Raw genomic sequence first — 72062 nt, 5'->3', positions numbered from 1 at the left:
CTGTAGACTCCCGCACATCCCTGAACACTTGTGTGATACAGGAATTCCGGGGATAGTAAATTCCCAGTTATGCATTAATACGTTACTGGAAATTGACGAACCGTGCACGTCACGTAAATTCTCAACTGTTGGAAGAGAAGCCCAGTGAAAAGAAGCCAACTCTCCGTGTCTCCTTATTTATCCTGTTTTCAGGTTTGTAACATTTATAAGCATGGTTTCATTTTCAAAATCTAAAGTATGATGCGTTTTCTGGTCATTTTGATATATAATTTCAGTGTTTTGACCGAGTGAAAGATGTGCGAGATTTTCTCATTCATATGAGTGTAGCCAAGCTAAGCTAGCTAACTTTGTATGTAAGTTAATGAGAACAAGATGGCGTCTCAGCTTATTTTTATTTCTGTTATAAACGTTTGTACATATGAACAACACTAATGATATGTATTTTAGTATCTAACGGTTGCATGCTAATTGCTAACCACTAACGTTTCTAGCTCAGCACTAGGGATAGCTAGCCAACCATTTCTTCCTACAAGTTAGCTTATGTTGTTGTTGTCTAGCTTTTCATGGGGTTTTGTTACATTTACATTTTATACTCTTCTATAATTTGTTTGTACTGTTGTACAAACTGTTTTTGCTCATACAAGGCATGGGTGTCTATTTAGTGGTTTTGCACACCACCATCTTTAGCGATAAACTAGCTAACACTAAATAGATAACTAGCTAACTAGCTAACTAACTAACCCGGTTCAAACCTTGATGCGTCATACATACAAACTTAGTAAGCAGTGTTGGTTACTTTAAAGTAACTTGCTACGTTACAACGTTACTTACTATGGAAAGTAATTCGTTAGTCGTTACATTACTTTTGCGTTACCAAAAACTGAAAACCCTCTGAAGACGTGTTGGTAATCTTTATGCCCAGTAGAGGGTGCCCACTACCTTTGAATGGCTTATAGCCTACGTCCGTATCACTCTAGGCTATACCAACTCATGTAACAATATCTTCTTTACAATACTTGAAAACCATTATTTTGTTGAGGTATTTACACCTAAGTAAATACATATATAAAACCAATTGGGCACAGTGAAAGGAGAGCTCAAAGAGCTACCAATCTGTTTTACAGATCAAATCAAATCAAATCAAATGTTATTGGCCACATGCGCCGAATACAACAGGTGCAGACATTACAGTGGAATTATTACTTACAGCCCTTAACCAACAGTGCATTTATTTTTAATAAAAAATTCAAATAAAACAACAACAAAAAAGTGTTGAGAAAAAAAGAGTAGAAGTAAAATAAAATAACAGTAGGGAGGCTATATATACAGGGGGGTACCGGTGCAGAGTCAATGTGCGGGGGCAACGGCTAGTTGAGGTAGTTGAAGTAATATGTACATGTGGGTAGAGTTAAAGTGACTATGCATAAATGATTAACAGAGTAGCAGCAGCGTAAAAAGATGGGGTGGGGGGTGGGGGTGGGGGGCCAGTGAAAATAGTCTGGGTAGCCATGATTAGCTGTTCAGGAGTCTTATGGCTTGGGGGTAGAAGCTGTTGAGAAGTCTTTTGGACCTAGACTTGGCACTCCGGTACCGCTTGCCGTGCGGTAGCAGAGAGAACAGTCTATGACTAGGGTGGCTGGAGTCTTTGACTATTTTGAGGGCCTTCCTCTGACACTGCCTGGTATAGAGGTCCTGGATGGCAGGAAGCTTGGCCCCAGTGATATACTGGGCCATACGCACTACCCTCTGTAGTGCCTTGCGGTCGGATGCCAAGCAGTTGCCATACCAGGCGGTGATGCAACCAGTCAGGATGCTCTCGATGGTGCAGCTGTATAATTTTTTGAGGATCTGAGGACCCATGCCAAATCTTTTCAGTCTCCTGAGGGGGAATAGGCTTTGTCCTGCCCTCTTCATGACTGTCTTGGTGTGTTTGGATCATGATAGTTCGTTAGTGATGTGGACACCAAGGAACTTGAAGCTCTCAACCTGTTCCACTACAGCCCCGTCAATGAGAATGGGGGCGTGCTCAGTCCTCTTTTTTTTCCTGTAGTCCACAATCATCTCCTTTGTCTTGGTCACGTTGAGGGAGAGGTTGTTATCCTGGCACCACACTTCCAGGTCTCTGACCTCCTCCCTATAGGCTGTCTCATCGTTGTCGGTGATCAGGCCTACCACTGTTGTGTCGTCTGCAAACTTAATGATGGTGTTGGAGTTGTGCCTGGCCATGCAGTCATGGGTGAACAGGGAGTAAAGGAGGGGACTGAGCACGCACCCCTGAGGGGCCCCCGTGTTGAGGATCAGTGTGGCAGATGTGTTGTTACCTACCCTTACCACCTGGGGGCGGCCCGTCAGGAAGTCCAGGATCCAGTTGCAGAGGGAGGTGTTTAGTCCCAGGATCCTTAGTTTAGTGATGAGCTTTGAGGGCACTATGGTGTTGAATGCTGAGACAATGAATAGCATTCTCACGTAGGTGTTCCTCTTGTCCAGGTGGGAAAGGGCAGTGTGGAGTGCAATAGAGATTGCATCATCTGTGGATCTGTTGGGGCGGTATGCAAATTGGAGTGGGTCTAGGGTTTCTGGGATAATGGTGTTGATGTGAGTCATGACCAGCCTTTCAAAGCACTTCATAGCTACAGACGTCAGTGCTACGGGTCGGTAGTCATTTAGGCAGGTTATCTTAGTGTCCTTGGGCACGGGGACTATGGTGGTCTGCTTGAAACATGTTGGTATTACAGACTCAGTCAGGGACATGTTGAAAATGTCAGTGAAGACACTTGCCAGTTGGTCAGCACATGCTCGGAGTACACGTCCTGGTAATCCGTCTGGCCCTGCGGCCTTGTGAATGTTGACCTGCTTAAAAGTCTTACTTACATCGGCTACAGAGAGCGTGATCACAAAGTCATCCGGAACAGCTGGTGCTCTCATGCATGCTTCAGCGTTGCTTGCCTCGAAGCGAGCATAGAAGTGGTTTAGCTCGTCTGGAAGTCTTGTGTCACTGGGCAGCTCGCGGCTGTGCTTCCCTTTTTAGTCTGTAATAGTTTTCAAGCCCTGCCACATCCGACGAGCGTCAGAGCCGGTGTAGTACGATTCAATCTTAGTCCTGTATTGACTCTTTGCCTGTTTGATGGTTCGTCGGAGGGCATAGCGGGATTTCTTATAAGCGTCCGGGTTAGAGTCCCGCTCCTTGAAAGCGGCAGCTCTACCCTTTAGCTCAGTGCGGATGTTTCCGGTAATTCATGGCTTCTGGTTGGGGTATGTACGTACGGTCACTGTGGGGACGACATCATTGATGCACTTATTGATGAAGGCAGTGACTGATGTGGTGTACTCCTCAATGCTATCTGAAGAATCCCGGAACATGTTCCAGTCTGTGCTAGCAAAACAGTCCTGTAGCTTAGCATCTGCGTCATCTGACCACTTTTTTATTAACAGAGTCACTGGTGCTTCCTGCTTTAGTTTTTGCTTATAAGCAGGAATCAGGAGGATAGAGTAATGGTCAGATTTGCCAAATGGAGGGCCAGGGAGAGCTTTGTATGTGTCTCTTTGTGTGGAGTAAAGGTGGTCTAGAGTTTTTTTTTTCCTCTGGTTGCACATTTAACATGCTGGTAGAAATTAGGTAGAACGGATTTAAGTTTCCCTGTATTAAAGTCCCCGGCCACTAGGAGAGCTGCCTCTGGATGAGCGTTTTCCTGTTGACTTATGGTCTTATACAGCTCATTCAGTGCAATCTTTATGCCAGCATTGGTTTGTGGTGGTAAATAGACAGCTATGAAAAATATAGATGAAAACTCTCTTGGTAAATAGTGTGGTCTACAGTTTATCATAAGATACTCTACCTCAGGTGAGCAAAACCTCGAGACTTCCTTTAGTATTTGATTTTCAAATCAAATCAAATCAAATCAAATTTTTTGGTCACATACAACAGGTGCAGACATTACAGTGAAATGCTTACTTACAGCCCTTAACCAACAGTGCGTTTATTTTTGAAATTCCCCTTTACTATTTCTCAATCTGTGGTTGGTGGGGTAAAGTTAAAATTGTATATTAATTATATGAACATGCATGACTTGAGATTGATTTATTGTGTCCTATAGGTTCTAGATGCACGGCCCGAGAGTGCTTGCAGAGGATGAGAGAGACATTTGGAGAGGAGCTAATGTGGACCTGATGAGCGATGAGGAGGATGGCATGTAAAACGGCAAACCAGTGTAGTTCGTCAAGCCCCCCTACTTCCGGAGTGAGGTGCTCACTGCGCTTAGTCAAGAACTAAAGAGCCGCTTGGAGAGGGACCAGAGCTACTTGGCAAGCCACACCACACGGATCATGTCTGGGGAGTTTTCATCAAGATCCCATGGACTCCTCAACCCTCTACTCTATAGCACTCCCAATGGATGTAGCCAAGCTGGATGACTCCTGTCAGTACTGTGCTTGATTCTTTAAAAAACACTTTTGTTGATCTTTGAATTTGTAATAGACTCGTTCATATTCCTCAATATGAGGTATGCCCCCCCCCCCCCCCCCCAGCCCCCTTTAAAACTAGAACCGCTAAAGCAGTCATTTTGACTGCTTATTATTTATTTATTTGTATTACTCCCCATCCGTCCTTAACTTTTCCTAGAGACAGTGCCAGTCAAAAGTTTAGACACACCTACTCATTCAAGGGTTTTTCTTTACTTTTCTACATTGTAGAATAATAGTGAAGACATCAAAACTATGAAATAACACATATGGAATCATGTAACCAAAAAAGTGTTAAACAAATCAAATATTTGAGATTCTTCAAATAGCCACCCTTTACCTTGATGAAAGCTTTGGACACTTTTGGCATTCTCTCAACCAGCTTCATGAGGAATGCTTTTCCAACAGTCTTGAAGGAGTTCCCACATATGCTGAGCGATTGTTGGCTGCTTTTCCTTCACTCTGCAGTCGAAATCATCCCAAACCATCTCAACTGGGTTGAGGTCGGTTGATTGTGGAGGCCAGGTCATCTGATGCAGCACTTCTCCATGCTTCACGGTGGGAACCACACATGCAGAGATCATCCGTTCACCTACTCTACGTCTCACAAAGACACAGCGGTTGGAACCAAAAATCTCAATACAGAAAAACCCTGGAATGAGTAGGTGAGCAAAACCTCGAGACTTCCTTTAGTATTTGATTTTCAAATCAAATCAAATCAAATGTTTTGGTCACATGCGCCGAATACAACAGGTGCAGACATTACAGTGAAATGCTTACTTACAGCCCTTAACCAACAGTGCATTTATTTTTAACAAAAAAAGTAAAAATAAAACAACAACAAAAAAAGTGTTGAGAAAAAAAAGAGCAGAAGTAAAATAAAGTGACAGTAGGGAGGCTATATATACAGGGGGGTACCGTTGCAAAGTCAATGTGCGGGGGCACCGGCTAGTTGAGGTAGTTGAGGTAATATGTACATGTGGGTAGAGTTAAAGTGACTATGCATAAATAATTAACAGAGTAGCAGCAGTGTAAAAAGGATGGGGTGGGGGGGCAGTGCAAATAGTCCTGGTAGCCATGATTAGCTGTTCAGGAGTCTTATGGCTTGGGGTTAGAAGCTGTTGAGAAGTCTTTTGGACCTAGACTTGGCACTCCGGTACCGCTTGCCGTGCGGTAGCAGAGAGAACAGTCTATGACTAGGGTGGCTGGAGTCTTTGACAATTTTGAGGGCCTTCCTCTGACACCGCCTGTTATAGAGGTCCTGGATGGCAGGAAGCTTGGCCCCAGTGATGTACTGGGCCGTACGCACTACCCTCTGTAGTGCCTTGCGGTCGGAGGCCAAGCAGTTGCCATACCAGGCGGTGATGCAACCAGTCAGGATGCTCTCGATGGTGCAGCTGTAGAATTTTTTGAGGATCTGAGGACCCATGCCAAATCTTTTCAGTCTCCTGAGGGGGAATAGGCTTTGTCGTGCCCTCTTCACGACTGTCTTGGTGTGTTTGGACCATGATAGTTCGTTGGTGATGTGGACACCAAGGAACTTGAAGCTCTCAACCTGTTCCACTACAGCCCCGTCGATGAGAATGGGGGCGTGCTCAGTCCTCTTTTTTTTCCTGTAGTCCACAATCATCTCCTTTGTCTTGGTCACATTGAGGGAGAGGTTGTTGTCCTGGCACCACACGGCCAGGTCTCTGACCTCCTCCCTATAGGCTGTCTCATCGTTGTCGGTGATCAGGCCTACCACTGTTGTGTCGTCGGCAAACTTAATGATGGTGTTGGAGTCGTGCCTGGCCATGCAGTCATGGGTGAACAGAGAGTACAGGAGGGGACTGAGCACGCACCCCTGAGGGGCCCCCGTGTTGAGGATCAGTGTGGCAGATGTGTTGTTACCTACCCTCACCACCTGGGGGCGGCCCGTCAGGAATTTTGTGCACCAGCTGTTGTTTACAAATATACACAGACCGCCACCCCTTGTGTTACCGGTGTCAGCCGTTCTATCCTGCCGATGTAGCGTATAGCCCGCTAGCTGTATGTTGTCCATGTCGTCGTTCAGCCACGACTCGGTGAAACATAAGATATTACAGTTTTTAATGTCCCGTTGGTAGGATAACCGTAATCTTAGGTCATCCAATTTATTCTCAAATGATTGAAGATTGGCTAATAGGATTGATGGGAGAGGCAGTTTACTCGCTCGCCGTCGGATCCTTACAAGGCACCCCGACCTACGTCCACAATATCTTTGTCTCTTCCTCATGCGAATGACGGGGATTTGGGCCTTGTCGGGTGTCTGTAAGATATCCTTCGGGGCCGCCTCGTTGAAGAAAAAATCTTCGTCCAATACGAGGTGAGTAATCGCTGTCCTGATATCCAGAAGCTCTTTTCGGTTATAAGAGACGATGGCAGAAACATTATGTACAAAATAAATTACAAATAACGCGGAAAAACACACATAATAGTACAATTGGTTAGAGGGCTGTAAAACGGCAGCTATCTTCTCCGGCGCCATTCTTTCAAGATACGAACTGGGCAGAGAGATTCTATGTAAAACTTCACATTGTGCACTTTTGGTGCCCTTTCCTTTATGTTTATGGCAAAGATGGAGCTGGAGTAATGTCCATTATTATTAACTGAGCTTAACTTGATCACCTACGTTGTTAGCTATTACCACTTGCCTTAACCCGAGCCATCTGAATCCTGCAAGTAGCGTCAGTCAATATTCAAGGGCTAACATCTGTCCTTTTCTTCTACCAATTCAAAATAGTTCGACAATGTATTCTCTGCCATTCCGCTAGCTATCTAGCTACCAGCCAGCTACCCACCACAATGTCCGTGCAGAAACAGGAAGAGTGCGAACCACAGGGAACATAGTCTAGGGGGAGGGATTTACATGTTTTATTTGCACCAACAAAGAAAAAGCAAAATAATATTGTAAACGTAACGACTTGCTTATTTGAAAAGTAACTAAGTAACCAATTACTTAAATTGAAAACCAAACACGTTAAGTTACTTGTTACCACAAAAAAAGTAATCTGAGTACTCTAACGTGTTACTTTTTAACGCATTACCCCCAACACTGCTAGTAAGATATAGATTTTTGCAAAGGCAATTAGCTAGTAAAGTAAATTATTTTAGAGATTGTTGAATTGAGTAGTAACATTTACACACATGTAACACTTTTGCATTCTCTCTGACACACAGATTTAACTCCCAGCACAATGTGTCTGTGCGATGTCAAAGATCACAAACACGTCAACGAATGTTAATGTTGTACTACATTTCTCTGTTCATTCAAACACTGAAAAAGAGTGATACTCTCAAAGGTATGTTTAATGCTCTTTTTACATACGATAGCAAGGCTCTGCACCAGTGGCCTGGCCACCAAAACAGCATAAAATTAATATTGTGCCTATATCCATTGGAGGTTCTTGTGCCGCCGAGACATGCATATCTCTCAGGTTTACCTGAGAACATAGGGGACACAATCTTGGAGAGCCATGCAAAGAAGGGTCGCCAGAAGAGAAAGCGGGTAAGCCTTTTTGTAAAAGTGGTTTCTGTGTAACACTAGGTTTATTACTCCTGTATTACTCCTGGTCCTTGGAATACGAAGTGCATACATGACCCTATTACATGTTTCAAGTTATATACAGTGGTGTGTATTCATGGATGCCAAGGGAAGCCAGTCTTCCCCAGATATTTGACCAATAGTTGTTTTTAAATTATAAAATAAGTTATATTTTGTCTCTTTCAAAATTTTCCAGCAATTCGCAAGAGGCTGAATCTCACCGGACAAATCATCCGAACGAGGGAAACAGCGCCTCTCTGTCTCAGTATGTGTAGCCCATGTATCTGATGCTGTCTGGACCAAAAGAGTATGACATGTTGCCTCCGTAGCATTTGATTGATTGATGCCAGCAAGCATTTGGCCTCCATTGATAAAAAAATTACAAAATAATTAGCCAATCAGCATTGAGCTGAGCTCAACTGTGGGTTTCCCTGGTGCAGCAAACCCCCACCTAACAGGTGTGGCATATCAAGAAGCTGATTAAACAGCATGGACATTACACAGCTGCACCTTGTGCTGGAGACAATAAAAGGCCACTCTAAAATGTGCAGTTTTGTCACACAACACAATGCCACAGATGTCTCAAGTTTTGAGGGAGTGTGCAATTGGCATGCTGACTGCAGGAATGTCCACCAGAGCTGTTGCCAGAGAATTACATGTTCATTTCTCTACCATAAGCCGCCTCCAATGTCGTTTTAGAGAATTTGGCAGTACGTCCAACCGGCCTCACAACCGCAGACTACGTGTAACCACGCCAGCCCAGGACCTTCACATCCGGCTTCTTCACCTGTGGGATTGTATGAGACCAGCCACCCTGACAGCTGATGAAACTGAGGAGTATTTCTGTCTGTAATAAATCCCTTTTGTGGGGAAAAACGAATTCTGATTGGCTGGACATGGCTTACCGGTGGGTGGGCCTATGCCCTCCCAGGCCCACCCATGGCTGCGCCCCTGTCCAGTCATGTGAAATCCACAGATTAGGGGCTAATTTATTTATTTCAATTGACTGATTCCCTTATATGAACTGTGACTCAGTAAAATTGATGAAATTGTTGCATATTGCATTTATATTTTTGTTCAGTATAATTACCTGTTTGTGGGTGATACATCGAGCGCATGTAGTCAAAGAATGTGGACCCCCTTTCAACCAGGTGGATGGAATTCAACTATTTTTTTCACAATAGTCCAATAATCTCAGTCATTTCACACGATATCAAAACCTGCTTGAGGGAACTACAATCAAGGTAAGTGATAAATGTCAAGGGTTGGAATTCCCCTTTACTATTTCTCAATCTGTGGTTGGTGGGGTAAAGTTAAAATTGTATATTAATTATATGAACATGCATGACTTGAGATTGATTTATTGTGTCCTATAGGTTCTAGATGCACGGCCCGAGAGTGCTTGCAGAGGATGAGAGAGACATTTGGAGAGGAGCTAATGTGGACCTGATGAGCGATGAGGAGGATGGCATGTAAAACGGCAAACCAGTGTAGTTCGTCAAGCCCCCCTACTTCCGGAGTGAGGTGCTCACTGCGCTTAGTCAAGAACTAAAGAGCCGCTTGGAGAGGGACCAGAGCTACTTGGCAAGCCACACCACACGGATCATGTCTGGGGAGTTTTCATCAAGATCCCATGGACTCCTCAACCCTCAACTCTATAGCACTCCCAATGGATGTAGCCAAGCTGGATGACTCCTGTCAGTACTGTGCTTGATTCTTTAAAAAACACTTTTGTTGATCTTTGGATTTGTAATAGACTCGTTCATATTCCTCAATATGAGGTATGCCCCCCCCCCAGCCCCCTTTAACACTAGAACCGCTAAAGCAGTCATTTTGACTGCTTATTATTTATTTATTTGTATTACTCCCCATCCGTCCTTAACTTTTCCTAGAGACAGTGCCAGTCAAAAGTTTAGACACACCTACTCATTCAAGGGTTTTTCTTTACTTTTCTACATTGTAGAATAATAGTGAAGACATCAAAACTATGAAATAACACATATGGAATCATGTAACCAAAAAAGTGTTAAACAAATCAAATATTTGAGATTCTTCAAATAGCCACCCTTTACCTTGATGAAAGCTTTGGACACTTTTGGCATTCTCTCAACCAGCTTCATGAGGAATGCTTTTCCAACAGTCTTGAAGGAGTTCCCACATATGCTGAGCGATTGTTGGCTGCTTTTCCTTCACTCTGCGGTCGAAATCATCCCAAACCATCTCAACTGGGTTGAGGTCGGTTGATTGTGGAGGCCAGGTCATCTGATGCAGCACTTCTCCATGCTTCACGGTGGGAACCACACATGCAGAGATCATCCGTTCACCTACTCTACGTCTCACAAAGACACAGCGGTTGGAACCAAAAATCTCAATACAGAAAAACCCTGGAATGAGTAGGTGTCCAAACTTTTGACTGGTACTGTAAGTCTATATAACACACTATCAGTGTTAGAATCTTAATTTCACACACAGAACTGGAGTTATAACCAGTTTTAAGAGGGCATGTCATTTTTTAAAAAGGTTTTCCCCATTGCCCCTCAGTCTCCTAAAAGTAGGGCCTGCTCCGCTCCTTCTTCCAATAGTCGAAAGTATTTTACCTGAAATAAACAAGGTCGTCTACTCCGACAATTAATCCACAGATAAAAGGGTAAACCAAGTTAATTTCTAGTAATCTCTCCTCCTTTGAGCTTCTTTTTCTTCTTTGGACTTTATATGGCAGTTGGCAACCAACTTTAAGGTGCATTACCACCACCAACTGGAGTGTGGACCTCAGTTCATCTTTCAATCACCCACGTGGGTATATGCTCCTAAAAACCAATGAGTAGATGGGAGAGGCGGGACTTGCAGCGCGTCAAGCGTAACAAATAGAACCAAGTTCTATTTTAGTGCCTGCTACGCAGACGCTCGTTGACCCGCGCTAGCAGTGTGGGTGCAATGATTTAATAATATGTATGTGTCCATTTATTGTTAGAACAAGGGGTAACAGCTAAATGAAATCCAACTGATGCCATTGTGTGAAGATGCACACAAGCTGACAATAAACAACCATTTTTGACTGTTGTACTATTTATCAATGCCACTTGGCGCTTATAATGATGTTTAGGCTACTGATGTTTTCATCATTTGACCGCAAGTCTTGACCGTGCGTCTTGGTGGTTGGGGTATTTTTTTAAATATATTTTGTCGTTATAAAAATAAGCTGTTACTGTGTTGCAAGACATATGCTTTCTGTTTCACAGTTGTATCAAAGTCACTCCACAAATAAAATTGATTAAACACTTGAATTGTTGTGCTTTTAGTGTTTTTTTGTTTTTACATATAGCCTAAAGTTACAATAACTAATGGAAATGCTATTGGGTTATTTGAAATAACATATAAATAGGCCTTCATAAACACAACCCAATTATTATTTTTCTATATCATATATGAAATGTATTAATTACACTGTTAGAATGTTGCAGTCAGAACGACTGCTCATTAGCTTGAAGGGGGGTCTGTTGAGGCCCAGCGGTTCTAGTGATAATGGCTGTGATAGGAGAAAGGTGAGAATGGATCAACAACATTCTAGTTACTCCACAATACAAACTTAATTGACAGAGTGAAAAATAGGAAGCCTGTACAGAATAAAATGCATGTAATCGTTAAGGACTGGGGAGATTAAGGACTGGGGAGTAAAAAAAAAAAAATGGAATGGAGCTGGTTCAGTCTGCTTTCCACCAGACACTGGGAAATAAATTCACCTTTCAGCATGACAATAACCTAAAACACAAGGCCGAATCTACACTGGAGTTGCTTACGAAGAAGACAGTGAATGTTCCTGAGTAGCTGAGTTACAGTTTTGACTTCAAAATCTATGGCAAGACCTGAAAATGGTTGTCTAGCAATGATCAACAACCAATTTGACAGAGCTTGAATAATTTTTTTAATAATAATGGGCAAATGTTGCACTATTCAGGTGTGGTTGGCTCTCAGAGACTTACCCAGCAAGACGCACAGCTGTAATCGCTGCCAAAGGTGCTTCTACAGTATTGACTCAGGGGTGTGAATACGTGCAGTACCAGTCAAAAGTTTGGACACACCTACACATCCAAGGGTTTTTCTTTTTTTTGGACTATTTTCTACATTGAGGAATAATAGTGAAGACATCAAAACTATGAAATAACACATATGGAATCATGTAGTAACCAAAAAAGTGTTAAACAAATCAAAATATATTATATATTTGAGATTCTTCAAATAGCCACCCTTTGGCTTGATGACAGCTTTGCACACTCTTGGCATTCTCTCAACCAGCTTTACTTGGAATGTAGAAAACTTAGTGAATTGAGACAAATGGGAGCGTGTAAGAAACCTGACATTATACTCATCCCAGGAGGCAAATGAAATAATTAAAACAAGTTGATTATTATATAGTTGTAATGACTTCATTTCAACAAGTATTCATTCGACTACCACAAATAAGTATGACATAGGTAACATGAAATATTTGTATTATGTTGAGTGTGCAATGGACTGTGTTTATTTGTATACAGAAGTACTGTGTGTCTAAGACAATTTTCCCCTTGGGATATTAAAGTAAATTATATTACTCCAATCCTATGTCACCGACCACATTATGAGTTCATTAGCATTGTACCTCAGGCCCAGGCTCAGGTATCTGGGTTTCGTGTGCAAGAAATGATGAACCCCTTCCTGAATTGTACTAAAACATGTAAATCCTTTTCTACTGGTACAGTACATGGCAGGCTTAGAGCTTAATGCATCTGGCATCAGATTCCTTAGGTAGCGTGAATGTGATGGATTGGCTACTGAAACATTAACTTGAGTTCCTATGCATCAGTAGTTATTAAATATACTTTCCTGCAACCCGCCTCACCCAATGTGGAACGGATTCTATTATTACTTTCTTTTTATCAAGAACCTATGGCTGAAACTAGCCAGCTAGCCAGCTAACTAGCTACTTGCTATTAGCCACCGTTAGCGGTCTTCACCACTGTCCGTGGCCTGCACTACCTACCAGCCAGCTCTAGCCTGGACAATTATCGGCCAGTCTGCACAGCGTGCTATCGACCCAGAGCATATCGGATTTTCTGCCGGAATCACTGGACCTTAACACCGGACCGTCGCAACAAGCTAGCTGCAACCGAATGGCTGTTGTTGGCTAATATCCACTTCCCGACCTATCAGTTAGCCTTGAGCTAGCCTTGAGCCAGGCCCATCTCCCGGCTATCTACCTCTCTGTCAACCGGACGGGACCTTCTAGTGTCGACACGGAGTCCCGCCGATCCATCACGTCTGGTCTGCCGATGTAATCGTCTGATGTGGTTTCAACAGGCTTCCCGTTGCGACGACCACGAAGATCCATCTGCTAGCCCCGGCCCGCTATCTGCTCCCTTTCTCTGTACCCAACGCACTAGAAGACCAGTTCTTAAAGCCTTTAGCCGTATCCTTATTATATTCCTCCTCTGTTCCTCTGATGATGTAGAGGTTAACCCAGGCCCTGTAGGCCCCAGTATCACTCCTACTCCCCAGGCGCTATCATTTGTTGACTTCTGTAACCGTAAAAGCCTTGATTTCTTGCATGTTAACATCAGAAGTCTCCTCCCCAAGTTTGAGTTATTCACTGCGTTAGCACACTCTGCCAACCCTGATGTTCTAGCAGTGTCTGAATCTTGGCTTCAGACACTGCAGAAATGTCCATTCCGAACTACAACATTTTCCGTCTAGATAGAACTGCCAAAGGGGGCGGTTGCAATCTACTGTAGAGCTCTATCATACTATCCAGGCCTGTGCCCAAACAGTTTGAGCTTCTACTTCTAAAAATCCACCTTTCCTGAAATAAGTCTCTCACTGTTGCCACTTGATACAGACCCCCCTCAGCCCCCAGTTGTGCCCTGGACACCATATGTGAATTGTTTGCCCCCCATCTATCCTCAGAGTTTGTAGTGCTTGGTGACCTACACTGGGATATGCTTAACACCCCGACCCTCCTACAATCTAAACTAGATGCCCTCAATCTCACAAAGATTATCAAGGAACCTTCCAGGTACAACCCTAAATCCGTAAACATGGGCACCCTCATAGATATCATCCTGACTAATTTACCCTCTAAATACACCTCCGCTGTCTTCAACCAGGATCTCAGCGATCACTGCCTCATTGCCTGCGTCCATAATGGAAGTGCAGTCAAACGACCACCCCTCATCACTGTCAAACGCTCCCTAAAACACTTTAGCGAGCAGGCCTTTCCAACTGACCTGGCCCGGGTATCCTGGATGGATATTGACCTCATTCCGTAAGTAGAGGATGCCTGGATGTTCTTCAAAAGTGCTTTCCTCTCCATCTTAAATAAGCATGCCCCATTCAAACAATTCAGAACTAAGAACAGTATTAAAAATGTATGCACTCACTAACTGTAAGTCGCTCTGGATAAGACCGTCTGCTAAAAGACTAAAATGTTAAATGTAACAGATATAGCCCCTGGTTCACCCCAGACTTGACTGCCCTTGACCAGCACAAACACATCCTGTGGCATACTGCATTAGCATCGAACTGCCCCCGCAATATGCAACTTTTCACGGAAGTCAGGAACCAATATACACAATCAGTTAGGAAAGCAAACGCGAGCTTTTTCAAAAAGAAATGTGCATCCTGTAGCACTAACTCCAAAATGTTTTGGGACACTGTAAAGTCCATGGAGAATAAGAGCACCTCCTCCCAGCTACCCACTGCACTGAGGCTAGGAAACACTGTCACCACCGATAAATCTACAATAATCGAGAATTTCAATACACATTTTGCTACGGCTGGCCATGCTTTCCACCTGGCTACCCCTACCACGGCCACCAGCTCTGCACCCTCCGCTGCAACTTGCCCATGTCCCCCCCCCCACCCACCCCGCTTCTCCTTCACCCAAATTCAGATAGCTGATGTCCTGAAAGAGCTGCTAAATCTGGACCCCTACAAATCAGCTGGGCTAGACAATCTGGACCCTTTCTTTCTAAGATTAGCCGCCGAAATTGTCGCAACCCATATTACTAGCCTGTTCAACCTCTCTTTCGTATCGTCTGATATCCCCAGAGATTGGAAAGCTGCCACGGTCATCCCCCTCTTCAAAGGGGGTGACACTCTAGATCCAAACTGTTACAGACCTATATCCATCCTGCCCTGCTTTTCGAAAGTATTTGAAAGCCTAGTTAACAAACAGATCACCGACCATTTTGAATCCCTCCGTACTTTCTCCGCTATGCAATCTGGTTTCCGAGCTGGTCATGGGTGCACCTCAGCCATGCTCAAGGTCCTAAACGATATAATAACCGCGATAAAAGACAGTACTGTGAATCCGTCTTCATCAACCTGGCCAAGGCTTTTGACTCTGTCAATCACCGCATTCTTATTGGCAGACTAAATAGCCTTGGTTTCTCAAATGACTGCCTCGCCTGGTTCACCAACTACTTTTCAGATTCAATGTGTCAAATCGGATGGCCTGTTGTCTGGACCTCTAGCAGTCTCTATGGGGGTGCCACAGGGTTCAATTCTCGGGCCGACTCTATTCTCTGTGTACATCAATGATGTCGCTCTTGCTGCTGGTGACTCTCAAATCCACCTCTACGCAAACGACACCATTTTGTATACATCTGGCCCTTCATTGGACACTGTGTTAACAAATCTCCAAACGAGCTTCAATGCCATAAAACACTCCTTCCGTGGCCTCCAACTGCTCTTAAACACTAGTAAAACTAAATGCATGCTCTTCAATCGAACGCTGCTTGCACCCGCCCGCCCGACTAGAATCACTACTCTCGGCGGGTCTGACTTAGAATATGTGGACAACTACAAATACCTACAGTGGGGAAAAAAACTATTTAGTCAGCCACCAATTGTGCAAGTTCTCCCACTTAAAAAGATGAGAGAGGCCTGTAATTTTCATCATAGGTACACGTCAACTATGACAGAAAAAATGAGATTTTATGTCTCCAGAAAATCACATTGTAGGATTTTTAATGAATTTATTTGCAAATTATGGTGGAAAATAAGTATTTGGTCAATGACAAAAGTTTCTCAATACTTTGTTATATACCCTTTGTTGGCAATGACACAGGTCAAACGTTTTCTGTAAGGCTTCACAAGGTTTTCACACACTGTTGCTGGTATTTTGGCCCATTCCTCCATGCAGATCTCCTCTAGAGCTATGATGTTTTGGGGCTGTCGCTGGGCAACACGGACTTTCAACTCCCTCCAAAGATTTTCTATGGGATTGAGATCTGGAGACTTCTTACGAAGCCACTCCTTCGTTGCCCGGGCGGTGTGTTTGGGATCAGTCGTCCTGGTCCCTTTGCAGAAAAACAGCCCCAAAGCCTGATGTTTCCACCCCCATGCTTCACAGTAGGTATGGTGTTCTTTGGATGCAACTCAGCATTCTTTGTCCTCCAAACACGACGAGTTGAGTTTTTACCAAAAAGTTATATCTTGGTTTCATCTGACCATATGACATTCTCCCAATCCTCTTCTGGATCATCCAAATGCACTCTAGCAAACTTCAGACGGGCCTGGACATGTACTGGCTTAAGCAGGGGGACACGTCTGGCACTGCAGGATTTGAGTCCCTGGTGGCGTAGTGTGTTACTTTGGTTCCAGCTCTCTGCAGGTCATTCACTAGGTCCCCCCGTGTGGTTCTGGGATTTTTGCTCACCGTTCTTGTGATCATTTTGACCCCACGGGGTGAGATCTTGCATGGAGCCCCAGATCAAGGGAGATTATCAGTGGTCTTGTATGTCTTCCATTTCCTAATAATTGCTTCCACAGTTGATTTCTTCAAACCAAGCTGCTTACCTATTGCAGATTCAGTCTTCCCAGCCTGGTGCAGGTCTACAATTTTGTTTCTGGTGTCCTTTGACAGCTCTTTGGTCTTGGCCATAGTGGAGTTTGGAGTGTGACTGTTTGAGGTTGTGGACAGGTGTCTTTTATACTGATAACAAGTTCAAACAGGTGCCATTAATACAGGTAACGAGTGGAGGACAGAGGAGCCTCTTAAAGAAGAAGTTACAGGTCTGTGAGAGCCAGAAATCTTGCTTGTTTGTAGGTGACCAAATACTTATTTTCCACCATAATTTGCAAATAAATTCATAAAAAATCCTACAATGTGAATTTCTGGATTTTTTTTCTCTCATTTTGTCTGTCATAGTTGACGTGTACCTATGATGAAAATTACAGGCCTCTCTCATCTTTTTAAGTGGGAGAACTTGCAAAATTGGTGGCTGACTAAATACTTTTTTTCCCCACTGTAGGTGTCTGGTTAGACCGTTAACTCTCCTTCCAGACTCACATTAAGCATCTCCAATCCAAAGTTAAATCTAGAATTGGCTTCCTATTTCGCAACAAAGCCTCCTTCACTCATGCTGCTAAACATGCCCTCGTAAAACTGACTATCCTACCGATCCTTGACTTTGGCGATGTCATTTACAAAATAGTTTCCAACACTACTCAGCAAATTGGATGTAGTCTATCACAGTACTATCCATTTTGTCATCAAAGCCCCATATACTACCCACCATTGTGACCTGTACGCTCTCGTTGTGTCACGCCCTGGCTCTGGGGACACTTGTATATTGAGCCAGGGTGTGCGTTTCATTTGTTTATCTAGTAGTTGCATTTCTATGTTGGCCAGATTGGTTCCCAATCAGAGGCAACGAGTGTCAGCTGGTGCTGGTTGTCTCTGATTGGGAACAATATTTATACAGGCTGTTTTCCCACAGTTGTTGTGGGATCTTGTTTCTAGTTGGTTTGTGTTAGACCGTGAACTGTCACGTTATCGTTTTGTTTATGTTGTCGTAATATCGCTAAATAAAGAGTATGTTTGCCTGCAACGCTGCGCCTTGGTCCTCTGTTCCCGACGATCGTGACAGAAGATCCCACCAAAACTGGACCAAGCAGCGTGTCCAGGAGCCATCGCCAGGGGAATCGCTAGCAGATCTCCGTGGCAGCCTCGACTGGGTCAAGCCTAGTGAAGAGCAGAGAGGGTGGACTTGGGAACAGTGGAGGAAGAGTCTCGACTGGGTCAAGCCAAATGAAGAGCAGAATGGCTGGAGTTGGAAGCAGAAGAGCGAGAGTTGGGCGAGAACTATAGAGGCCTGGCCCACGGGGAGGAGAGACCCCCAGAAATTTTTTAGGGGGGGCTCACGCCGTGGACGACGGGGCAGCAGGTGGCCGCGATGGAGCGGTCCAGCGGGTGTGCAGAGGAGGCCGCCAGGTTAAGGGGGCCACTGGTCACAGAGGAGAGGGAAAGTGTGGAGGCACGGCGAGAGGTACTGGGGTGTGTTACCAGTCCGGTCCGGCCCGTTCCTGATTCCTGCATAGGGCCAGTGGTGTGTGTCCCCAGTACGGTCCGGCCTGTTCCTGTTCCTCGCATCGAGCCTGTGGTACGCGTCGCCAGCCCGGCCCGGCCTGTTCCTGCTCCCCGCACCGAGCCTATGGTGCGCATCGCCAGCCCGGTCCGGCCCGCTCCTGCTCCCCACACCAAGCCAGTGGTGTGCGTCGTCAGTCCGGCACGGCCCGTGCCTGTTCCCCACACCAAGCCAGTGGTGTGCGTCGCCAGCCCGGTCCGGCCCGCTCCTGCTCCCCACACCAAGCCAGTGGTGTGCGTCGTCAGTCCGGCACGGCCCATGCCTGTTCCCCACACCAAGCCAGTGGTGTGTGTCGCCAGCCTGGTCCGGTCCGCGCCTGCTCCCCACACCAAGCCAGTGGTGTGCGTCGCCAGTCCGGTCCGGCCCACTCCTGCTCCCCGCACCAAGCCTCTGGTACGCGTCATCAGTCCGGCACGGCCCGTGCCTGTTCCACCGGTGCCTGGTCCGGCACCGGTCAGCTGCTTCACGCCGGAGCTAGAGCAATCCGCTCCACCAGTGTGCAGTCCAGCTCCGGTCAGCGGGGCCAGACCGGACCAGGGGTACTTTGGGGGGTTGGAGTGGGGATCAGGTCCGGAGCCGGATCCGCCGCCAAGGCGGAGTGCCCACCCGGTCCCTCCCCTGTGGTATTTAGTTGACGCGGTCGGAGTCCGCGCCTTTATGGGGGGGTACTGTCACGCCCTGGCTCTGGGGACACTTGTATGTTGAGCCAGGGTGTGTGTTTCATTTGTTTATCTAGTAGTTGCATTTCTATGTTGGCCAGATTGGTTCCCAATCAGAGGCAACGAGTGTCAGCTGGTGCTGGTTGTCTCTGATTGGGAACCATATTTATACAGGCTGTTTTCCCACAGTTGTTGTGGGATCTTGTTTCTAGTTGGTTTGTGTTAGACCGTGAACTGTCACGTTATCGTTTTGTTTATGTTGTCGTAATATCGCTAAATAAAGAGTATGTTTGCCTGCAACGCTGCGCCTTGGTCCTCTGTTCCCGACGATCGTGACACGTTGGCTGGCCCTCACTACATATTCGTCGCCAAACCCACTGGCTCCAGGTCATCTATAAAACACTTCTAGGCAAATCCCCGCCTTATCTTAGATCATTGGTCACCATAGCAACACCCACCCGTAGAATGCGTTCCAGCAGGTATATCTCACTGGTCATCCCCAAAGCCAACACCTCCTTTGGCCCCCATTCCTTCCAGTTCTCTGCTGCAAATGACTGGAACAAACTGCAAAAATCTCTGAAGCTGGAGACACTTATCTCCCTCACTAACTTTAAACATCAGTTGTCAGAGCAGCTTACCGATCACTGCACCTGTACACAGCCCATCTGTAATTAGCCCACCCAACTACCTCATCCCCATATTTTTATTTACATTGTTATTTATTTTGGTCATTTGCACCCCAGTATCTCTATTTGCACATCATCTTCTGCACATCTATCACTCCAGTGTTAATACGAAATTGTAATTATTTTGCACTATGGCCTATTTATTTCCTTACCTCCATAACTTACTACATTTGCACACACTGTATATAGATTTTCTATTGTGTTATTGACTGTACGTTTTGTTTTTGTTTATTGCATATGTAACTCTGTGTTGTTGTTGTTTTTATCGCACTGCTTTGTTTTATCTTGGCCAGGTCGCAGTTGTAAATGAGAACTTGTTCTCAACTGGCTTACCTGGTTAAATAAAGGTGAAAAAATAATAATTTGATTTAATGTGCCAGTAAAATATGCATACCTACTGTAGTATCATGTTAGAATAAGTCTGCAATTTTCTTGTCTTGGTATAGATAATTCCATATGGATTCTGTTAGTGTTTCCCCTAATGGTGGATCCTGTCTGAACCTTTTAGGGTTGTGGCTAAAGACTACAGATTGAGTCTAAAAACATTTGCTTGGTTTATCGGGTAGGTCAGAGGAACATTTTTACAAGCTTTGGGAACACCACAGGGTTAGGTTACACTGAACAGTATCGGATTGTGTAGGTATGGTAGGGCTTGTCTGAGAATATACCTGTCTGGGATGAAGATATTACCAATGTATTTATCAACGCAAAACCATCAAAACATACTTGTTTCATTTTTATTTTATTTTACACAACATAACAACACAGCAGATGTTGTTTCTCTGTACAGGGCTTTTTTGTGCCTTAAAACAAAGGCAATATCAATGTCACTGAAAAGAAAGCTTGAATTGTTCTTTAAAAAATATCAATTTAATAAGAGGTCCAGTAACAAGTCTTTGATAGTTGTTTTTTGTGTTGTCTCTATATGCAGGAAAGTATTTCCTTGTAATAGAAAGGCTTTTTGTGAAATCTCTCTCTTGTTCCTGTCGATCCCACATCCGCTGTCAGGGACAACTGAAATCCTATTGGTGCTCCTTGCAAGAGGACAACTGTTGTGCAGAGGAAGGCACCAATGCTTTTCTCTTGCCACAATGATAACAATGGGTGTATGTACTGTATAAGTGGATGGGTGTGTTGGATTTATTTTTTGCATGGGTATGAAAACACTGCATGGACTGCCGAGCACTGGGCTCCGAGCCCTGCTGGAGATTCTCCACATCAGAGGAGAACATTGATGACATTCGGATTACTACAAGGCAAGCATCCGTTTTACTGTTGGTTTTAGAAAAACTGAAACGCCAAAAAATAATAAAATAACATTCAAAAACAGATGTCCCCACTCACTCACTCACTCACACACACACACACACACACACACACACACACACACACACACACACACACACACACACACACACACACACACATCCATACAAACAGAACAGTCACACAGTGCTTTCTAGAATCCACTCTGAACTGGAAAAGGTGGCCTTGCCACTGTCTATATTTTCCTGTTGAAGTAGCATCCCATTCATCGACATACTCCGCTTAGACCACATATTCCCAAGTTTTGTTGCCCCAATGTAGCAGTGGTGCTTGGACGAGTCCTCGTTTAGAGAGTACCTACGTTTGGCCCTCACCCCTTCCACCGGTAAGGTCAGGTACTTGGAGGATGGTCTGGGGTGTGCGCGTCTTAATATGGGCGTGTCCGTAATGCGTGAGTAGGGTAGGGTGGAGTGGAATACCGGGGCGGGGGGCTGCTGCAGAGCGGTGGAGTTGTTGCGGTTGGTGTTCTGTGTCTCAGCGTTGGGGAGGGCCTCTATCTTGGGCTCAGGGGTGACAGAAGCAGCAGCGGAGGGCTTTGGCGCAGGCTTGCACTTTGGCTTCAGAGACCCTGAGGAGCCAGGCGTGTTCCAGCTCTGGCTCACCAGGGATGTAGCAGTGGAGCAGTCTGGGAGAGAGGTCTCAGACGAGTCCGTCAGCGTGTCCGACGCGTGCCCAGTGGCCTTTAGACACCCTCTGACCCCTCCCTCTGACCCTCCCATGGCCTGTTTGGACACAGAGGGATTGACGGTACACCCCTGAGACTGCGCCCCGTTGGTCTGTGAGTGGACGTTGGTGACCAGGGTGCCTTTGCCTGAGTCACTGGTGTTGCAGACCTTGTAGCGGATCATGAGGATGATGATGAAGACGAGGACGGAGGCCACAATGATCCCGCCGATGATGATGATCATGGTGCCTCCCAGGAACTGGGACTGCATGAAGTGACAGCGCAGGTACTCAGACTCGGTGGTGAACTGGATGCAGCCCACCACGCGGGTGGCGGTGAGGGAGGTGATACCGTCGTCGTAGATGGCCAGAACACACAGGTCGTACGACGTCCCAGCAGCCAGGTTGTTGACTAGGAAGTTTTTGCTCGTGGGGGGAATCATTCTGAGGGGAGAGAAGGACAAAGGAAAGAAATCAATGTGGATTCAAATAAAAAGTGTTATAAGGACAGTTCATGTCATTCATACATTATATTTTATTACCAATTGCTCAAAATGTGCTTCTGCTGCTGAGAAGCATTTTCCTATATTCTTAAAACAATCCTAGTTGCTGCATTAAAAAAAATATTATCCCAAAACGACAATGCTGTGTTTCATAAATGAAAAGGAATATATTTTTAGAGAGTAATGAAACCTAAAATATTCAAAGACAACACAAACAAGTAACAACTTCAAGATGTTATAACGTGTGTGTGCAATATTCCTGTATAACATTAGACAGCATACATTGACTGGGTGAATGCTAATGTCATTCATACTCCTGAACATTGTTTGACCTCTAATGTACCAACACCATGGTACTTGCCTACGGAGCAGCAAGAGGAACTGCCTATCCCTACCTTCAGGCTATGCTCAAACCCTACACCCCAACCTGAATACTCCGTTCTGCCACCTCTGGTCTCTTGGCCCTCCCACCCCTACAGAAAGGGCAGCTCCCGCTCAGCACAGTCAAAGCTCTTCTCTGTCCTGGCACCCCAATGGTGCCCCTGAAACTAGGACAGCAGAGTCCCTGCCCATCTTCCGAAAACATCTGAAACCCTACCTCTTCAAAGAGTACACTACATGACCAAACGTATGTGGACACCTGCTCGTCGAACATCGCATTAATATGGAGTTGGTCCCCCCTTTGCTACTACATCAGCCTCCACCCTTCTGGGAAGGCTTTCTACTAGATATTGGAACATTGCTGTGGGGACTTGCTTCCATTCAGCCAAAAGAGCATTAGTGAGGTCGGGCACTGATGTTGGGCAATTAGGCCTGGCTCGCAGTCAGTGTTCCAATTCATCCCAAAGGTGTTCGATGGGGTTGAGGTCAGGGCTCTGTGCAGGCCAGTCAAGTTCTTCCACACCAATCTCAACAAACCATTTCTGTATGGACCTCTCTTTGTGCACCGGGGCATTGTCATGCTCAAACAGGAAAGGGCCTTCTCCAAACTGTTGCCACAAAGTTGGAAGCACATAATTATCTACATCTAAGGTTTCCCTTCACTGGAACTAAGGGACCTAGCCCAAACCATGAAAAACAGCCCCAGACCATTATTACTCCTCCACCAAGCTTTACAGTTGGCAATATGCATTGGGGCAGGTAGCGTTTCCCTGGCCTCCGCCAAAACCAGAATTGTCAGTCGGACTGCAAAATGGTGAAGCATGATTTATCACTCCAGACAACACATTTCCACTGATGCAGAGTCCAATGGCGGTAACCTTTACACCACTCCAGCCGAGGCTTGGCATTGCGCATGGTGATCTTAGGTTTGTGTCTTGCTGCTCAGCCAATGAAACTAATTTCATGAAGCTCCCTACGAACAGTTAATGTGCTGACGTTGCTTCCAGAGGCAGTTAGGAACTCAGTAGTGAGTGTTGCAACTGAGGACAGACGTTTTTTTCGCGCTACGCACTTCTACACTCGGTGGTCCCGTTCTGTGAGCTTGTGTGGCCTACCACTTCGCGGCTGAGCCGTTGTTGCTCCTAGACGTTTCCACTTCACAATAACAGCACTTACAGTTGACCGGGGCAGCTCTAGCAGGGCAGAAATTTGACAAACAGACTTGTTGGAAAGTTGGCATCCTATGACGGTGCCACGTTGAAAGTCACTGAGCTCTTAAGTAAGGCCATTCTACTGCCAATGTCTGTCTATGGAGATTGCATGGCTGCGTGCTTGATTTTATACCTGTCAGCAACGGGTGTGGCTGAAATAGCCAAATCCACTAATTTGAAGGGGTGTCCACATACTTTTGTATATATAGTGTATCTTAACTAAGCCCAAAGCTTAGAAACGCTAAGCTGCTAGCCATCAAGCTTACGAAGTTGGTACCAGATGAGTTTAGCAATGGAGCCCTCTTTGTCTGGAGAACTAAATGAACGGTTCCAGCGCTGTAGGAGTTGTATCTATTATGCTTTGTTTCGGGACAATCAACGATGGTCGCATGTCATGAGCCGTGGAAGCCGAAGACAGCGACCTCCCGCAAAGCAGTCTACACTCCCAACAAGAGGCCTGGAGCGGATACAAACAACTAATAGTTTCGCCGTCCTGGAGCCTGATCTTCCTGCACCTTCGTCGCTTGGGGTGCATGTGTCTGCGGCCGCAGTGCCTACTACTACGATTTCGAAGTCGACGTCGGCAACATTCCGTCCCTGCTCTGGATCAAGCAGGGATTCTCCATCTGTCGGAGGCCTGCATCCTGTGAAGCGTGGGAGTGGGCAGATTTCCTCATCCTTCTCGCCAGCCGTGATTTTGGGCAGCTCCATGGTAAGAAATGTGACCGTTCCTGGTGCAAAAACAATGTCCTATCCCGGAGCTCGAGTAAATGACATTACTAAGCTGCTCCCGATAGTACTACGTCAGGACATGGAAATCGATTCTATCGTAGTCCATGTGGTTTTTAATGACATTATGAAGGGAAGCTCTGAACAGTTGAAACTGGATTTTAAAGAGCTGATTGACTCTCTGCTAGACACTAACAAAAAACCCATCATATCTGGCCCTGTGCCCTCTCTGAATCGTGGCATTGAACGCTTTAGCAGGATTCTTGCTCTTCACAACTGGCTGATTATTGTAGCTCAATGACTGTAACTTCTGTTGACAATTTTGATACCTTTTGGAAACAAAACACGTTTTATAAGGAGGATGGGATCCACCCAAATCATTTGGGTTCCTGGATCCTTTCACAGCATTATAAGGCTGCGTTGAGATAATGACTTAGCGATGACCCAAGCCCAGCTCAGCTAATCCCTACCATTGTGACGCAGAGTTGTCAAAATGCTTCAGCAAATATACATTACATCAGGGGTGTCGGTAGACACAATGTGGGTAACCTGGTTTGTGTCCCTCTAGCTGCCCTGGGTGCCTCTGCTGAACCTGCAGCTGTTGTGTGCAGTGATCATGTGCCTACGAGCTTTTGACATATGTAGCTTAAGAAACAAGGTTAATGATATCAATAATTTGCTAGTAACAGATGACATTCATATTCTGACACTCTCTGAAACTCACTTAGATAATACCTTTGATGATACAGTGGTAGCAATACAAGGTTATAATATTTACAGAAAATATAGAAATGCCAATGGTGGAGGTGTTGCTGTTTATATTCAGAACCACATTCCTGTGAAGATTAGAGAGGATTTCATGTTAAATACTGTTGAAGTAATATGGCTACAGGTTCATCTGCCTCACTTAAAGCCAATTCTGGTGGGAAGCTGCTATAGACCACCAAGTGCTAACAGTCAGTTTCTGGATAACATGTACGAAATGCTTGATAATGTGATATCAATAGAGAGGTATACTTTCTGGGTGATTTAAATATTGACTGGCTTTCATCAGGCTGCCCACTCAAGAGAAAGCTTCAAACTGTAACCAGTGCCTGCAACCTGGTTCAGGTTATCAGTCAATCTACCAGGGTGGTTACAAACAGTACAGGAATTAAATCATCAACATGTATTGACCATATCTTTACTAATGCTGCAGAGATTTGTTTGAAAGCAGTATCCAAATCCATTGGATGTAGTGATCACAATATAGTAGCCATATCTAGGAAAACCAAAGTTCCAAAGGCTGGGCGTAATATTGTGTATAAGAGGTCATACAATCATTTTTGTAGTGATTCCTATGTTGTTGATGTAAATAATAAATGTTGGTCCGTGGTGTGTAATGAGGAGAAAACAGACACTGCACTAGACACATTTATGAAATTGCTTATTCCAGTTACTAATAAGCATGCACCCATTAAGAAAATGACTGTAAAAACTGGTAAATACCTATGGATTGATGAGGAATTGAAAAATTGTATGGTTGAGAGGGATGAGGCAAAAGGAATGGCAAATAAGTGTGGCTGCACAACCGATTGGCAAACGTATTGCAAATTGAGAAATCATATGACGAAACTGAATACAAAGAAGAAAAAACAACACTATAAAACAAGGATAAATGACATAAAGAATGATAGTAAAAAGCTTTGGAGCACATTAAATGAAATTTTGGGAAAAAAGGCAAATTCAGCTCCATCATTCATTTAATCAGATGGCTCATTCATCACAAAACCAACTGATATTGCCAACTACTTTAATATATTTTTAATTGGCAAGATTAGCAAACTTAGGCATGACATGCCAGCAACAATTGCTGACACTACACATCCAAGTATATCTGACCAAATTATGAAAGACAAGCATTGTAATTTCGAATTCTGTAAAGTGAGTGTGGAAGTGTTGAAAAAAATTATTGTTGTCTATTAACAATGACAAGCCACTGGGGTCTGACAACTTGGATGGAAAGCTGTCTAGGCCCCTTGCTTTTTCTGTCTTTACTAACGACATGCCACTGGCTTTGAGTAAAGCCAGTGTGTCTATGTATGCGGATGACTCAACACTATACACGTCAGCTACTACAGCAACTGAAATAACTGCAACACTTAACAAAGAGTTGCAGTTAGTTTCGGAATGGGTGGCAAGGAATAAGTTATTCCTGAATATTTCCAAAACTAAAATAATTGTATTTGGGTCAAATCATTCACTAAACCCTAAACCTCAACTACATCTCATAATGAATAATGTGGAAATTTAGCAAGTTGAGGAGACTAAACTGCTTGGAGTAACCTTGGATTGTAGACTGTCATGGTCAAAGCATATTGATACAACAGTAGCTAAGATGGGGAGAAGTATGTCCATAATTAAGCGCTGCTCTGCCTTCTTAACAACACTATCAACAAGGCAGGTCCTACAGGCCCTAGTTTTGTCGCACCTAGACTACTGTTCAGTCGTGTGGTCAGATGCCACAAAGAGGGACTTGGGAAGATTGCAGTTGGCTCAGAACAGGGCAGCACGGCTGGCCCTTAAAAGTACACGGAGAGCTCACATTAATGACATGCATGTCAGTCTCTCCTGGCTCAGAGTGGAAGAGAGATTGACTTCATCACTGCTTGTTTTTGTAAGAGGTGTTGACAAGCTGAATGTACCGAGCTGTCTGTTTAAACTACTATCACACAGCTTGGAAACCCATGCATACCCCACAAGACATGCCTCCAGTGGTCCCTTCACAGTCCCCAAGTCCAGAACAGACTATGGGAGGTGCACAGTACTACATAGAGCCATGACTACATGGAACTCTATTCCACATCAGGTAACTGATGCAAGCAGTAGTGGTGTAATAATGTCATATGATGGACTGTTTTATATTTTGTTTTATATGTAATGTAAGTGATTTAATATGTTTGGACCCCAGGAAGAGCTAATGAGGTTCCCTAATAAATACAAATATAAATACAGAATACCAGTAACTACTGTATCCTTTTTCTTTGTTGATTATTATTTTGCGACACTCAAACCCATATGGGACTGATTGCATTGCCAAAGCAATTAAATTAATTGAATCATATCATGCAGAAAACTTTGACCATAGCAGACACATGATGTGGCTCTCTACCAGTGTACAGTACTATATACTTATTATACAAAACGTTAACACCTGCTCCTTCCATGACATAGACTGACCAGGTGAAAGCTATCATCCCTTATTGATGTCACTTGTTAAATCCACTTCAATCAGTGTAGATGAAGGGGAGGAGACAGGTTAAAGAAGGATTTTCAAGCCTTTAGACAATTGAGACATGTATTGTGTATGTGTGCCATTCAGAGGGTGAATGGGCGAGACAAAATATTTAAGTGCCTTTGAACGGGGTATGGTAGTAGGTGCCAGGCGCACCGGTTTGTGTCAAGAACTGCAACGCTGCTGGGTTTTTCATGTTCAACAGTTTTCTGTGTGTATCAAGAATGGTCCACCAGCCAAAGGACATCCAAACAACTTGACAAAACTGTGGGAAGCATTGGAGTCAACATGGGCCAGCATCCCTGAGGAATGCTTTCGACACCTTGTAGAGCCCATGCCCCAACGAATTGAGTCTGTTCTGAGGGCAAAAGGGGAAGGGGGGTTGACACTCAATATTAGGAAGGTGTTCTTAATGTTTGGTATACTCAGTGTACATTGTCAAGAAAATGACTGCGTAAAACTCTTAAAATGTAAAAGATAAAAACAACAGCGCCCAAAAAGTAAACAACACTTCTACTGATTTATTTACCATTAACATTTACTGAGCCTGAGGGTCTCAAACCAAGATAACTTCATGCAGGGTGACTTCACGTTCAGGTTGACCTCCCTGACATCCACCAACAGGCATATGGCAAAGTGCCTTACTAGTAGTTTTGAAGGCCATGGCACAGTGGAAAATAGCACAGCACAGCTCCATCCAGCCATGTCATCGAAATCTAATGGAATATTTGTATTATTTTAGTTTGAAACCATTTACAATCACGTGAGAGACAGATGACATAAAATGTCAACAATATTGTTGTTAGCCTGAGTGTGTTTATTGGACATACAGTACAATGGAAATTGGGACCATATCATTTGAATAAAGCGGTTTATTTTATACCTTAAGCAGATCTGAGCCAGGTATTACCTGTGCCCTAGTTGGAGTGCTTTAAAAGAGGTTCATTCTCCTGATTTGTGTGCACATAAAACTTGTCGCACAATTTGTTTGATGCCCAGATTTTTTAATTAATTAATAATGTTGAAAGGGAAATGTGTGGGGGTGAAATAACAATGGAAAACACTACAGTAAAACCGAAAAGGCCTGTGATTGTAGGAGATATTGACAGGAGATATGCTATTCAAAAGGTCAAGGTACTCCAGAAACCTATGGTGATCCTCAATATCAACACAAACACTGTTCTTATAGGAGTGAATATTGAGGCTTTTTTAGACGTGTGAAGCTTTTAAAACACAATTTTTTATTAGCGTGCCAGCAGCATACCACCCTGCATTCCACTGCTGGCTTACCTCTGAAGCTAAGCAGGGTTGATCCTGGTTGGTCCCTGGATGGGAGACCAGATGCTGCTGGAAGTGGTGTTGGAGGGCCAGTAGGAGGCACTCTTTCCTCTGGTCTAAAAAAATATCCCATTGCCACAGGGCAGTGATTGGGAACTCTGTGTAGGGTGCTGTATTTCCTGACGCTCTGTGGTCACTAAAGTTCCCATGCCACTTATTTTAAGAGTAGGGGTGTTAACCCCAGTGGCTGGCTAAATTCCCAATCTGGCCCTCATACCATCATGGCCACCTAATCATCCCCTGCTTCCAATTGGCACATTCATTCCCTCACCCCTGTAACTATTCCCCAGGTCATTGCTGTAAATGAGAATGTGTTCTCAGTCAACCTATGTGGTAAAATAAATTGTAATACTGTTCTGATTAATCAATGGATAAGCTAATGTTAGAAACCCTTTCAAAACAAGCCTGGTGTTCCCTGCTCTCTGAGGATAGATGCTGTTGACAGCCATTACACACATTACATGTTCCTCTGATGAAGTATTGATTTCCATTCATGCATCTACAGGCAATGAAAGCAAAGGGATTGATCCTTCCCTATTAGATCAACACAAAAAAGTGACAGATGTACAGTATTTGTTAATGAACCAAATACCGTTTGCTCCTGCCCATTGGAGTTCCAGCTAATTGTTTGTTATTGAGACCGAATCAATTTATATGCCAATTACAGTGCCAGTTAATTGTAGTTCAGACTGAATTAGTTTGTGTGGATCTGACTAAAATGGGCCATTTCACTGACGACCTCGTCGAAATCCAATAACCTCCTATTCACATCACAGAGAATACACGGCGGTTATGTTCTGCTGCTTCACAATGCAGAGTTCAGCTCATCTTAATCTATATGAGATCATGACTGTCTTTCTTTGATCCCTCTGTCACACGGCCCGCCTGCTGAGTCCATTTGGGGTTTTTGCTTTGCGGGGGTTTTACTAATGAGTTTTCAAGGATTACAGATTATCTAAAAAACAAATGTAATAACATTGGGATTTTAGATAAATTATCTTTTTGTTTTTGTAAATACTGTTGTACAAATAGAATCGCTTCACAATTTAGAATCAGCTACTAGCTAAACAGCTTTCAAATCTCATTTTGTGGCTACTGTAATTGCTTTGCAATTGAAACTTGATTTGGTTGTTTAGTTTATTGCCTTTGCTTAGTTAGGGTGGTCACCATCATTGATTTTACAAACAAGTGGTTGAAAGCCTATAAAACATAATTTAGGGTTTGCATAGTGTGTGAACGTGATTGAGATTAATCTCCATCAAAAATGATCCATAGATGAATCTCCATACAAAACATCTCTGAACCTAAACTATAAGTGCACTTGATGATTGAAATTAAATCCATTAGGGCCATTATGCATTTCACCACACATTTCATACACAAATCATACACACATAATTAGAGGGGATTGAATGGAACCTACCTGTAAACAAGAGAGTCATCATAACTGCCATTGTACTGAATCTGGAACATGCGGATCCCAGGTATATTCCTCTGGAAGTTGAACTTAATGAGCGCAGTGGAGGATGTGGCCTCAGCGATGACCACCCTCTTATCTGGGCTGGTTTTGGTGTCCCCAGTGTGGTTGCTGCCATTGGCCCCAGCCCTGGTTGATGTGGAGATGTCAGAGGAGCCAGGGTCAGGCTCCTGGATGTTGTTGGTGCTGTTGGAGATGTGTGGGAGTTTGATAATCAGCAGCTCCACAGTCTGATGTGCCTCACCCGCCGGGTTGGACGAGATGCAGGTGAAGGATCCTGTGTCCTTCACAGTGCTGATCAGAATGTCCAGGGTGCCATTGGTGTAGACCAACGTCCGGGAGGAGTTCGACACCAGCTTCCCCTCTGGGGAGATCCAGTGTATGGCAGGCTCAGGGTCCCCCCTGGCCTTGCACCTCAGGGCCACCCTCTGGCCCTCCAGCACCCGCATCTCGTGGGAGTACCGGGTGATGAGAGGAGGTTCACACAGGAACTCCTCCTCCGGGATGGACCAGAAATAGCGTCCAGAGAGGTGCTGCGGCGATGCGCATGTCTCCAGATCATCCTCTCGGCTCAGGCGCCTCAACCACAGCAGCTCACAGTTGCAGTGCAGTGGGTTCCCGCCGAAGCTCAGTGCGAATGAGGAAGGGTTCATGATCCCAGACGTGGCCAAAACCTGGGCCCGCTGGAACAGAGGATCTGGAGGAAGCTTCTGTAGCTTATTTGAGGTTACGTCCAAGCGGTTGAGCTTTTGGAGAAGAGAAAAGGTCTCCTCAGGAATGTAGTCGATCATGTTGTGGTCCAGGCTGAGGGTGTGGAGGCTCGTCATCCTCTGGATAGCCTCCCAGGGGATGGACTCCAAGTTGTTGTAGGACAGGTCCAGCTCCTCCAGAGCCAGCAGGTCATTGAAAGCCCCCAGGTGGATCAACGTCAGCTGGTTGTTGTTGAGGATCAGGTGGTGCAGCTTGGACATGCCGCTAAAGGTGTCGTTGGCTATACGGGTCAGACGGTTGCTGTTCACGTGCAAGGCGCGGAGGTTCTCCAGGTCAGCGAACGCGTGTGGCATGATGAAGCTAATGGTATTCCTTGACAGGGTGAGGTCCTGCAACCTGGTCATGTTGGCAAAGTCTTTCCTCTTGATGCTGGTGACGAAGTTGTCTGCCAGCCGTAGCTCCACGGTGTGCCTGTCAATGTTCGGGGGGACGAAGAGGAGCCCTTTTTTGGCACAGAGGGTTGCAAGGTTGGGAGATAGTATTTGACAGACACAACGCTTCGGACAGATCTGGGCCTTCACTGCCATTCCAATAACCAACAGACAGACAAGCAGTTTTTCCATTGTAAGTCAGGTTCAAACACCTGCAACATAAGACAGAGAGAGGGAGAGAAAAAGAGAGAATTACTCATTTGAACTGGATCATGACATTCACCACCAGAAATGACACCAGCAGTGACATTAACATCTTGAGTGAAGGTGATTTGAGTTAAATTCCACCCCAGTCTTGAACATTTATCAGTTTCCAGTATAATGGGGCCATTTAGTAAGAAATACCCAGGAATCAAAACTGGTTGAAATGACGTCAGTACAACTAGAAACTGGTTACAATTAAGTCAATATGTTGTCATTTCATATCCCTCGGTGTGTCCTCTGTGACTTCTAGGAAGATTTCACCATCATTGTAAAGCCCTAGTTATTTTGATGCTTTGACAAAGTCATTTCAGAAGATTATTATTTATTGCATGTTATTAGTAATTAATTTTAAGGAGAAAAAAAAACTGTTCCTCATTTTAAGGTCAACCCTTTTATGTGATCTGAACTCTCATTTTAATATGGTGAAACCATTCCTTTAAGATTTTATTTTTATTTTTACAAAAGAAACATTGAACATCTAATTGGCAAATCATAGTGTAAAAGCTGGTTTTTCTCTTTTTGTCAATTTTCTGGTGTTTTGTGGTGGAAAACTGAGCGGGTCGAGCATAACACGTCAAGCCTGTTACCCATAGCTAGACAGACTATAAATGTTAAAAATAAAAATAAATGTAAAAAAGTGCATTAAATTGCCCTTCCCTGTTCTACACAACAAGCTTCCATTCCCCCTGTCACAAGGTGATTTATTGATGGTTTAAGATGAGGTTGTCAACCCTGTTACTGTCAACCCTGTTACTTTATTTGGCACTTAACAGACACTACTAGTCTTTTTTTTTTATTTAACCTTTTGAGATGGTAAAACATGTTGTTTATTAAGTTGAACATGTGGTCTTTATGACAGAATGTTAAAATTAGATGAAATAAAACTTTTCTTTACCACGTTACACTACTCAAAAGGCACCTAATTGGTGGAACGAACCAGAATGCATAACCACAAATTCTAAATTCTAAATTCTAACAGAAATAATACATGTGTGTTTACATGCATCACTAGCCTTACCATACTTCAGAACAGAGCTTTTTACTTTTAAACACATCCCTTGCTGCTCTCCTCTCCTCCATACCCAGAATGATTCATGCTATCCCTGTGTTGGGTCACTCACTCAGTATTACAAGTGTGTGGGGGTGCAGAACAGAGGAGCTGTTTCACAATGCTTCAGCCTGAACTGCGGACTGCATCGGACATATCTGACACGTGGGAAGATATCACCGCTGTAATTATACTGAGGAAAGTATGTAATGAGAAGATAAGTGTCTCGCTACTCACTCAGCCTGCCTGCCTGGCTTCAAATGAAGGATGATGGGCAAATTAAATAAAATCAATGTAATGAGGTTGAAAAAACCTGACAGGAGAATTTGATTTTGTGCCGTAGAGTGAATGTGATCATGTCGACATAACGGTCTATCATCATAGCCAGCCAGAGCATACATGATACTTAAGCTTGCCAAAACCACAGGCCTGCCTAACATATACAGGTACTATATGATTACTTCCCGTTTGATGGAAAAGGCCTCATTTAGCCTATAGTATGATCTGGCATGACATGTAATTTCGATTAAGGAGAATAGGTACTCGTCACATGACACGTTACTAATAACATGACAGGGGCCCTTGAAAGGTAGGAATATAGTCAATATCTGTGTCCCAAATGGCACCCTATTCCCTGTATAGTGCACTACTTTAAACCAGGGTCCATAGGGCTCTGGTTAAAAGTAGTGCACTGCATAGGGAATACGGTGCCATTTGGGATACAATGAATCACATGACATGCAGCTGTGTGATTTTCTAATTACGGGGAGTCTTGTCTCCAGAGCACACTGGAAGGTCATACCACCACAGGGTCATGAAAGCAACACTGCTGCCCACTGACAAAGCATACAGCAGGATCATGTTGATTACCACACTGTCATTTTTTACCATTGATTTTCCATTCCAGGCTATACATACTGCTGTTTGTGTTTGCGTGGGCGACCAGAAAGAACGAGGATGGAGGGAGAGTAGAGGAGAGAAATATGATATTTTAATGGATTTATGTGCATTGGATTGCAAACAAAGAATGTCCCACCCATGCAAATATACTCATGCATGTAAATTAATAGCTATTTTTACTGAGGCTAAAACCTCAATGCAATCTCTCAGTGACAGCTACGAGTGATGTTTTTTACACATAGACAGAGAACCTTCAAAAGGCACTTTTTGATGACTCCCCTATTCCCTATTTAGTGCATTGCTTTTGACCAGGACCCATAGAGTTCCATATAGGTAATATAGTTCCATACAATACTACTACCTCTTCTATTACTTCCATTACTTGTTGTTTTTGACTTGACTTTTTTATTGTTATTATTGACGTTGATTACGTTAATGTACTGCATTGTTGAGGGAGCTAGCACATAAGCATTTCGCTGCACCTTTTATACCTGCTGTAAACTGTGTATGTGACGAATAACATTTGATTCGATTTGATTTGATTTAGGACACAGCCTTTTATCTGTGCCACAGATCTCAGGAAGTGACTACTTTTCTGAAACTATTGGATTGACTGCCTTCAACTGATGGCAGGGCTGTATCTGGAATGTCATGTTGAAGATAGAAATAGAATGAATAGAGCACACAATCTCCTATGCTATTCCAATCTATCTGACAGTCATATTTGGTCTACAAATTCTCCTGAATGTCCATTGCTCCAGGTGGACATAATCAAGTCAAACCAATTAACCAATTATATTTTGTACAGATACTGTAAGTATAAATAAGTTGTGACGCTCAACTACCGTATGACTCTTTCAACATGCACTGAAAAGGTAAAAAGCTGCAATTAATTGTATTATACCTGAAAATACTGCAGAGGAAGGCATCTGAGGGTAAGTGCTCTTGTTTCAAACACATGCTATACCATCTTTAAAGGGATAGTTTACTCAGAATACAAACTAACATGATGTTCCACCTACCTTGGCTGTAGTTGATTCAATAAGGCAGTTTTTGGATATTTGGTTTGCTTTCGACACTTAATAGCCATGTTTTGTTACTCTTTGTTACATTCTCAGTAACACTTAACATTAAACTGTTATTATGCCTGTGTAATACAACTGTGATTACTTTTGGAGATACATTTTATTAGCATGTTGTTACCATAATACTTTGGTAATTGCATTTTAATTGCAGAGCAATAAGCTAAGAGTTTGTATAACTACTGTACACAAGAGGAATAGTGACTGCTCCTTTTTCCACTTATGTATTAACTCCATTATTATGTAATTAAATAAAGCAATTTCCAAATGTAACAACAATGTTGCTATTGTAATAATCACAAAGTTACTATACATGTATAAGAACTTGATGTCAAGTGTTACTATATTACCTTATGTCTCATTCTTTATGAAAATATATTTGTTAGTCATTTTGAAGCTGCAAAAGTGATATACTCTAATGCTGAGGTGATTCCATGTCCCTCGTGTATTTTATTATAGGCTATAGGCTATAAGATTAATATCTAAGAGCCCTCCAAACCAGGTGCTTATCGTCATATATTTAGAGCAATTCAACTAAGTGTTGTAGTTTTTGGTTCTTCATCAAATATTTGGCCGCCATCAAATATATATGTTTTTTTTTTTTCAAATAACTTACATAAAATGTATATTCAAATACCTTCAAATATTATTTGTTTTTCTGAGACCTGTATTTGAATATCAAAGAAAATAGTTGTATTTTAGTTGAATCTCAATATAAACTATGTTCGACTATCTCGATTATTTGAAAAGTTGGTATTTTCAAATAAACTACAAAATACAACTATTTCCTGCCCAGGTCTGCTGAGGAGACAGACTGGGTGGCATATAGCCAGTTATGCAGCCAGGAATGATTGTTAGTATAGCAGTGAGGTAGTTGAGCTGAGCACACTCTATGACGCCCTGATCAACGTTGAGGTGTAGAGAAGTATGCTAAGATAATCTTTGGATGCACATAGACAGTATTGGAGCATTTTCATGATATACACTTGATATTGATATTACAGACAGTTAGACATATATATATATATATATATATATATATATATATATATATATATATATATATATATATATATATATATACAGTATCTCACAAAAGTGAGTACACCCCTGACATTTTTGTAAATATTTGAGTATATCTTTTCATGTGACAACACTGAAGAAATGACACTTTGATACAATGTAAAGTAGTGAGTGTACAGCTTGTATAACAGTGTAAATTTGCTGTCCCCTCAAAATAACTCAACACACAGCCATTAATGTCTAAACCGCTGGCAACAAAAGTGAGTACACCACTAAGTGAAAATGTCCAAATTGGGCCCAATTAGCCATTTTCCCTCCCCGGTGTCATGTGACTTGTTAGTGTTACAAGGTCTCAAGTGTGAATGGGGAGCAGGTGTGTTACATTTGGTGTCATCGCTCTCACACTCCCTCATACTGGTCACTGGAAGTTTAACATGGCACCACATGGCAAAGAACTCTCTGAGGATCTGAAAAAAAGATTTGTTGCTCTACATAAAGATGGCCTGGGCTATAAGAAGATTGCCAAGACCCTGAAACTGAGCTGCAGCATGGTGGCCAAGACCATACAGCGGTTTAAAAGGACAGGTTCCACTCAGAACAGGCCTCGCCATGGTCGACCAAAGAAGTTGAGTGCACGTGCTCAGCGTCATATCCAGAGGTTGTCTTTGGGAAATAGACGTATGAGTGCAACCAGCATTGCTGCAGAGGTTGAAGGGGTGGGGGGTCAGCCTGTCAGTGCTCAGACCATACGCCGCACACTGCATCAAATTGGTCTGCATGGCTGTCGTCCCAGAAGGAAGTCTCTTCTAAAGATGATGCACAAGAAAGCCCGCAAACAGTTTGCTGAAGACAAGCAGACTAAGGACATGTATTACTGGAACCATGTCCTGTGGTCTGATGAGACCAAGATAAACGTATTTGGTTCAGATGGTGTCAAGCGTGTGTGGCGGCAATCAGGTGAGGAGTACAAAGACAAGTGTGTCTTGCCTACAGTCATGCGTGGTGGTGGGAGTGTCATGGTCTGGGGCTGCATGAGTGCTGCTGGCACTGGGGAGCTACAGTTCATTGAGGGAACCATGAATGCCAACATGTACTGTGACATACTGAAGCAGAGCATGATCCCCTCCCTTCCCTCTAACATCCACCAGCTCCATGATGTCGTCATGGAGGAGTGGAAGAGGACTCCAGTGGCAACCTGTGAAGCTCTGGTGAACTCCATGCCCAAGAGGGTTAAGGCAGTGCTGGAAAATGATGGTGGCCACACAAAATATTGACACTTTGGGCCCAATTTGGACATTTTCAGTTAGGGGTATACTCACTTTTGTTGACAGCGGTTTAGACATTAATGGCTGTGTGTTGAGTTATTTTGAGGGGAGAGCAAATTTACACTGTTATACAAGCTGTACACGCACTACTTTACATTGTAGCAAAGTGTAATTTCTTCAGTGTTGTCACATGAAAAGATATACTGAAATATTTACAAAAATGTGAGAGGTGTACTCACTTTTGTGAGATACTGTGTATATATATGTATATATATATATATATATATATAGAGAGAGAGAGAGAGAGAGAGAGAGAGAGAGAGAGAGAGAGAGAGAGAGAGAGAGAGAGAGAGAGAGAGAGAGAGAGAGAGAGAGAGAGAGAGAGAGAGAGAGAGAGAGAGAGAGAGAGAGAGAGAGAGAGAGAGAGAGAGAGAGAGAGAGAGAGAGAGAGAGAGAGAGAGAGAGAGAGAGAGAGAGAGAGAGAGAGAGAGAGAGAGAGAGAGAGAGAGAGAGAGAGAGAGAGAGAGAGAGAGAGAGAGAGAGAGAGAGAGAGAGAGAGAGAATGACATTGTCGGTAGGATATGTCCTTGAGGCAAGTGGAAGCAGGAAACATGAACACTATAATTAACACTGACACACACGTTAAGTTTTTAAGTGCCCTAAAAGGAGACATTACCATCGCACCCAAAATATGATCATACATGTTTTTGAATATGTCAATACACACACACCTGGCCGGCGGGTGCACACAGAAGAGGGGATGAGGAGAAGGATGAAAGAGCCGTGTGGCTTGGCAGCTGGCCCTGAGGACAGTGAGAGGGTTGACTTGAATGTCAACTGGAGTTAGGCTGGAATTGTGTCACGATGCTTAAAATACCCACAGTAGAATCACATCAACGTGCCAACGTGTAACCTGTAATAACCTGCTCATACGTTGTTTTCATCACATCACCACCTTTGTAATTTTCAACGTGTTATGGATCGTATTTACTTTTAACCTTGATCTAACCTAAGCCTAAGTATAACCTTAAAACCCCTTAACCCCTTAACCCCTAAACCCTAACCACTACACACTGGGCACAGACGTCAATTCAATGTCTATTCCACATTGGTTCAACGTAATTTCATTGAAATGACATGGAAACAATGCTGATTCAACCAGTGTGTGTCCAGTGGGTAACCACTTAACTCTAAACCTTTTCCTTACCCTTAACCCTAAACCTAATATAATCCTGAGCAAAATATTATAAAAGATTTGACAACATTGTCAATACTATATGAAAGATACCGAAGTGAAGATCTGACATAAGTGAACATTTTTTTAAAATGTTGCTAAAATAGAACACCAATGCAAATATAGTCACCGTTCTGAGAAATGTTTTTGGCAACCTTGGAGCAGCTTAGACATACAGTAGAAGGGAATCATCTGGTGAATGGGTGCTAAAGGGTTCTTATCTCAGCTTGGCAGCTTTGCTGTGTAACCTAGAGTCATCCTTTCACCTGTACTCATGGGTGAAAGGATGTCCTAACTAGCTGGGCTCCTCCAGACACTTTCCTCTAATGCAATAAATACTTCAAATATCCCCACCACGGCATTATCATTATCATTCTCTCTCTCTCTCTCTCTCTCTCTCTCTCTCTCTCTCTCTCTCTCTCTCTCTCTCTCTCTCTCTCTCTCTCTCTCTCTCTCTCTCTCTGTGGACTGGAGGGAAAGTGGGGTGGATAGTGTATGGATGCTTTCTTTATCCTAATAAGAGTGGTCAGCATTAAAGCAAAACAAGTGCATGTGTGCATGCACGCGCACACCACACACACACACACACACACACACACAAATACACACTCATGCAGATGCAGATGCACACACACACTCACACATACACACGCACATTGAGATAGCAGCTAATGGCCATGTCTCCAATAAGAACATTTCTGTCAAAACAATGTATTCTAAGTTATTTGTATGCATGACCTGTGGTAGTATTTTTTTCCACTATTCCTGGCTTTTGCTTTTGTTGTTGACAAAACAAGACATACAAATCTGATTCATTCTGTCCCTGAATAAGTGACATGTTATTTCTTTCAGTTTCCTTTGGAGGAGCATTTGCAATTTTCTGTTGTCTCTCCATATGTAACTCTGTGCTGTTGTTGTTTTTAATCGCACTGCTTTGCTTTATCTTGGCCAGGTCGCAGTGGTAAATGAGAACTTGTTCTCAACTGGCTTACCTGGTTAAATAAAGGTGAAATAAATCAATAAATTTTAAAAAATGGCTTTGACACCATTTTGCATTGTAAATTAGAATAGTTTGATGTGCGAAAAACACATTTTACTATTCTATTCCTATCTTCCCCAGAGTGAATGTAACTTCAAGCTGCTTCAACACAGCTAAGACCTTCTAAAGAGCTACAGTATATGTATTTATCTATTTTCAAACAGCTGAAGATGTAGCTTTACTAAGGTGATGACTTACGGGGTGAAAATTCATTTTTCCTAAGCGATAAATGGTGGCGGCAGCATTTTCAGCAGAATATTTCACATAAATCAGCATCTTAGAGAGGAAACATGAGATGAAACCCAGAGCTGGATGCTACAAAAGGCTGCTCCCCCTGAGAGAGTCAGCATCCGTCATTGTGCTGTATAAAGCAGGAAAAGCTTCTGCCTACCCTGCTCCCTCAGAGACTCTGATCACAAGGAGTCAATGGCGCATTCTGGAAGGAAGGCGCTCTGAGTCACAGACACTCTCTTTTCCCTCTCCTAATTTTTCTTCCTTTATCCCTCTCTCCATCTCTCTCTCTCTCATGCTCTTACTGTCTCGCATTCCATATTTGATAGTCGAAATGTACTACGGTTGTATTGTCAGCGATTTGTGATGGTAAGTCGGGAGGCCAAAATAAAGGAAACACTTCAGTAAATATATTGAAAGCAGGTGCTTCCACACAGGTGTGGTTCCTGAGTTAATTAAGCAATTATCATCCCATTACGCTTAAGGTCATATATAAAAATGCACAGTTGCCCATTATTTTGGCTACCATGGCTAGAAGAAGAGGGGTCTCAAAGGAGCATAGGGAGGATAAAGTGTGTGTGTGTGTGTGTGTGTGTGTGTGTGTGTGTGTGTGTGTGTGTGTGTATGTGTGTGTATGTGTGTGTGTGTGTGTGTGTGTGTGTATGTGTGTGTGTGTGTGTCTCAGTCACCAGATCTCAACCTACTTATAAGAGATTCCGGAGCGGTGCCTGAGACATCATTTTCTATCACCATCAACAAAACAAACAATGATGGAATGTCACGACTTCCTCTGAAGCTGCCTCCTCTCCTTGTTCGGGCAGGCTTCGAGTTCGTCGTCACCGGCCTTCTAGCCACTGCCGCTCCTCATCTCATCATTCCATTTGTTTTGTCTTGTTTATTACACACACCTGGTTCATATTCCCTCATCAGTACCTGTATAAGTATTCCCTCTGCCCCCCTTGTCTTTGTGTGTGATTGTTTATTGTGGAGGTTACATTAGCTCGGTGGAGCTGTATTGTATTGTGTATCACCGGGATATTAACCTGTATGCCTTGTTTTCCCCAGGGCGCCGTTTTACCGCACTGGAGTTGTCACCTCTCCTCCCGTTGCTTCCCTCCGGCACTATCATTCTCTGGTCTACTGAGCCACCGGTCTGAGCCCACCACCTCGGCAACACCATAATGGAAACCCAACGCATCCTAATCACCTCCAGCGCACCTGCACCTCATTATCTCATCACCACCTCTATATAGCCCTGGACGGTTCAATGTTGTGTTGTGTGTGATTGTTAGTGTCTTGTCGTGTACTCGCTCTTTGTTGTTCTCTTGCTCAGTGTTAAGTAAACCTTTACATTGTTGATTCCTGCATCTGCGTCCTACCTTTTCGCATCCTCAGTACTCGTCACAGAATCACACACCAATCACGAAGATGGATGCAGCAGGTAATCCTCCTGGAGTTTCCCAGCGCCTCGACCAGTACCAGCAGCAGATTGCCCAGCTGAACGCCACCATGCAGGAAGTGCTCCAAATGCTGCATAAACTGACAATCACTCCGGTTCCACCTCAGGGAGCGTCGAGTGCATCCAGTCCACCTCTTCCCGTGCTATCACCAACGTCTGACGGACCCCTCGCCCTGCCGGAGCGCTATGACTGGAAAAAGACTGAATGTAGAGGCTTCCTGCTACAGGTTTCACTGTATCTGGTGCGTCAGCGTGGGGCATCTCCATCGGACCAAGCCAGGATAGCGCTGGTGGTTTCGTTACTGAAGGGAAAGGCACTGGATTGGGCCACGGCAGTCTGGGTAGGAGGTGAGGCCACGGCGCTTCCCTACTCCACCTTCCTAAATCGGTTCTGGGCGGTGTTCGATCATCCCACGGAGGGAAAGGATGGGGATGATCGAACTACAACCGGGAGAGGGGGCCGCATGCGAGTACACCCTGAGCTTTCGCACGGTGGCGGCGTCTTCCGGCTGGAATGAGCGTGCTCTGCGCACAGCCTTCAGGAGATTGTCTTGGGATTGCCTTGGCTCAGACTACACAACCCTATCAATTGGATCACCAAGAGAATCACAGCCTGGTCCCCCTCATGCTGGAGGACCTGCCTGCCGGTGGTGTGTTGTTCCACGTCAGTGGAGAGTCCGGTATCCGCCCTCCAGCCCAACATTCCACGTGAGTACGCAGATCTCTCCAATGTCTTCTCTGCCTCCAAGGGTCTCCCTCCTCACAGGCCCTGGGACTGCGCCATTGACCTGCTGGAGGGACAACACCCCCCGAAGAGTCGCATTTACTCCCTCTCCATCGCGGAGACTGAGGCCATGGAGAAGTATGTGTCGGAGACCCTGAAACAGGGGTTCATCAGATGCTCTACCTCTCCTGCCTCTGCCAGCTTCTTTTTCGTGGCCAAAAAAGATGAAGGACTGAGGCCGTGCATTGACTACCGGGGGCTGAACGCAGTCACCACCAAGTACTGGTACCGCCTCTCTCTGGTTCCGTCGGCCATCGAGCAGCTGCAAGGGGCCCGGTACTTTACCAAGTTGGACCTGAGGAGTGCCTACAACCTGATCCGAATCCGGGAAGGAGACAACTGGAAGACAGCATTCAGCACTACCTCAGGCCACTATGAATACTGTGTCATGCCCTACGGCCTCGCCAACCGCACATTACGTGTTCCAGTCCTTCGTCAATGATGTTTTCCGAGACATGCTGAGTAGACAGGTGGTGGTGTACATCAACAATATCCTGATCTACTCGGCTACGTTTGAGGAGCACATCAGGGATATCAGAGCGGTCCTACTCCGCCTCCGGGAACACAGCCTGTTGGTGAAGGGGGAGAAATGTGAATTCCACCAACAGGCCATCTCCTTCCTGGGATACAGGATCAGTCCTCAGGGGGTGTTCATGGAAAGAGCGAAGAAAGACGCCGTCAGGTCATGGCCAATCCCCACCACCATCAAGGGCCTACAGAGCTTCCTGGGCTTCGCCAATTTCTACTGGCGTTTCATCTGGTCCTTCAGCTCCATAGCCGCCCCGCCCACCTCTCTCCTTAAGGGGGGGCCTCAGAAGCTGGCCTGGAACCCTGAGGCTGACGCTGCCTTCAATAGGCTGAAGGAGAGGTTCACCACAGCGCCCCTCCTAAAACACCCAGATCCAGCTCGTCCTTTCATCCTGGAGGTGGACGCATCTGAGGAGGGCGTGGGTGGGGTCCTCTCCCAGCGGCAGGGTAAGCCAGAGAAAATGTATCCCTGTGCCTTTTTCTCGAAAAAGCTTACCCCCGCAGAGAGGAACTATGGAGTTGGAGACAGGGAGCTGTTGGTGGTGGTCCTCACTCTGTAGGAATGGAGACACTGGCTGGAGGGTGCTGTCCATCCATTCCGGATTCTCACTGACCACCGGAATTTGGAGCACATAAGGGCAGCGAAACGCATGAACTCTCGTCAAGCCAGGTGGGCCCAATTTCTTACTCCCTTTCAGTTTATTCTGTCCTATCGCCCAGGATCCCAGAATCTGAAAGCCGACGCACTCTCCATGACCATACCGGAGAAAGGAAGGATCTGGGGGGTCCTATCCTGCCTCCATCTCTCATCGTGGCACCTGTCGTTTGGGATGTGGACAAAGACATCCGCCTGGCAGCTCAGGAGGACCCAGTGCCTGCTAACGCCCCTCCGGGGCGCATGTATGTACCCACCAGGGTCCGTGACCACCTGCTGATCTGGGCGCACACCACCCTTATGGCAGGGCACTCCGGTATGACGCGCCCACCTAGGCTACTGATGTCTACCGATTTATCAACTCCTGTTTCGTATGTGCCCAAACAAAGACACCTCGGAACGCCCCGGCAGGCAAACTAGTTCCTCTCCTAGTGCCTCAGCGACCTTGGTCACACCTGTCCATAGACTTTGTCACCGACCTCCCACGTTCTGATGGCTTCACCACAGACCTGGTGGTCGTAGATCGGTTCTCCAAATCATGCAGTTTTTTGCCACTAACTGGTCTTCCTTCTGCTCTCCAGGTCACTGAGGTCCTGTTCCAACAGGTCTTCCGGCATTATGGACTTCCGGAGGACATCGTCTCGGACCGTGGCCCCCATTTCACCTGTAAGGCTTTCCTGGAGAAGATCGGGGCCATGGCAAGCCTCCCTTCCGGGTATAGGCCTCAGTCGAATCGGCAGGTGGAGCGCATGAACCAGGAGCTGGGGAGGTTTCTTCGTTGCCACTGTCAGGACCGGCAGGGTGAGTGGGCAAGGTTTTTTCTCTGGGCAGAATATGCCCAGAACTCCCTCGTTCACTCCTCCACAGGGCTCACTCCCGTCCAGTGCGTCCTGGGGTACCAGCCAGCCCTGGCCCCTTGGACACCCAGCCAGACCGATGCGCCCGCTGTCAACGACTGGTTCCGCAGGGCCGGACAGGTCTGGGATGCCGCCCATGTCCATCTCCAGAGGGACCAAGCCGACCGCCACCGCAGTGAGGCCAGTGTCTTGCTGTCCACTAAAAACCTCCCTCTCCGCCTGCCCTGCAAGAAACTGAGCCCCCGGTTTGTGGGGCCATTTAAGGTCCTCCGGCGGATAAATGAGGTATCGTACCGGCTGCTCCTTACCCCTCACTACCGTGTCTCACCCACTTTTCATGTGTCTCTCCTCAGGCCGGTGGTTCCTGCTCCTCTGGCTGATGCCGTCCCCAGGGTACGCCCCCTCCGCCCCTGGACATTGACGGGAGTCCGGCGTATGCGGTGAGGGACCTACTGGACTCCAGGTTCCGTGGGGGACGGCTTCGTTACCTGGTGGACTGGGAGTGGTATGGTCCTGAGGAGAGGAGCTGGGATCCGGCTGGGGATGTTCTGGACCCCAACCTAATTCGGGACTTCCACCGTCGCCGCCCTGACCGGCCTGCTCTTCATCCTCGGGGTCGTCCTCATGGCCGGCGCCGTCCTGTGGCAGGAGCCGCGCGTCCGGGGGAAGGGACTGTCACGTCTCCTCCCATTGCTCCCCTCCGGCGCTCTGATTCGCCGGTCTACTGAGCCACCGGTTGAGCGCACCACCTCGGCAACACCGTAATGGAAACCCAACGCACCCTAATCACCTCCAGCGCACCTGTACCTCATCATCTCATCACCACCTCTATATAGCCCTGGATGGTTCAGTGTTGTGTGTGATTGTTAGTGTCTTGTCGTGTACTCGCTCTTTGTTGTTCTCTTGCTCAGTGTTAAGTAAACCTTTACATTGTTGATTCCTGCGTCTGCGTCCTGCCTCTTCGTATCCTCAGTACTCATCACAGGAGTGTTTTACGCATTGCTGCGTACCACTGTATTGCTGAATAAACCATTTATTCTGTGAATTACCCTCCTGCACCTGACTCCGTCCAAAATCACCCGCTACATGGAATTTATTGTGGAAGAATAGTGTCGCATCCCTCCATTAGTGTTCCAGAGACTTGTAGAATCTATGCCAAAGTGTAGTGGAAAAATAAAGAGAGTGAACAAATGTGAACGATGATGAAGGCCAGTGATGAAGATTCATCTAGCGACTTGCTGGCGCCGGGGCCCAGCGTGATGACTCAATCACGATGTATGTCCCACAGTAGTCCTAGGGTCACTGAAGCCAGGATGGGTGAAGACTGATAAAACTTCAATCAACTAAATTAATGTTACTGTGTGAAATAAATTGTCATGTTTGGATTGTTTCAAGAGTTCATAAAGAGCTATGAATTTTAATATGTTTCATTGTACTGTAAGTGGTCTGGATTTATTGTTACAGAGAACTGTGTTATTCTGTTCGTCGGACGGCGGATAGTTCAAAGAGGAGCGACACAGGGGTGTGCCCGTATAATTTAGATAAGAGTTGTGATGATTAGATCCAAGAATGTGTGTGTTGTTTTCATGCCTTGGTTTTAATGTTTTGGGCCATGCAAAGTTATGTTAATTAGTCGATAGGAGATACTGGGATTTGGCGCTCTTGATAGAATAAAAGCTGGGTTTAAACATTGATCATGGGGTCATTGATAAACCGATCTCCTGAAATACGCTTGTATGTCAAAGTGGTGTATTTTCTATGCTGTTAAAAGACTTACAATATTTTGTGATATGATGAAGATTTCTGGTATGTACCATTTGTTAATTGTATTCTTATTGCGTAACTGTAATATATCTGATTATTTTTAAATGGAAACTAACCGTAGTCCTCACATTTCTGAATAATATTCCTTGAATTCTTATTTGGTGAAATGTCTAATGGTAAATGTTATTCACAATACACGTAGCATATATGCTTGGTCTCTAATTGTGTATCTATGAGCCATGGTTAACTTAATCATTTAATGCTAGGACATTGACTGCAAGATATTAGCTCTTTGTCCCTTAGCCTCTTAATAATTGCATTGTAAACCTAGATATGCATAGACACGTGCATCTTATAGTATTCGGAGTGGTGACGCAAGGCTCACAACCTTGGCTATACCCACTGGATACGATTATGGGCCTATAGCATTCACATGATAATGGAGTCAGATAGTACATCATATTAGGGTCATGGACCCTCTACGCTAATTATCTGTATTCCTCAGACAAAGTGAATTTCCACTATTTTACAATAGTGCATTGAAGCTGTTCTGGCAGCTTGTGGTGTCTCAACGCCCTATTAAGACACTATGTTGGTGTTTCCTTTATTTGGGCAGTTACCTATAGCTGACAGTAGACCCATATCATATTTCTATTGCACAACTTCCCCCTGTTCTGCAGCCATGCCTGGGGAAAAGCATGGTGGGAAAAGAGTAGCAGTAACAAGAGAGGAATGACACTGTTCAGCATGAGTAACACTAGACGGCACAGTTTCAATGTGTTTGTGTTTGTGTTTGTGTATTACATGCGTGTGCCTGTACGACTGTGTATGTGTGTGTGTGTGTGTTTTTGTGTGTTTTTGTGTGTGTGTCTGTGTGTGTGTGTGTGCGTGTGTGTGTGCGGACGTGCGTGCTTGTGTGTGTGTACATGAATTAATGCATGTTTGCATGTGTTTGGACGTGCATGTTTGCCTCTCCACTCAGGCCTTTTAATTGGAGAGGAACATGAATCCAGCGCTGCCTAAAATGAGATGCATATTAATAAACTGGGTGAAGCAGCTCATGACACTGTGAAATCAATGAGCTACCAATCAGATTTCCCGTGGTTCCTTAGACATGTTGTTTACTGGTCACTGAATCGCAGGTTGTCATCCAGAACAATAGAACCTGTCCCCTTCCCCCTGGCTGTGTTTCACAGAGGAGAAAATGCTCCCATCTGTTGTGCACTGTGCTACTGTAGCAGCTGCTGTAGACAGGCCACTGGCTATATAACCTGGGTTTGTATGTTTAATGCAGCTGAACTTAAGATCAGTTCCTCTAGCAGCACTATACTGTTTATGGGCTTGGTGGGAGCTGATGAAGTGTGGTGTGCATGTGTGCATGTGTGCGTGTGTGTCAAATCAAATCATCAAATAAATAATCAAATCATATTTTATTTGTCACATGCTTCATAAGCAACAAGATTAGACTAACAGTGAAATGCTTACTTACGGGTCCTTTTCCAACAATACAGAGCTAAAGATAAAAAATAGTGACACAAGGAATAAATATACACGCGTGTGTATGTGTCTCTGTGTGTGCATGCCTGTATGTGTGTGTGCGTGTGCATGTGTGTTTGTGAGGCTGTGTGTGTGAGCGCTGGGGGATGTTTAGCTGTTGTGTGGTACAGGGCATCCTGCATTAGACGAGAGTCAGTGGAGATGCCGGAGGCACAAGCAACCTCCAGCGGGCCCATATGCTAAGCAGCCGAAACCCATTGAGAGCCGTGGAGAGGGCAGGGGGAGCAGGATGCCTAGTGATCCGCATGTACACTGAACAAAAATATAAATGCAACATGCAACAATTTCAAAGGTTTTACTGGGTTACAGTACATACAGTGCATTCGGAAAGTATTCAGAACTCTTCACTTTTTCCACATTTTGTTACGTTACAGCCTTATTCTGAAATGGATTAAATAAATACAAAATCCTCATCAATCTACACACAATAACCCATAATGTCAAAGCAAAAACAGGTTTTTAGAAATGTTTGCAAACAAATAAAAAATAAAACTTATTTAGATAATTATTCAGACAGTTTGCTATGAGACTCAAAATTGAGCTCAGGTGCATCCTGTTTCCATTGATTATCCTTGACATGTTTCTACAATTTGATTGGAGTCCATCTGTGGTATATTCAATTGATTGGACATGATTTGTAAAGGCACACAGCTGTCTATATAAGGTCCCACAGTTCACAATGCATGTCAGAGCAAAAACCAAGCCATGAGGTCGAAGGAATTGTCCGTAGAGCTCCGAGACAGGATTGTGTTGAGGCACAGATCTGGGGAAGGGTACCAAAAAATGTCTGCAGAATTGAAGGTCCCCAAGAACACAGTGGCCTCAATCATTCTTAAATGGAAGAAGTTTGGAACCACCAAGACTCTTCCTAGAGCTGGCTGCCCGGCCAAACTGAGCAATCAGGGGACAAGGGCCTTGGTCATGGAGTTGACCAAGAAACCGATGGTCACACTGACAGAGCTCCAGAGTTCCTCTGTGGAGATGGGAGACCCTTCCAGAAGGACAACCATCTCTACAGCACCTCCACCAATCAGGCCTTTGTGGTAGAGTGGCCAGACGGAAGACACTCCTCAGTAAAAGGCACATGACAGCCCGCTTGGAGTTTGCCAAAAGGCACCTAAAGGACTCTCAGACCATGAGAAACAAGATTCTCTGGTCTGATGAAACCAAGATTGAACTCTTTGGCCTGAATGCCAAGCGTCACGTCTGGAGGAAACCTGGCACCATCCCTACGGTGAAGCATGGTGGTTGAAGCATCATGCTGTGGGGAAGTGTTTCAGAGGCAGGGACTGGGAGACTAGTGAGGATCGAGGAGAAGATGAACGGAGCAAAGTACAGAGAGATCCTTGATCAAAACCTGCTCCAGAGCACTCAGGACCTCAGACTGGGGCGAAGGTTCACCTTCCAACAGGACAACGACCCTAAGCACACAGCCAAGACAATGCAGGAGTGGCTTCGGGACAAGTCTCTGAATGTCCTTGAGTGGCCCAGCCAGAGCTTCAACCCGATTGAACATCTCTGGAGATACCTGAAAATAGCTGTGCAGCAACACTCCCCATCCAACCTGACAGAGCTTGAGAGGATCTGCAGAGAAAAATGGGAGAAACTCCCCAAATACAAGTGTGCCAAGCTTATAGCGTCATGCCCAAGACGATTTGAGGCTGTAATCGCTGCCAAAGGTGCTTCAACAAAGTACTGAGTAAAGGGTCTGAATAATTATGTATATGTGATATTTCCGGGGGGGGGGGGGGGGGGTTTATACATTTACAAAAATTTCTGAAAACCAGTTTTTGCTTTGTCATTATGGGGTATTCTGTGTAGATTGATGAGGGGAAAAAACAATTTAATCAATTTTTGAATAAAGCTGTAACGTAACAAAATGTGGAAAAAGTGAAGGGGTCTGAATACTTTCCGAATGCACTGTATAAGGAAATCAATTTATATAAATTAATTCGGCCCTAATCAATGGATTTCACTTGACTGGGAATACAGATATGCATCTGTTGCTCACAGATACCTTAAAAAAAAGGTAGGGGCATGGATCAGAAAACCAGTCAGTATCTGGTGTGACTCCTATTTGTCTCATGCAGCGCGACACATCTGATGATGTGTTGATTAGGCTGTTGATTGTCAGCATGCCCAATTGCACGCTTCCTCAAATCTTGAGACATCTGTGGCATTTTGTGACAAAACTGCAGATTTTAGAGTGACCTTTTATTTTTCCCAGCACACGGTGCACCTGTGTAATGATCATGCTGTTTAATCAGCTTCTTGATATAAATAATAATAATATGCCATTTAGCAGACGCTTTTATCCAAAGCGACTTACAGTCATTCGTGCATACATTTTTGTGTATGGGTGGTCCCGGGGATCGAACCCACTACCTTGGCGTTACAAGCGCCGTGCTCTACCAGCTGAGCTACAGAGGACCACATGGCCACACCTGTCAGGTGGATGGACTATCTTGGCAAAGGAGAAATGCTCACTAACAGGGATGTAAACAAATTTTGTAAACAAAGCTTTTTGTGCATATGCAAAATTTCTGTGGATATTTTATTTCAGCTCATGAAATATGGGACCAACACTTTACATGTTGCATTCATATTTTTGTTCAGTATATATATACCCTGAGTGTACAGAATATTAGGAACACCTGCTCTTTCCATTACATAGACTGACTAGGTGAATCCAGGTAAAAGCTATGATCCCTTATTAATGTCACCTGTTAAATCCACTTCAATCAGTGTAGATTTTTAAACCTTGAGACAATGGAGAAAAGGATTGAGACATGGGACCAACACTTTACATGGTGCGTTTATATTTTTGTTCAGTGTAGCTGTCCTCCAGGCTCAATGAGCGGCCAGGCCTCCCTAAGCCCATCTTTCATCTCCCCAGGAGAGCACAGCCCTATTGCTGCCAACCTCAGTCTGGTGGGTCTGATCAGAACAGCCTGACACCACACTGCCAGTGTTCTGTGCCCGGGAGGAAGGAGATGACGACGAGGCGAGGGGTTTCCAGAAAACTGCTGCCTCAATCACTACGAACCGCCATGACCCCTGTGCTTTGAACAGCGCGGGGGGGACGGTGCTCAACAGCAGCATTCAGCTGAGTCGCAGGCCAAAGACAGAACACTCCAGCTGAGAGGCAGGTGGTGCAGAGATGGTTAACCGCGAGGGTGATGGGTTCAAATACCCTGCCTTCACACTTTCTCTCGCTCTTTCTACATTGGCCTGTAAGACACACTCCCTGAACTACTCTTGTGAAGTTGAAATAATGTCACCAAGTTGAGTTGATCAGCCAGCAGACAACATACATGGATAGGATGATCTGATGTGTGAATCTGGATGAGGACCCAGATGAGAGGAGGAGGGGATGGAGATGGAAGGAAGCCTCCAGCTACAGTGAGGGAAAAAAGTATTTGATCCCCTGCTGATTTTGTATGTTTGCCCACTGACAAAGAAATGATCAGTCTATAATTTTAATGGTAGGTTTATTTGAACAGTGAGAGACAGAATAACAACAAAAAAATCCAGAAAAACGCATTTCAAAAATGTTATGAATTGATTTGCATTTTAATGAGGGAAATAAGTATTTGACCCCCTCTCAATCAGAAAGATTTCTGGCTCCCAGGTGTCTTTTATACAGGTAACGAGCTGAGATTAGGAACACACTCTTAAAGGGAGTGCTCCTAATCTAAGCTTGTTACCTGTATAAAAGACACCTGTCCACAGAAGCAATCAATCAATCAGATTCCAAACTCTCCACCATGGCCTAGACCAAAGAGCTCTCCAAGGATGTCAGGGACAAGATTGTAGACCTACACAAGGCTGGAATGGGCTACAAGACCATAGCTAAGCAGCTTGGTGAGAAGGTGACAACAGTTGGTGCGATTATTAGCAAATGGAAGAAACACAAAATAACTGTCAATCTCCCTCGGCCTGGGGCTCCATGCAAGAGCTCACCTCGTGGAGTTGCAATGATCATGAGAACGGTGAGGAATCAGCCCAGAACTACACGGGAGGATCTTGTCAATGATCTCAAGGCAGCTGGGAACATAGTCACCAAGAAAACAATTGGTAACACACTACGCCGTGAAGGACTGAAATCCTGCAGCGCCCGCAAGGTCCCCCTGCTCAAGAAAGCACATATACAGGGCCGTCTGAAGTTTGCCAATGAACATCTGAATGATTCAGAGGAGAACTGGGTGAAAGTGTTGTGGTCAGATGAGACCAAAATCGAGGACTTTGGCATCAACTCAACTCGCCGTGTTTGGAGGAGGAGGAATGCTGCCTATGACCCCAAGAACACCATCCCCACCGTCAAACATGGAGGTGGAAACATTATGCTTTGGGGGTGTTTTTCTGCTAAGGGGACAGGACAACTTCACCGCATCAAAGGGACGATGGACGGGGCCATGTACCGTCAAATCTTGGGTGAGAACCTCCTTCCCTCAGCCAGGGCATTGAAAATGGGTCGTGGATGGGTATTCCAGCATAACAATGACCCAAAACACACGGCCAAGGCAACAAAGGAGTGGCTCAAGAAGAAGCACATTAAGGTCCTGGAGTGGCCTAGCCAGTCTCCAGACCTTAATCCCATAGAAAATCTGTGGAGGGAGCTGAAGGTTCGAGTTGCCAAACGTCAGCCTCAAAACCTTAATTACTTGGAGAAAATCTGCAAAGAGGAGTGGAAGAAAATCCCTCCTGAGATGTGTGCAAACCTGGTGGCCAACTATAAGAAACGTCTGACCTCTGTGATTGCTAACAAGGGTTTTGCCACCAAGTACTAAGTCATGTTTTGCAGAGGGGTCAAATACTTATTTCCCTCATTAAAATGCAAATCAATTCATAACATTTTTGACATGCGTTTTTCTGGATTTTTTTGTTGTTATTCTGTCTCTCACTGTTCAAATAAACCTACCATTAAAATTATAGGCTGATCATGTCTTTGTCAGTGGGCAAACGTACAAAATCAGCAGGGGATCAAATACTTTTTTCCATCACTGTATGTTGTTATCATGGCAGCCATGATGATTCCCAGGCAGGCAGACCTCTTAGATGGGCCGATAATGGGCTGAGTAGCTTCCCACTATCCCCAGGCCTGCTTATCGCCAATTACACAACTCTATCTCCTGAGATAGAACAATTAAACAAGACAGCATCCATGCCAATTGCCTGGGTCTGAGCTGGGACAGAGCTGGGACTGGCTGGCTGAAGAGGATTTGAGAAGTAGCCTGCAGTACAGTAGGCCCACATTATGCTCTTTTGGCAAATTCTGCTTTGGTTGCAAATATTATAGGGGCTCTATTCAATCTGTATCGTTGAAGAGTTACAGATTGCGCTCTAGAAATGTAAAGGTAATTTCCGGTTGAGCCGACATATGCAGCATTTACCGTGAATGCAGTCTCTGGTAACGCGGGAACATTGCATTTACATTTTAATCATGCTGTAACAATGAATTTATGCGATATGGATTGAATAGAGCCCTAGGTTTAAGGCTGACAGACAGCATGAGTCTGACTGCAAATGGATCCATTTGATTGTGTGACAGGGTTTAGCAGCTTTTTGATATTCCTCTTTCAGAGAGCTTAAATTAATTGCCCAGGATTTGTAATGACTAGCATGGAAAACAGCTTAGCTCACCATTATCATTACTACAACAAATCCATAAGCAGTTTGTATGATGGCATTACACTTATTAAAGCAAAATGGAGACAATTACCCATTTGTAAAGTAGGTATGCCTCGTTACCAAAGGGTAAATCAATAATTAAGTATCATTATATATATTTACATTTTGTAAAATGCTATTATGGTCTCACATCATTTTACTTTTCCCTGCTGTTGTTTTCTACTCATGCCACTAATGCAACACCATACTTTTCTAAACATCATATTATTTCGTCCAAAGTCGCAATTTGTGTTCACTATCTGTTTGTTTTTCTACCCAGCATTTTGTGCCACACCAACTTTACTATCAACAACCAAATATTTGATGTATGCGACAGTAACTTACAGTCTCTCTTGTGCCCTGTAAAGGAACCTCGCCTGCTGAATATATACAGTAGAGAGCAGAGCAACATATAATTTACTTTAGTCTTGTCATAGAGACGAGAGGGTGAGGACTGTTTGAGGATCAATAGCCAGAATGGCTTTGATATTTATAAGACAGGGGAAGAGGCAGCAGCACACCACCCATCAACTGGAGCTGATAAGCTCATGCAGACAACTCTACTGAGAGCCTGGCAAAGCATTATGGGATTATAAAACAATCACTAGAGAAAAATAAAAGATAAGATTTGAACCCTAAAATTGAACTTAAACAACATTACGTATCAGGACAAGTATAGAGTTGTGTTATGTTATCGCATGAATAAAGTGACTTTGCCTGAACCTTTTTGTTTACCTTAAGACCTAACAATCAGTTCAACTAATGTACCACAATATGCTATTAATACAGACTTCAACTGAATCTCCCCAAAGCTCCAAGATATGGCAGGACTTTTTCCTGATGTTGTAAAATCTTAGACACTTTCATTATGCTCTGAAATGAGGTAGAGTAATGGATTTGTCAAGCAGGGCTTTAATTCCTTGCCTCAGCAACTTTAAAGAAACAACAACGACTGCTGCACTGGTCCAGTGCCGCTCTCTTTTACTGAGTAAAGCCCATCTGAGGATAAATGATATATGAGTAAACCCTGCCAGGTAAATGTTCACTGACATTCTGGCCTGTGACATTTTCCCTGTGTGGATTCCCAGCTGAGATGAACCGCTCTCTGTTGTGATCAATAAACTTGATCTCAACACCTGCCAATGCTAGCACAATAATAATTTCTCCACAACGGAAGTGCTGTCTGTTTGTGCTTATTATTTTCCCCCTTGTTATATCTTGCTACATTGGTGGAAATGTCCTGAATGACCTGAATGACCTTTCTCTCTGTGCATCGCCTGGTTAAACTCAAAGAGAAAAAAGGCCAGCCAGTCGCAACCAATGAATAATTCAAACAGTGGAATAAGCAGGACAGTAGCTATATTATATCAGGAGGCCTGTGCAATTAAACAGACCTGAATAATGCAAAAAACTAATAAGCACTTAGAAATGCATGGAAACTTTTTAATGGGAGGGTGGTGGGGATTGTGAGGCAATTAAATCTGTCCATTCATTTTGGATTTGTTTTTGTTATCGATGAGGTGGGCTGGCTTACGACCCTCAACAGATGCAGCAGACAGAGCGTTCTGCTTATGTAACAATGTGTGTTCACTCTGCCGTGCATGCAGCATAACTTTGGAGTTAACCCCAAATGTCTAAACGGAGCGGACCATCTACAGAGGCCATCTGTCTGTTTGTAGTGCTTGTGGCTCTCCCTCTAAAACACCGGCTGCCTCCCTGCCTGGCCTGTGTCTGCCATGATGCCAGGGATATATGAACATAAAACGTGCAACAGATGGACAGGTCCAGAGTTCAGAGCTATTTCTACAGTTGGACTGGCAGCAGCACATACATATATAGTGGCTGCTGCTCTGCTGCTCTCATGAAACTTGTATGGGATCCAGAAAGAGAGAAATGACCCAATTCATGTGGACTCATTACGAGACGAGACAAAGCAGACTGATTGTTGCGTGATTATAGGATATTATTATAGCTAGGTGGAAGACCATGATGTCTATTGAATGTGCTGTGTTTTTGTTTTTCCAAGACTTATTCCAAGATGTATTGGATCTCCCTTTGGTACTGTAGCAAGCAGCAAAGGCACCTCTTTCCAAACGGGGTCAGCAGCCCTGGCTTAATTATTTGTGCTGGTATAGGATGCCTGGACTATACATTTGGATAGGCCTACAACACTAGGCCCATATTAGGTACAGTGTAAATTTCACATGTCCCTTAGCTACATGGATATGGATGGTAGAATGATCTACACTACAGTATACATAATATGCAGAGTGCATCTACAGTACGAGGCGTCTACAAGCAATTACATGGCACTGACTGACGAAACGTAGCCTACTGCTTTTTGACTCCATATTCTTTGGGAATGAGATTTAATCAAAACATATGCATAGGTATATTGTTAATAAACTATGAATTTGGCTTTCAGAAATGCTGCTTTTCAACATCAACAAGCATGTTTTATAATACAATAATTAAGTGCAGCTGCAACGATTACGGGTCTATTTTTAATTGATTTCTATTTGATCCAACGGCAAGCATACTGTATAGCCTTTACCTGATTTCTCTTTCCACTCTCATTTCACTTCCTGTATTGATTTCACATTTAAGGATTAATGCAGGGCCTAGTGGGCAATCACTCCAAATCTCCCTCCTCCTCCGTCTGTGTGCCCCTGGGCCTGCTGATACAAGGCGATCACACCTATAATCAGTCTATGGCTGTTCCTGGAACTACAGATTCAAGGCAACCAGCTACAATCAGTTTGTATTGTCTATATAGTTGTTCTTTCCAGCTGATATTGTTTTGGTTAAATCTCAACCTCAATGCTTTCAGGTCAGCTCTATTGTTTCTGTCTGAGCTGCTGCTAAGTCGCTCTGGATAAGAGCGTCTGCTAAATGACGTAAATGTAAATGTTATAATAATATGGTGTCATTTGCATACAGAAGCAGCTACTATAAATCGGAATGACATGGTTTGTTTATAATGATGGAGGCAGGTTTAAAGATGTGTTCCAGAGCTTTTTTATACTTTTTAGCCAGTAGGTCTGAAAGTAGCACTCACGAGTCAAAACGGGTCCCCAGAAATTGCGTATGATATGTTATATCCTGATGATACAGTTGAAGTCGGAAGTTTACATACACTTAGGTTGGAGTCATTAAAACTTGTGTTTCAACCACTCCACACATTTCTTGATTTTCCCATGATGTCAAGCAAAGAGGCACTGAGTTTGAAGGTAGGCCTTGAAATACATCCACAGGTACACCTCCAATTGACTCAAATGATGTCAATTAGCCTATCAGAAGCTTCTAAAGTCATGACATCATTTTCTGGAATTTTCCAAGCTGTTCAAAGGCACAGTCAACTTAGTGAATGTAAACTTCTGACCCACTGGAATTGTGATACAATGAATTATAAGTGAAATAATCTGTCTGTAAACAATTGTTGGAAAAATTACTTGTGTCATGCACAGAGTAGATGTCCTAACCGACTTGCCAAAACTTTAGTTTGTTAACAAGAAATTTGTGGAGTGGTTGAAAAACGAGTTTTAATGACTCCAACCTAAGTGTATGTAAACTTCCAACTTCAACTGTACATCCTGCAATTTGTATGATATGTTACAAATTCCAATAAAAAAAATAAAGTATTGCTCACATATACATATTTTGCATATTTTATTGCAGGTGCAGCGAAATGCTTATGTTTCTAGCTCCAGCAGTGCAGTAATACCTAACAATACACACAAATCCCCCCCAAATAAAAATAAATAAATAAATAAACATGAGAACAAGCAACGTCTGAGTCCAGAATATATATATGCTGTATATGTATATAATGGTGGGTATAGACAGTATGGACAGTATATGAATAGAAAAGGTGTGTACAGCAGTAGTTATATAGGATGAGCCATGACAGAAAGTATTCATACCCCTTGACTCATTCAACATTGTGTTGTGTTTCAGCCTGAATTCAAAACAGATTAAATATATTTGTTTCCTCACCCATCTACATACAATACCCAATAATGACAAAGTCAAAACATGTTTTTAGAAAGTTTTGCATATTTATTGTAAATGAAATACAGAAATACCTCATTTACATAAGTCAAAACATGTTAAAATCACATTTGACAGCGATTATAGCTCTGAGTCTTTCTGGGTAAGTCTCTAAGAGCTTTTCACACCTGGATTCAACAATATTTGCACATTATTATTTAAAGAAATTCTTCAAGCTCTGTCAAATTGGTTGTTGATCATTGCTAGACAGCCATTTTCAAGTCTTGCCAAAGATTTTCAAGCTGATTTAAGTCAAAATTTTAACTAGGCCACTCAGGAACATTCAATGTCATCTTGGTAAGCAACTCCAGTGTATATTTGGCCTTGTGTTTTAGGTTATTGTACTGCAGAAAGGTACATTTGTCTCTCAGTGTCTGCTAGAAAGCAGATGAACCAGGTTTTCCTCTAGGATTTTACCTGTGCTTAGCTCTATTCCATTTCTTTTTATCCCAAAAAAACTCCCTAGTCCTTGCTGATTACAAGTATACCCATAACATGATGCAGCCACCACCATGCTTGAAAATATGAAGAGTGGTGCTCAGTGATGTATTGTGTTGGATTTGCCCCAAACATAACGCTTTGTATTCAATACATTATTCTGTACAGGCTTCCTTCTTTTTACTGAATCGATCCTCAATTCTCCTATGACAGCCATTAAACTCTGTAACAGTTTTAAAGTCACCATTGGCCTCATGGTGAAATCCGTGAGCGGTTTCCTTCCTTTCCGCCAACTGAGTTAGGAAGGATGCCTATATCTTTGTAGTGAGTGTGTGTATTGATAAACCATCCAAAGTCTAATTAATAACTTCCCCATAATCAAAGGGATATTCAATGTCTGTAGGTTTTTTTGTTTACACATCTACCTATGGGTGCCCTTCTTTTTGAGGCATTGGAAAACCTCCCTGGTCTTTGTGGTTGAATCTGTGTTTGAAATTCACTGCTCGACTGAGGGATCTTACAGATAATTGTATGTGTGTGGTACAGATATGCTAAACACTATTATTGCACACAGAGTGAGTCCATGCAACTTCTTATGTGACTTGTTAAGCAGATTTCTACTCCTGAACTTATTTGGGCCCTTAAGAAAGGGGTTGCATACTTATTGACTCAATACATTTCAGCTTTACATTTTTAATTAATTTGTCAACATTTCTAAAAACATAATTACACTTGGACTTTATGGGGTATTGTGTGTAGGCCAATGACACAACATTTAAATGTAATCAATTTTAATTCAGGCAGTAACACAACAAAATGTGGAAAAAGTAAATGGTGCGAGTACTTTCTGAAGGCACTTGAAGTGGGTAAGAAAGTATGTAAACATTATTAAAGTGACGAGTGTTCAATGACTACGTACATAGAGTAGCAGTCTCTAAGGTGCAGGGTAGAGTACCGGGTGGTAGCTAACATTAATAATATGCATGTAAATCTCTCATGGCTCAAAGTGGAGGAGAGATTGACTTCATCACTACTTGTTTTTGTAAGAAGTGTTGACATGCTGAATGCACTGATGTGTCTGTTTAAACTACTAGCACACAGCTCGGACACCCATGCATACCCCACAAGACATGCCATCAAAGGTCTCTTCACTGTCCCCAAGTCCAGAACAGACTATGGGAGGCGCACAGTACTACATAGAGCCATGGCTACTTGGAACTCTATTCCACATCAGGTAACTGATGCAAGCAGTAGAATCAGTTTGAAAAAACAGATAAAAATACACCTTATGGAACAGTGGGGACTGTGAAGAGACACACACAGGCACAGACACACATACACACGATAAGGCACGCACTCTACACACACGTACACATGGATGTTGTATTGTAAATATGTGATAGTGGAGTAGTGGCCTGAGGGAACACACTAAATGTATTGGGTAAAGTGTTATGAAATGTAATGTCATGTAATATTTTAAATTGTATATAACTGCCTTAATGTTGCTGGACCCCAGGAAGAGCAGCTGCTGCCTTGCCAGCAGCTAATGGGGATCCTTAATAAATACAAATACAAATTACTTTCTACATGCCTCAAGCAAACAGAGCCGCTGATTCTACAGTCTGTGTCTGTGCTATCCCTAGCGACCATCTTCAAAACTCCAGTCGTGAGCTGAATTCAAAGTGTCCCCCATACAACAGCCTCTGCTACATAGGCCTTCAACGGAGTGAGGTGTGCAGATAACATGCTCTCACAGAAAGGTAAGATAGACAGTGATAGATAACGACAGCCATGCACAGACTCTGGCACAGCTACCGTTTTACATAATTAGAATCATAACGATGCGATGCTATAGCGAAGTTCTGTATCGTATGTAAGAGATATAAAAAAAGGCACTCGCACATTTGAGCTATTTTCTTGCAGGTGCACGGTAACAGTGAGATAACTTGAAAGAAAAAAGAAACCTGCAAAGAGCAATGTGCGGGTTTCTCTTTTCTTTCAAAATGTTAAGATGAGAAAACATTCTTGATCTTATCAACCACAGAGCAAAACCCACGCAGCGAAAAACAATAGTCCTGGGGTTGATTGGATCTGTGTGTGATCCAATTCCACCATATCACCCTATTTGACTTTCTACTGCGGCTGAGGTTTCTGGTCGAGCAAGGCAAGCATTGTGATCTAAGGTCGAATAATAAATGCAAACTACGCAGAATTCACGACCTGTATTGATCTTCATATAGCACCACATTAATACAAGCTGAGAGTTAAGATCCCACCAAATATTTTACCTTTCTGAGACATATTTTTGGCTGCCATGTTGGGTTCTCTGTGCGTGATGGAGAGAGGTGTGATGATTAATAAGGATCCTGTCTTTAATGGCCCTCTGTTCAACTATGATGTACGATGTGCATCCTGTTCAGGTTACATAGCCTGAACATGTATAAAAGCCATAACATTTGATGACAGGTAACATATTCCACCTGTAGTGTGCTCTGCCTCCGCGTCCGTCACTGAGAATACGATGTGCCATTTTGTAACTCCCATTAAACATATTAAACAGTGTATGCTGAGCAAGAACACATACTGTTATTATTATAAATTCAGGAGAGAAAAAACAGAGAATTTGTCCACCCTGCGTGAAAATGCTGCTAGGTCTGTCCATTTATCTGAGAAAACAATATGGAAGTATATTTTTGTACGAAATACTATTCCCATGTTTGTGCCCTTAAGTGTTGTTTTCCTAGCACTATGGTTTGATAGTTTGCTGCTGTTCATGCAATACAATATTATTTATGTTAATTCCGATGCTAAAGGCTTAGCAACGTCATGAGCTACTGAGACATTTTTGTAATTAACTGTGTTTGGAAGAGTTTGTGACTGACTGCTCAGATCTAAGAAATGTCGTCCTTGTGTTTCACAGTATTGGGCCTGAGCAGTGCTAAATGTGCTAAAAGGTTTCTCTGTCATCCTGGCGTGTACAGGCAGCCTCAACTCTCTCCCTCCGTGCCTGGCGCACAGACACAGCACACCATGCAATGCTGATGTCCCATCCCAGCATGCAATGTGTCACAAAGATTCCCCTCTCGAGTCATCACACATGCCCCAAACCAACACCAACACACCAACCAACCAACCCAGCTCATCAATCTGCCAGTCTCCCCACCCATCCCACCAAGCCTGGATCAAGCTCAAAAGCATACTACCGTCTGCACTGCAAAACTATTTCTCAGCAAAGCCCACTCTCTCTCTTAATCAATAAAACTGGTGCATGCTAATGATTACCTTTCTATGAAGGTCAAGCAGACAACCTGCAAATGACTGGCGACAGAAAGCAATAGAAAGCAGTGAAGGAGGAGAACAGAGATGGATGCACTGTGGGCTTATCCAATACATGCAGGGCCTCATTAAAGGGTCATTATGGGCATAATGGCACTCTCTCTCTCTCTCTCTCTCTCCTCTCTCATTGTTTCTCTGTCTCTCTCTGCCATGAGACTCTCTCCTGCTGAAGGAGGGAGGGAGGGATGGAGGGAGGGAGGGAGGATACTAATTTGCCAAGCTCTCCTGCTGAAGGAGGGAGGGAGGATACTAATTTGCCAAGCGGCTGAGATAGATAGCCAATATTCTCTGTCTCTACTGCAATGGCATGGTTATATTCTCTGTTTTAGACCCATTCAGCCTGCCAGCTGTGGAAAGGTGTGTTTGTCATTGGCATATTTAATCTCTCTCTCTCTCTCTCTCTCTCTCTCTCTCTCTCTCTCTCTCTCTCTCAATCTTCTGGCTACTCTTTTTTTATTTTTGTGTGTATTTTTCTTTAATCTTCTGGCTACTCTTTTTTTCTTTTTGTGTGTATTTTTCTTTAAGTGCATCGGGGAGAAATTAATACATTACATACGGTATTCTATCGAACTGTAACTCGGGTCACAGAAAGAGAATATTAACCTGTTTCCATAAGATAGCATGCTCAGAGGACCTAAAACAATTAGATTTTTTTTCTCAATAGCAACCATACATAAACAAAATACAATAAACAGACGAACACACATTTCAACAAACATCAATGACATCATACCTGCTCATACCCACCGCAACCATACCCATCATATCTCACAACCACACTCCCCCTCATCCTTCATCCCCCGGAACATTCCATCAACCGTCTTCAAATGAGAGAGATAGTGCAGGGACCTACATTTGTACTCAGCACTACTGTCTGCAGGCTAATGGTACACTACATGACCAAAAGTATGTGGACACCTGCTCGTCGAACATCTCATTCCAAAATCATGGGCATAAATATGTAGTTGGTTCCCAGCCTCCACTCTTCTGGGAAGGCTTTCCACTAGAATATTGCAGCGGGGACTTGCTTCCATTCAGCCACAAGAGCATTAGTGAGGTCGGGCACTGATGTTGGGCAATTAGGCCTGGCTCGCAGTCGGTGTTCCAATTCATCCCAAAGGTGTTCGATGGGGTTGAGGTCGGGGCTCTCTGCAGGCCAGTCAAGTTCTTCCACACCGATCTCGACAAACCATTTCTGTATGGACCTCGCTTTGTGCACCCGGGCATTGTCATGCTCAAACAGGAAACGGCCTTCCCCAAACTGTTGCCACAAAGTTGGAAGCTCAGTGTCCTATTGAATGTAATTATATGCTGTAGCATTAAGATTTCCCTTCACTGGAACTAAGGAGCCTAGCCCAAACCATGAAAAACAGCCCCAGACCATTATTCCTCCTCCACCAAACTTTACAGTTGGCACTATGTATTGGGGCAGGTAGCGTTTTCCTGGCATCCACCAAACCCAGATTCGTCCGGCAGACTGCCAGATGGTGAAGCGTGATTCATCACTCCAGAGAACGCGTTTCCACTGCTCCAGAGTCCAATGGCGGCAAGCTTTACACCACTCCAGCTGACGCATGGCATTGCGCATGGTGATCTTAGGCTTGTATGCAGCTGCTCGGCCATGGAAACCCATTTCATGAAGAACAGTTCTTGTGCTGACGTTGTTTCAGTTTGGAACTCGGTAGTGAGTGTTGCTACCGAGGACAGACTGTTTTTATGCGCTACGCACTTCAGCACTCGGCGGTAGCATTTTGTGAGCTTGTGTGGCCTACCACTTCGTGGCTGAGCCGTTGTTGCTCCTAGACGTTTCCACTTCACAATAACAGCATTTACAGTTGACCGGGGCAGCTCTAGCAGGGTAGAAATTTGACGAACTGACTTGTTGGAAAGGTGGCATCCTATGACAGTGCCATGTTGAAAGTCACTGAGCTCACCAGTAAGGCCATTCTGCTGCCAATGTTTGTCTATGGAGATTGCATGGCTGTGTGCTTAATTTTATACACATGTCAGCAATGGGCAAGCCTAAATCTAAAATAGCCAAATCCACTAATTTGAAGGGGTGTCCACATACTTTTGTATATATATAGTGTATGAGCCCATCCTCATTGAAGCAATAGACACCATTATAGTATTACACTCTGGTTTCTATATTGAATACAGATGTGCGCAAAGCTATTCCAATTCATTACTGTGTGTGCAGCAATATGTGGGCTGGCTCCCAGAGAGCACTCAGATGCACCATAAAACCTAAAACCCAACCTTCGTTATCACAACACATCAGGAATATCTAAGTATCTTTGGAATCTGTAGATTAAACCTCTTATTTTACCTTTATGTTGTTATCCGATCTCATCTCTGATAAACACACTGCATGTCTGCATTATGACAATTCCCAACAATAATCCAACAATGAGTATGGTATAGGTTACATCGCCTCAGAATGAGATAGCCATTCTGTCAATCCACAACAGGCATGAATAATAGAAGATGAGCCAGCCAGGGCAGATGGCTGCCACCTCATAGGAGTTGGGGATTAGGGTTGCATGCTCCATCACACTAAACATGATATATGACAGACATACAAACGGTACACTGTACCAGGCTGGCTACCTGCTCATTACAGTGTCCTGAGTACAGTGCCAAGGAACACCACTATTCATACATGTATTCATATCCACCAGGCAAGCTCAATCAAGCCCAGCTGAAGTGTTTGAAAGAAACCCATTTGAAGGTCCGGTACAGTGCAGGTCTGGACTGTACCTGGTTAATCAATAGCAGTGTCTTGAGTATGGTTCCAAATGATCATCCCTAATCACACTGATATACACACACAGCTATATATAGCTATTTATCAGCTGTGTTAATCACACCAAACTGTTCTGGGAACAGACACCAGGTGGTCCAACCAGCTCAAAGCACCATCAATGATCCATATGGTTTCAACCACTGGTGTCTGTTGGTTGTTTGGAAAATGCAATACATACATTTGTGGTTTGGCTAATTGCGTTGAAACTGAAATCACAAGAATACTAAAAATATATTTAATCTGCCCTTTAGAGTAATATAGTTTAGAAGATGAGGTGGCATCAGCTGGGAACACTGTGTGACGGTGCTGTAGTGAGCCAGAATGGCTCTGTACAGTAGTTTCATGTAGCTCTGCCTCCATCACAGCCAAAGCCTTGTAACTGTACAGAACGGCTCTGCCAATTCAGTTTTTGTAGCTCTGCCTCTGTCACAGCCAAAGCCTTGTAAAGGGCTTATCCCATCAGTGGTGTGTATAGTCTTGTCAAATGTGTCATAGCAGGGTAGGGCAGGGTCCATGTGTGTCCCTGGGCAGATTAAGGCCAGGCAGAGGAGACCATATCCCCACCTATTCACTCTAATCTCATCATACTACAGGAAGTCAGCTCAGGGCCTTACAAACTACAATTTACACAGACACACAAAAAGCTGTTAGCTGCCTACAATACAATGAGATTAGATATATATTATTATGATATGTTTGTATTTACAAACACCAAAGAGTCTCAGAGAATATTGTGAATATTGATATTTTTGTAACTAAAAGTAGCTAGACCACAAATCATGAAAGATTCTACATTACCTTGAAATATTTTCATTTTTGCTTGTTAAAACTTCCAGATCTTCTTGATTAATATTCACTTTTTCAAACAGGAACTGTAAGATTTTGAGTCTGCGATTTTAAACCAATTATGAAATTATTGACTTCCTGAGAAGTCCCAGTGATGTGTCATGTCATTTAGCTTTTTTATTAATGTATACATCTGCCTATTTGATAGCATATCATTGTTTTAGCCATTCTACTATAGCTCCACTAAATACAATCTTACATCCATAAATCTACTTCTGGCTATTTTTTCCCAAAGGCAAATTGCCCAATAATTTACCACCAGGCAGCTTTGCTGATGCTGTGTAATAAAATGATAGCTATAACCCTAAAATATGAGTTTTGGGAATCCTTTACTAGGGTTTTAAAATTCCGGGAACTTTCAATAAATTCCCTGGTTTTCCCGAAATCCTAGTTGGAGGATTCACGGAATCAGAAGGGAATAAGCAGGAAATCCGGAATAATCCAAACAGGATTTCTGGAAAACCATGGAATTTATTGAAAGTTACCGGAATTTTGCAACCCTATTCTTGACACTCCTTGGTAAATACTGTAATTACAAAGTCTGGGGATATTACATAAACCATTTCCCTCTTCAGGGTTGATTAAGATAGATTAACTATACTGCCCTGTAAACAGAATCCATATGTTTCTTAGTGGGTTTAAATGTAAATTTCCTATGATTAGCTGATGCTATAGAACAGTGACTCCCGAGTGGCGCAGTGGTCTAAGGCACTGCATCACAGTGCTAGCTGTGCCACTAGAGATCCTGGTTCGAGTCCAGGCTCTGTCGCAGCTGGCCGCAACCAGGAGACCCATGGGCGGCGCACAATTGGTCCAGCGTCGTCCAATGTAGGGGACGGTTTGGCCGGCAGGGATGTGGGTTCATTTCCCACGGGGGGCCAGTATAAAAACACCTGGTGTCCCAGGTCTTGATCATTCCTTGATTAGAGAATGAAAATCATCAGCGGAACTCGCTTAACTTTCCCTTTCCTATACTTAGCCCATAATATACATCCAAACATCCCACTGCTCTTGTGTTTGGTAGGTCTTCTGAGTTACCTTTGGGGTCTCAATCAATAATTATTTCATGGATCTTGTTCCCATAGACTCACTTACTGTGGTTTCACATGTTGTCTGTATGTGCAAATCCCTGGTGTCTCTGCCGTGAAAATAATCTAAAACATGAAGTTCTATTTTCATTTCATTTGGGATTTACCCTAGTGCATATAAATCTATCTATATTTTAGTAACTAGGGATCAGTCCCTCCAGTCAAATACGTAATAGAATTACAGACTCACTGGCCTTCAGAAACTATTACCATTCCTGACTACCATTTTTCACCTGTTTAAACCAGCGGGTTTTATCGGGATCCAAACAACCTGCCACTGTCCCCTTGACAGCTCATTATCACAGACAAACACCCCTCAAAGTCCCTTCCCCTCACAGACAGACAGAGGAACTCATTCTAGTCACTCCATCACACTGACACACTGACAAAGATCTCACCCTGCATCAAGAACTTGAGGAACACCAAATTAAAGAAAATAAAACATTGAAATACCTGGTGGTTTTAATTAGTTGTTACCAGCTGAAGTTCTCCTGCACTAATGAACACTAACTCCTGATTTGGTTTTGGATCATCCACAAGCCTTAGGACTCCAAAGCTTCCTATGGCACTATCTACAGTATGCCGGTCTGATTCTATGCTGTCTTTAAAAGAAGATACATTGTTTTGTCTATACTATATGCAAAAACTCCCCCAAACACTTGCTTCATTATATATCACAAACCACTATTGAAAGGACAACATGTATTATGTAGCATAGTTTTGTTTGATAAAAACAATTGTTATATTCAAATATAGGAACTGGGTTAATTTATAATTTCTAGAATGTTTTAATTATATGTCCGGTCTTCACTGTATTTTCCAATGAGGCTGAGAGAATGTTTTAATTTTGCAGTTTTACAGCTAATTTCCTGTAATTCTATATATTTTTTGACATGGCTAATTACGTGTTCATATGCTATCTAGTACATCCAGGGGGGCTCCGAACTACACAAAAAGAAAATAAGTATTTTTAATTTTTTGGGTTGGGGGCCCCCAGAGTCCGGGTGTGTGGTACACCAGTGCGTCTGTGTGGTTGTTCCTGAGGATTGCTAGTAATAGTGGATCATAGTAGGATAACATATTACAAGTTGTGCAATAATGGACATGTAGCCTATTTGAATCATTATGGAACACAGACCATACGTAGCAGTTTTAACCTGGAGCCTGGTGCACGGTTCACGACAACTGTTATCACAGTTCCATGATTAGTGAGAATTATTAGGGTAGATTTATAGGACTACTCTTCAACCCCTATTGTACACTTTTCTCACCATCCAATATTTAATGGTTTGAACAATTGAATATGGCAAATTTCAGGATGAACCCAACTACTATATTTTTGATTCATCAATATATTTAGTGCGTATAGTGCTCTCCAAACCGATTTTTGTATTATTATCCATAAATACTTTCCTAACCCTAAATAATATACAAGATCAGAGTATTTTAAAATCTACCAATTGGTGCTGAAAAGGAGAAGAATATGTGTGTATTTACATGGCTTTCTTTCATTGATCCCTAATATTCTGAACTGTTCTCTCCATCTATTCTAGTGAGTCTGTTGAGAAAATTCAAATTAAAGGTACACCAAATTTAAAGGGATGGCTTTAGATCAATGTACTGAAAACCCTATTGAATGAATACTCCATGAAAAAATATGTTGGCCAGCAAGTGGGAGGGTTTTCAGTGGTTAAATTAAATGTATTCAGAGCGCACAATGGAACCACGCCTGCAAAGCCCGGTACCATCTGCATACGGTAAGTCTGAATGCCAACTACTGAGACATGCGTAGGAATGGTGTTCATAGTAAAGGTGTACATTTCCTAAGTCTGGATTGGGCCCCTAGTGCTTAAATGCAATGCTGCCTGGTGACTTTTAGAATTGACTCAACAATCAACAATTGACAAATCATACAAAATAAGACATCCTTAAAATCAGTAAACACAGTATGCTAACAGATTATTATCACAAAATCCAATGAGAACATAACATAAAGGTCACAAACATTATAAATTCACCTCTTGCTCATAAGCATCATATCAAAGCTGTTTTGGGAGCAGCAAAACCTACAGTATATTCAAGCAAACAAAGAAAATGGTTGCTGTCCATGGTGCTGATTTGATGAATGAGTTTGAAAACACTGTTGTGTGTACTCCACCATGCAGAACACAGATCAAGAGTGAGGGGCTGTCCATGGTTCTGACACAACAATAACACTTCTAGCTTCACAAGCTTCTGACACAATCTCACTTGTAACTGTTCATGGAGCTGAACTCTTGGCCAAACTAGCAGCTGGTTTCTTTGACACCATATGGTGACTGCATAACACAGCATAGAGCATATACCACATCATGGTAAAACATACTATGCTAACACCTCTAGAAAGGAAACACAGGCATGTTGGGTTAAACTAACTCACCAATCATGGATCACATGACCTTTAGCTGAGTGCTATGTCTAGTCTAAAGTTCAACCCTATCCAGGTTTCATCCCACCAGAGCTGTCAAGTATCTGCTGACACTTATCTGTCTCAGACATACATGTCTTGTCTCAGGTATCAATAAATGTGTTCAAACCTGTCATGTTACGTCCTCACAGACTCACAGGGAAAAAGCACACACATATCAAAGGTGTAAAGACATTGTAGAAGAGGACTGTAAGTACTTGCTGATCGTATGCTCTCTGTATGAAGTAATATTGGGCACCAGTGCTCTGCCTGTAAATGTAATAAAATATGTAATGGTAACTCCTCACATGCACCCAGAGGGCATATCAAAGGCAAGATTTTATAGTAGACTATGTACTTGTTGAGCACCCAGGTATGTGGTGCTAATGCTGCCTGGGGGAGGATGTAGTTTTGCAGCGTTTGATTCCCTCGGTCCCCATATCACACTAACAGCAGGATCCTCATACCGTGCTCTTTGATTCCTTGGCTCGGGCTCACAACATCACAGGGTCTTAAGCTCTGCTAGTGTAATTAAAACAAGTCTCAGAGTTACAGGGATCGCTGCCACGCCATCTCCAACGTGCCAAATCCCACCCTGATTTTAAAAAGATATATATCACAACAACTGAAGAGGTCCATGGGTCTAAAATTAATACCTAATGCACTAGACATAATATTTGACTACATGCTACTTTATTTACCAAAGGTGCATTCCACTCTCCACTCCACCCTAATAGGTGTACGGTAAAGCTGCGGTCGGGCAGTCTCCCCGCACCATCCTCAGTGCTTCCCAGCCCTTCAGAGCTGCAGCAGGCAACAGTATGGAGGGAGAATACATAGAATTATAGCACCACCAGCCACTAGAAGTGGAGCTGCAGATCAGTTTGCCTATATAGCTTATTGTTCATAGGATAAGAATACAGAATACCCTTACATACATAATATTGTACATTACTGTACATTACATAATAGTACTTTTTATCAAGTGAAATAAAGTATATAGCATATCACACTGTATGTAAAAAACAAATGACTCAATCGTTTTTCTAAGAGCGATTTAAGAAAGATTGTCAGGAGCTGAACTATTTGTTTTCTATTCCCTTGACTTGTCTAGAAGTAGCCTAAATGTGTATATCAACTTAATGTATTGTAGTAACAGTGCTTTGTCCATATGCATGAGATAATGGGTAACATACGCAGGTAAACCGCATCAGAACACAGATACGTTTCATTGTCTCCTTATAATGACGCCAAACATAGCATAATGTTAACTCTAAAGTACACAAAAAAAATACATTGTCGAAACCAATACCATGACAGCTACCCTGCCCTATTAAGGATGACATGTCGTGGGGTCTGAAGAATTGAAATATGTCTTGTTTATCAGATTACATTCATAGAAGCGCACGTGCATAAAGATAGCCTACCTGACAACCAACATTGATGAAATCAAAGAAACGCCTTGTTAGAATAATATAGAATTCAAATGAAAATTGATGTAGCCTATTGCACTCACTAGATTCAATAGTTTTGATGTGCAAATGGTACCATAAATACAGAAAGATAGCACAAACACAAATACGCGCGCACGACCACTGCGTTGATGTGAATTTCCTTTAGGACACATCATACTTTGCCATTCTAAATCACATCCATACATTGCCTTTACCTATACAATGGAAATATAAACTCCAGTTAATTTGCATCACCACATGGTTATTATAGCATAATTTTGACTAATTTACATATGATCTCTATACATATCATTCCAGTGCATCAAGAATATGTGGGTATGGTTATAATTATATCATAGAGCATCTTTAGCAGTCATTGGTGCCATGGTAGTGAGCATGATATATCGCTTAGGACGGGGCTAGAAGATGACGACGCCTGAATACTTTATCATCAGTTGAGCATATGCCAAGGTTGAGGACTCTTGTAACCTGCCTGGGTAGCCTACATTTATAAGGCTATACACACTTCATGGAGGACATTTAGCGAAGTTATCTATCAGGCTGAATTAGCATGGGAACTCAGCTTCCAGAGGTGATTTCAATCTAGCCCCTCATGACCGGGTGAGGCAGTGAAAGAGGGTGTCTACGTTAACAAACAACCGCCCCTCCCCCCTTTCCACACACACACACACACACACACACACACACACACACACACACACACACACACACACACACCATCATTACCACCACCCAAGTATACCATCACATTCACCCAAATCAATTAGAGCTAGAACAGGTCTAAGGATAGGCCACACAGCACTGCAATTGATCCTATTTATACAATTTCAAGCAGTGACCTGGCCAAATAAATGATCCCACTGCGTAATTTTGATCTACGCCCAGACACTCAAATTGATATGCAGTCAGACAGCCTGAATTCCTTCAAACTAACCATTATTTAAGGCTCGTTTTTTACCTTGCGATGTACCTGAATAACCGGTAATACTGCTCCCACATGCTTTTCAACAACGTCCTGTAGGTTATCTGACTTTAGAACCCAATGGGTTCAGCCTTGACAATCGGTCAACGAACAATGAAACGAACACAAAAAGGACTGATAAAATGTACAAACATGTACAAACATTTAAACAGCAAAAGTTTACCTTGAAAAATGAACGCCAGCCCTGCTCTGAGCACCGACGGTCAGGGGAATCGAATTTTCTCACATTTCATATTTTCCCATGTTCCAATTTTGTTTTGCCCCATTGGATTATGGCTAAATTAGGCTATATCAATACAAGGTGTGCTGGATTTCAAAGCGCACAACTCTGCACAGCCCATCTCTTCAGTGTGCCCGAGTAATTTGCCATTGGTTGGTGCCTCTCAGAACCCAATCCACTTGTGCTCCTTTTCTTTTCAGTGTAAAATAAAGATCCAAGAACACCAACACGAAGAGACAGTCAAATTCCAACGCGGTTCGACAGAATCCTTTGGTGAAAAACGGGCGTTTGCTTTCCCGTCAGACTCGCGGAAGACCTTGCCATTCTCCTGCTGCTCGTCGACGCGCAGTAATACCGGCTTGCTCTATTTAGCTGAGTGCACGTCTCTACAGCCGAGTGCGATAAAGTGGCTGCTATGGGGAACTCAGATCAAATCTCAGCAGGTAGACCGTTGAACCGCTGCACTTTACGCGCACTTCCCCCGCTCTGCCTCCACCCCGTAATCCACAGTGACTGAGTGCCTATAGCACGCTTGCCTTCCATCCAAGTTATCAAAAGGCTAGCTCTTTCCGATCCTCTTCTCCAGTTTATTCTCAGCTATTTAGCACCGAAAAAGCGCTTTATCATCCAAATATATGCTGCTCAATAGTGTTTCGATTTAAAACCTCGACCAAAAAGAAACGTCCATTATGAGGCACAGTTAACGGTTCACCCCCATTGCCATCATTGTGCTTTTTCCCAATGCTCAGTTCTACCATTCGAGATTATTTAACAAACTAAAAGCTTTAGCAGCAGTTACTGGGACATGTGATGGTAGCTATTTTCCCTCTCTTTGTTCGTTCGCACTCCTTGATTCAGCCTCACTCCGTGGGACCTGCTAAGAAGTGCTGGCGGTAGAGCCTTTGCAGGGAAGACGGAATAGCATTGCAATGAACAGAAGAGGGAAAGAACGACGCCTGACGGGCAATAGGACCATCTCTGATGTAAAATAATAGGAGCCCACGCGTAGGGCCTAATCTTGTAGAAAACCAACTACAGGCACCCGACTATTTTGTTGCATAACTTTTACAATTGAGTATGACTAATAAAGTGCTGTATTTTTGCACTAACAATTAAGAGGTATACTGACTAGAATATATGTTTATAGTCTACTATGTAGACTCAATGCCTTTACATAGTTGATAAAAATGTGCAATGGAAACT

General features: G+C 43.6%; 1 protein-coding gene across 1 annotated transcript; it reads right to left on the bottom strand.

The window, feature by feature from the left end:
* Window positions 1–21213: 21213 nt before the first annotated feature.
* LOC311145948 (leucine-rich repeat and fibronectin type-III domain-containing protein 5-like) lies at window positions 21214–32004 on the bottom strand (the record flags this gene model as incomplete). The annotated part of the gene is made up of 2 exons (XM_084182352.1): window positions 21214–22201; window positions 30617–32004. 2 exons carry the CDS (start codon window positions 32002–32004, stop codon window positions 21214–21216), a joined length of 2376 nt encoding a protein of 791 aa, XP_084038478.1.
* Between the last annotated feature and the right edge of the window lie 40058 nt (window positions 32005–72062).

The sequence above is a fragment of the Coregonus lavaretus genome (assembly GCF_964263955.1).
Source record: "Coregonus lavaretus genome assembly, chromosome: 18".
In the NCBI taxonomy this organism is placed as follows: domain Eukaryota; kingdom Metazoa; phylum Chordata; class Actinopteri; order Salmoniformes; family Salmonidae; genus Coregonus; species Coregonus lavaretus.
This window is presented reverse-complemented; position numbering and strand designations above follow the sequence as displayed.